Source organism: Acomys minous (assembly GCF_964271855.1).
Source record: "Acomys minous genome assembly, chromosome: 9".
NCBI classification, from domain to species: Eukaryota; Metazoa; Chordata; class Mammalia; order Rodentia; family Muridae; genus Acomys; species Acomys minous.
Window position 1 is genome coordinate 911,150 of NC_140490.1, and position 70,438 is coordinate 981,587.

A 70,438-nucleotide genomic window follows, 5' to 3' on the forward strand; every position below is an offset into this window, starting at 1 on the left:
TGGGTAACTTCAACCCCAGTGCTTGGGAGGAAGAGACAGGCAAGCAGATTTCAGTTCGAGGCAAGCGGATTTCAGTTCGAGGCCAGCCTGGTCTAAAAAGTGAGTTCCAGAACAGCCAGGGCTACACAGAGAAACCCTGTCTTGAGAAACAAAACAAATGAACAAGCAAAGTGCAAAGCTGTCGTTGAATTCTTTCCTTGAAACTGTTCACCTCTGGCAAGGTGGCTTGTGCCTCAACTTCAGCACTTGGGAAAGCAGGGACCAGGAGGGCTGCGGGGAGCTCAGCACCAGCGCTGACGACGCAGTGAGTCTGAGGACAGCTTAGGCTGCAGACTAAAACCTTCTTTCAAAGAACTAATCAAAACGAGTTAAGAAGTGTTCATCTACGTCCTCGCTGGTCCCATTGCTCTGCTCGCCAGATAGACCCTTCGCCCTGGAAGTCCAAGCCGACCCAAGAATCCCATCCCCCCCCCCCCCCGCGCCCGCCCCCCCCCCCCCCGCGCCTTTCACACGAGCACAACGGCTCTTGTCCACTTCCAAATCAACAGAGAGATACTATAGCCTACACATGCTCTCCTCCCCTGGAAGTGAAACAAGTTCTAACAGTGCCGTGTAATCGCACATCGCGGGCCTCGCTGAGGAGGGTCCGATGGACAGGCCCTTTCGTCCTCTATTAGCAACATTAATCAGGAGGCGGCAGGTGGACAGCTTTCTCCTGGGAACCTTTGATGTGAAATAAGTCTGTCTCACAAAAATCCTTGTAGATCCCAGTGTGACTTTTAAGGACAACTGTTACCATTTGTTCCGTCTTTTGTTATTTCCTGTCTCACTTCACCTTGAAGAGGAAAGGAAAATACTTATGCCTTTGGTGTATATGAGGAAGGTTTGGGGTAGACAAATGATCCCTAAAACCTCACGCGCATCAGCTGCAGCAGGGTGGCTTCCTCCAGGCAGCAGCTCTCAACCTGGGGGTCACAACACCTTTGGGGTTCCACCAACCCTGTCACAGGGGTCACTAAGACCATTGGGAAACGCAGGTCTTTACATTATGATTCATAGCAGTAGCAAGCTTACAGTTATGCAGCGGCAACAAATATAATTTCTGGTTGGGGGAGGTCACAACATGAGGAGCCATACGAAAGGCGTGCGGTAGGAGGCAGCTTGAGAACCACTGCCGGGTGGAGAAGCGCGAAGAAATCAGAGAGGTTTACAGGAAGTGTCTATTGAACGTGTGACACTCCACTCTTGAAAAAGAAAAAAAGGGGCCTGGAGAGATGGCTCAGCAATTAAGAGCACATGGTGGCTCACAGCCGTCTATACTGGGATCTGATGCCCTCTTCTGGCCTGCAGGGTGACCTGCAGACAGAGCACTTAACATATGTAAAGTAAATGAATACACCTTTTAAAGCATGAAAAGGAAAATGGCTGGATTTGAGAGATGGTTCAGAGTTAAAGATGCTTGCCACCAAGCCTGACAGTTGGCCTAGACTTGATCTCCAGGAGACACATGATGAGAGGAGGGAGCCAACTCCTCAAACGTTGTCTCCTGGCCTCTATACATGTGCTGTAACACACACACACACACACACACACACACACACACATACTTTAAAACATGCAAACTACTGTGGCTAGAATGGGGATGTGTTCCCTGTAGGCTCTTATGTCTGAACATGTGAACCCATCTGGTGCCTATTTTTTAATCTAACCATCTTTCCAGTCTTATATAAATATTCTTAAATTAAAAAAAATCATTTATCATGGTTTTCCATCCCCCAATTCTTCCCTGATCCTTCCTAACCCCCTACCCACCCAATTCTAAGCTCCATTTCTCTTTCTCGTCCAAAAACAAAAACAAAAAATGAAAGCAAAAAATAAAAATATCCCTCCATAGCTGGGAGTGGTGGCGCACGCCTTTAATCCCAGCACTTGGGAGGCAGAGGCAGGCGGATCACTGTGAGTTCGAGGCCAGCCTGGTCTACAAAGTGAGTCCAGGACAGCCAAGGCTACACAGAGAAACCCTGTCTCCAAAAACCAAAACAAAACAAAATTATGAGCCAAAATAAACCCTTCCTTCCTTAAGGTACTTCTGACGTGAATTTGTCAGTAATGAGAACGGTAATGAACGCGTACACGTCTCCGGAAAATTCAAAGGTGCACGTTTGTACGTTAGATGCATGTGTTTTATATGCAAGTCAGAGCCTGGAATGGGCAGAGCTGATGGTCCCTAGTGCAGGGAGCTGAAGTGTAGGAGTGAGAAGTCCTCCCAAACTCAGATTGCACCAGTGTAGACACAATGCACAGGTGGCGGAATTGCACTTGCTCTGACAGAGAGGCGCACATCCACTGGCTCAGCTTAACAGCAGAAACCAGCGGACAGTTTCAAGGCTGTCATGAGGCTCCTCGGTGTGACGAGGGTGCCTTCTCTGACTGCCCACTTCATGCTTTGCACGTATCAGTGCTGCGTCCTGGTAGAGTGTACTTACTGGTCCACCCTTGCTATCTGAACGTGATGACCCCTTACCAAGCTTTACCATTTTCCACAGCAGGATCAACGGGAAAGAAAATGCTTACTTTTTACAGAAGTATCTCGGCTTGTCACTTCCCACTGCATTATGTGATCATCCCTGAATCATTATCTTGGCAATAAACCCGGGACCAATTCTAGGCAAAACAAATAGCAAACAAGGAGTTTAAGATTGTTTTCCAAAAGAAGGGATACTGGGCAGCAAAGAGCAGATAGCTACTGTAGCTAATTAATGCTTTACCAAGGATGTCAATCTAATCTGTATCTGTATCTGTATCACCAGTATTGTAACTTACAGTCTGTAAGATCCTTGAGAGGAGCCTGTATCTGTGTCCTTAATGTTACCCTATCTTTTGAGACTTCCTTGGTTTCTGACACATGGCAAGCCATCAGAAAGATAAAAGCTCTAGACGCAACAAAGTAGTGTGCCTTGCAACCTCATTGCTGAGCATTGGCTCCAAATCAGAAAAAAACAAACAACAACAACAACAACAAAAACCCAACCCATTGAGTCTCAATAAACATAACCAGGGCTATCTTGTATAATATATTCATCAAAACCTAAGAGAGCCTGATGCACTAGGAGAGAGCTGATTTTTTAGGAAAAACTGATGGCTCTTTGAAACAGTTGCTGGAGTTGCTTTCGGCTGACAGGAAGTATTTGACACAGCTTGTAAATTCACATTACAACAATGGCTGAACAGAGTTTGCATTTACACTGTTGTCCAGAAGGAGCTTAGGATCAGACTAATTTATATTATTTTATTTTTTCTTCCTCTTGAGGCTTGTGTGGTCATCACTCTGCCTCTTCTTGTATAACGTGTGTAGTGTAGATTTCCAGATGTCTTAGTTAGGGTTTTACTGCTGTGAAGAGACGCTATGACCATGGTAACTCTCATAAAGGAAACATTTAATATGGGGCTGTCTTACAGTTTCAGAGGTTTAGTTTATTATCACCCCAGTGGGAAAGATGGCAGCATGCAGGCAGACATGGTGCTGGAGAAAGAGCCAAGTGTTCTACATCTGAATCCACAGGGAGCAGAAATGAACCTAGATTTGCCAGATTTAGACTACAATAAAAGATATCAAAATTTATCAGAAGTAGCAAGGTGTGGTGGCACACGCCTTTAATCCCAGCACTCGGGAGGCAGAGGCAGGCTGATCTCTGTGAGTTCAAGGCCAGCCTGGTTTACAAACGGAATCCAGGACAGCCAAGGCTGCACAGAGAAACTATGTCTTAGAAACCAATAAATAAATATTAAATAAGACACATAATAATACATAACAAAACATGCAGGTAGATAAACCATGACCATTATGATGACAGGTAGGAATGCTGTATAAACGGAGGCTAAGAGGCCGTATCTGCATGCATTATTAAGATCTATAAACTTTACAAACACATACCAGGTGAAAAGTCACAAAGAGCATTTATATGTAAACTTTTACATAAAGTTCAAAAATATCCAAAATAAAATATATTTAGGGATGTCCAATGTTTAAAAAAAAAGCCAGAGAATTCTGGGTGTGGTGGCACACACTTTTAATTCCAGCGCTTGGGAGGCAGAGGCAGGTAGATCTCTGTGAGTTTGAGGCCAGCCTGGTCTACATAAGTGAGTCCAGGATAGCCAGGGCTACACAGAGAAACCCTGTCTCAAACACCCCCCAAAAATCCAGAGACCAGTTACCATTGTTCTGCAAAATCAGGGTAGTGGGAAGAAGGAGAGATGTGTTGGTCTGAAGAAAATTGGCCCCCAGAGGGCCGGAGGGGATGGCACTATTAGGAGCCGTGGCCCTGTTGGGAGAAGTGTCACAGACGAGGTCACAGATGCTCAAGTCAGGCCCAGTGTCTCGCTCTCTTCCTGCTGTCTGCAGATCTCTCAGCCCCATGTCTGCCTGCATGCTGCCACACAATGCCCCCAGGATGACAACGGACTAAACCTCTGAACTTTAAGGCAGCCCCAGCTAAATGGTTTCCACTACAGAGTTGCTGTGGCCACGGCGTCTCTTCACAGCAACAGAAACCCTAACGAGACAAGGACAGTGGAAACAGAGGGCTCTAAGGTCTAATAGCGTCCCACATAGCGCTTAGCCTGAGTGGTAGTCACACAGGGCCTTATTATATAACTACTAAGAATTACTCCTAAAGCAAAGAGGATCAAAAACAAATAATCCAGTAATTAGGTATTTATTCTTCAATAAACCCAGGGTTTCATCCACTAACAAACTAAAAATAGTAGTAAGCACCTGGAATTATCTGTGGGTTGGCCAAATTTTAACAAATATAAATACAGAATTCTTTATCTCTTTTTCCCCCCCCAAGACAGGGGTTCTCTGTGTAGCCTTGACGGCCTTGGACTCTCTGTAGATCAGGCTGGCCTCAGACTCACAGAGATCCACCTGCCTTTGCCTCCCAAGTGCTGGGATTAAAGGTGAGTACCTTGGGCTAGAGAGATGGCTCAGAGGTTAAGAGCACTGCCTGCTCTTCCAAAGGTCCTGAGTTCAATTCCCAGCAACCACAGGGTGCCTCACAACCATCTATAATGAGATCTGGTGCCCTCTTCTGGCCTACTGGCTCACATGCAGACAGAATACTGAATAAATGAATAAATAAATAAATCTTTTTTTTTTTAATGTGAGTGCCACTGCGCCTGGCAAATACAGAATCTTTATAAACAGGAATGTTATGGGAATATGTTTTTGTGTTCATGCCAGGTGCGGGTTATGGAGCTGCTTTAGACTTTCCACAGCAGCTGACTATGGTTTGCCTCATGCTCTAACAGGGGCGTGATTTTGCCAGCTGCAGATAGTTTTTGTGAGTGTGTGATGTTTGGAATTCTGAGGACTTTTCAGAGGATATATAAATGCAAGAGCCCCACGATCAGAGGCCGTCACTGTTCCTGGTTGCTGGCTGCAGATACCCTGACAAAGAAGACCAAACTCACTCCAAGGAACTCACTGCCCTAACCATAAAGAAGTAGTCTAAGGGTAGCCACACTGCCTTCCCCTCTACCCTTCTGTGTCTCCCACCTAGTGTTGGGGTGTGGGGGAGGGGTGGTGGAAAGGATGAAGGCAGAGTAGGATGGTAGAAAAAGGGAACCCATAAAGTATCCAAAAGTCAGGCTACACAGAATTCTAGAAAATTAAAACACAGGATGTCCAGCTAAATGTGAACTTGACATAAATGGCAAGTAACTTTGTTGTGGTTTGTTCTGCAGGGCTGGGTGTCCGACCCAAGGTAGACTAGGACGCTGCTTCTGAGCTACACCCAGTCTTTGGCAATAATTCATGTATCTCCTTTAATTGATAGCTGGTGCTGTGCAACATCTGCGACGCACTTAAAACTTAAGATAATAAAGACAAGTACATATCTGGGAGTTGCGTAAGATGAAGCGCCAGCGGTTTCACCTGGTGTGGCAGCTCGACCGGGAACGGCCCCGTAGACCGTGTTTGGACGCAGGTGATGATGAAAGCAGATGAACCGATCTACTAAGAAAACAAGAGTCACCTTCCAAAACCAGAATTTAAATCAGGCTGTGGTAACTCGCATCTAAAATCCTAGCATTTGAAAGGCCGAGTCAGGGGGATTGCTGTAAGTTGGAGACCAATCTGGGCTACCTAGCGAGTTTGAGGTCAGCCTACACTACAAGGTGAAAGACCGTCTCCAAAACAAAACAAAACAAAACAGAAAGCAAGCATCTAGGACAGCCAAGGCTACGCAGAGAAACCCTGTCTCTAAAACACAAACAACCACCACAACAAAGGAGAGCTCACAATGAAGCTGTGACATCTGTGTGCCAAATGACACAGGGCCAGCACTCGTAAAGCAAAGCTTGCAGGAGATACGGAAGAGAGGCAGCGGCTTCAGCTCAACTCTTTTCACCTGGGCTAGTGCAAATGGACGAAAAATGGGGGACACCGGAGAACAACACGCTCCTATAGCTTCAAAGGCCCAGGAAAGTGGTTTTTAACTCTGCATTATTATTATTATTATTATTATTAATTAAGCACGAGGCCAAAATAAAATAATTTGGGAAGTAAAAAAGCAGGTTTAACATTCACTCCTGGCATGGAGGAATCACATGAGGAAGTTGGTTCAACAAAGCAGGGTCTAAGCTACCAGGCCACACAATAATAATGACAGTTGAGTCGGACTAGAAACAGTAAGAAATGAAATGGCAAACTCTTAGAATTTTTTTCTCTCTAAATTAGGTCAAATCATACTATTTGACTTAGGGAGGATTATAGTTTTAACAAGTTCCGGGGGCTGGAGAGATGGCTCAGTGGTTAAGAGCGCCGCCTGCTCTTCCAAAGGTCTTGAGTTCAATTCCCAGCAACCACATGGTGGCTCATAACCATCTGTAATGTGATATGGCGCCCTCTTCTGGCTTGCAGGAGTACATGGAAGCAGAGCACTGTGTACATAATAATAAATAAATAAATCTTAAAAAAAAAACAAGTTACAATACTGTATGTACATCCTAGTGCTTATGTTTGTTTAGGCTTTTAAAAGGTACATGTGTATGAGCGTTTGCTGGCATGTATGTATGTGCACACTAACCACTTGCATGTATGTCTGTGCACACTGTCTGGACCGGCGTTATGGGTGGTTGTGAGCTATCATGCGAGTGCTGAGAACTGAGCATGAGGCCTCTGCAAGAGCAACAAGTGCCATTAATTATTGAGCCATCTCTCCAGCCCCTGGTTTCATTACACACACACACACACACACACACACACACACACGTATATATGTGTGTATATATATATGTATGTATGTGTATATATACATATATATACAACCTTAGCATAATTCACATTGCCAACAGAGGGATAATATTTATTGTGTTAGTGTTGGAGGGAGGGGTCACTGAGGACAGGACCCAGGTCCTTGTATGTGCTTGGCAAACACTTGTCCTCTCAGCCACCAGATAGTATTTATTTATTTTTAGAATCTATATGTATATGTTTTGGCCACACACATACATGTGTGTATGTGTATATGCATACATATATACATATATGTAAATACACACACACACATACGTACATATATGTACCACATGTGTGCCTGGAGTGCACAGAGATTAGAAGAGAGTGTTGGGTCCCCTGGAACTGGAGCCACAGATAGCTGTAAGCCACCATGAGGATGCTGGAATTGAACCCGGGTTCTCACCAAAAGTCGCAAGTGCTCCAACCTACTAACCATCTCTCCAGCCTCCCCACCCTCAGTTTAATGTTGAATCAAAGAATATCTAAAGCACAGAAGATTTAATAAGGAATGGTGCATATGCATAATAAACCTTGACAATTTAAGAATTATGTGGTTGTTAGGCAGTGGTGGTGGCGCACGCCTTTAATCCCAGCACTTGGGAGGCAGAGGCAAGTGGATCTCCGTGAGTTCAAGGCCAGCCTGCTCTACAAAGCGAGTCCAGGACAGCTAGGGCAACACAGAGAAACCCTGTCTCGAAAAACAAAACAAACAAAGAAACAAATGTGGCAGGGTAAAAATCTCAGTAAATTCAAGTGTGAGAAATACCACTTTTTAAAATATATATATTTTTGTTTGTTTGTTTGTTTGTTTGTTTTCCGAGACAGGGTTTCTCTGTGTAGCCTTGGCTGTCCTGGACTCACTTTGTAGACCAGGCTGGCCTTGAACTCACAGCGATCCTCCTGCCTCTGCCTCCCGAGTGCTGGGATTAAAGAAAGGCATGTGCCACCATGCCCGGCTCCACTTTTTCCTCTATACTTGTACTTAAAAGCCTGCTTCTGAGGCCAGTGAGGTGGCCACACTTGTCATTTAACATGATGACATGTTGGAAGGAGAAAACCTACTCAGACCTGCACACACACAAGCTATGGCACACACAACAGACATACATCCACACACCAAAATAATAAACATAATAAAAAATTTAACAAAGACTTCTTTTGGGATAATCTCTTTTTCGTTTCCTCTCCTTCGAGTACTGCTAAATAAGGAGCGACTGGCAGATGTTCTGAGATTTCCTCCACCTCTCAGGGTCTGGTCAAGACACACGGCTGCCAAAGCATCGGAGAGTAGGGAGAGCCTGCCTCTGGGGCCCAGCTTACGTCAGAAGTCTGAGCAGGGGTCCAATCTTCCCTACGTATTTGCTGCCTCTAGCTCTTCTGAGGCTGCCCCATGCCTCAGCCAGCCAACCCCGAGCAGGGTCTCAGAACACACAGCCTTGCCACTGCCCGACTCTCTACTCTGCAGAGAGACCTCTGACAGCCTCCTGCCTTGGTGTTTCCATGGGGCTACCATGCAAACAGTGGGTGTGCAGTAAACAACAATTTACCTGCTAATCATACTTTCGTCCCGGTATCAACCCTCCCTGAGGTGAGAGAACATGCAGCTTGTTATTTTCCCGAATGGAAGAATGGTAAAGGGAAATACAAGCATTAGAAGCATGAACTACTACTGTAAAATATTATTCAGACACATGGTGACGGAACTGTAACAGCTAATCCTCACTGTCAACCTGACTGCATTAAGACAGGCCTGGGCGGCTTACCCCGGGACTCAACAGGCCGAGGAAGGAGGATTGCCAAAGAATTCAGAGCCAGCTTGGGCTACACGGTGAGTTCTAGATCAGCCTGGGCTAAAGGGTTAAAGAGGAGTGAGACTCCATATGAAAAAATAAAGAAAATGAAAAAGAAAAGAAAAGAAGGAAAGGAGGAAGCAAGGGAAAGAAAGAAAGAAGAAATAATTCCCAGAGTCGGCAAGATGGCTCTGTGGGTAAAGACACCTGCTACCAAGCCTGCCAACATGAGTTCACTCCTCAGAACCTCCATGAAGGAAGGTGAGAACCAACTCCTAGAGGTTGTTCCCTGGCCTTCTTACGTAGGCAGCAGCACACCTATGCACATACACACTCATGAGTATAAATATATAAATACCATTGTCGGGGCCTGGAGAGATGGCTCAGTGGTTAAGAGCTGCTCTTCCCGAGGTCCTGAGTTCAACTCCCAGCAACCACATGGTAGCTCACAACCATCTATAATGTGATCTGATGCATACTGTATACATGATAAATAAATCTTTAATAAATAAATACCATTGTTAATTAATTAATTAACTAACATCCCAACCACAGCTTCCCCTCCCTCCTCTCCTCCAAGTCCCTCCCTCTCACCTCCCTCCCTTTCTCCAGCATCTTCTATTGACGCTGGACTGGACGAAGCAGCCCAGTTAGGGGAAGGGATCCAAAGGCAGGCAACAGAGTCAGAGCCAGCCCCTGCTCCAGTCGTTAGGGGACCCACATGATCACCAAGCTGCACATCGGCTACATATGTGCAGGGGGCCTAGGTCTGTGCTGTGCACACTCTTTGGTTGGTGGTTCGGTCTCTGTGAGCCCTATGGGCCCAGGTTAGTTGACTCTGTAGGTTTTCTTGTGGTGTCCTTGATCTCTGGCTCCTTCAGTCCTTTCTCCCCCTCTTCCACAAGACTCCCTGTTGTGGAAGTTTGGGGTTATATGTAAACATGTTCTTGTTTTAATCCCAGGCGTGGGATATGGGGGCTGCTCCAGTTTGTCCACTGCTGATAGTTGCCAACTATACCAGTCCTGGGCATATACCCACAAGATGCCCCACTGTACCACAAAGGCACTTGCTCAACTATGTTCACAGCAGCTTTATTCATAATAGCCAGAGAGACATTCAGCCCCATGGACTGAACAGGGACTAGAGTCTTGGGCCTGGCACTTGTAGACAGCCGTTGTTGGACAAGCTGGAACACAGCCTGCAAGCCATTGGGATAAATCCCCTTTACAAGCTCATTCTGGGGGCTGGAGAAACGGCTCATAGGTTAAGAACACTGACCGCTCTTCCAAAGGTCCTGAGTTCAATTCCCAGCAACCACATGGTGGCTCACAACCATTTATAACATGATCTGATGCCCTCTTCTGGCATGCAGGTTAACATGAAGACAGAGCATTGTATACAAAATAATAAATAAATCTTTAAAAAAAAAAGTTCATTCTGGAAGTTCTGTTCCTCTAGAGAACCCTAAGACACTATCTAATATGAAATAGCAGTAATAACAACACAGAGGAGGTAAGCTCTAGTGCACACCTAACACCCCTAGCACTCAAAACACATAGGCAGGAGGCTCATGAACTCCGGGGTAGCTTGGGCTATGTAGTGAAACTCTGCTCCAAAAAGAAAGGAAGAAACAAAGAAACAAAGAAACAAATGAATAAACAAAGGGATAGGTATGTCATAATAAAATCTTAAGCATTTATAGAGGAAAAATCTATTGATTCTATGTAAATCTGATAAAACTTGAAGAGCAGAAATATATTAAACTAAAACATATAAAACCATCATTTATAGAAATGAATTACAGATTGGAAGAAAGAGAAAGCTAAGCAAAGCAGGGAGATTTAAATTTTCCATATTAGGCTTATTTCATTCTAATTTTTATATTATATGAATTATAACACTTTTACTCACAAAATTAGATTAATTAAAAATAAACAAGGCTATTTTAAACACAGAGACTCATTAATATTTATAAGATATAATTAATGAAAAACTCATTAAAAAATGCCCATGGTCACTAGGTTTTCACTTTTTAAATTCATTTCTAAATCTCTTCCTGTATCATAAACAACTTCTAAAAATATTCAAGAAAAACTCCTGGGGCCAATGAGATGGCTCAGTGGTTAGAGGCACTTTATGCCAATCCTGGGAGGCTGAGTTCAGTCCTTGGAAACCACATGCTGAAAGAGAACTGATTCCTGTGAGCTGTCCTTTGCCCTCCGCATGTCACCATGTCCTTTGCCCTCCGCATGTCACCATGGCATGTTTGTAGTCAAACACACAAAGAATAAGAAAAGTACAAAACAAGCACACAGAAAATACAGAACAAGCAAAGAATTTTTTTAAAAATCCTTGCCTTAAAAAAAAAATTCTTGCCTTTCTACAAATGAATAATTTCCTCCAGAAGAAAAGCTACAACTATAAATTGCTTATAACATAACAAAAATTAACAAAATTAACAAAACAGCATTAGTGAGCACGTAATCTTTTGGAAAAAGAATTTAGTCAACAAGCATTCATGTTATTTGATCCAGAAGAACTATTTTTATTACATTTGTAACAGACCCCCAGACTTTGTAGCCCCCCAGACCTTAGCACAACTGACTGCACGATGCCAATGCAATTCAGGCCATAAAACTCAGCACGTAGACAGCACCATCTGCCAAAACTAAAACAAAGGCCTGATCCATCAAAGTCTATGGTTCTGGGAAAGTCCCTAATGTACTGACCTTGCTTTTTGGCATCTGTGGTTCTGCTTCTGGCTAACTGTTCTTGTTAACTGAAGTCTGTCAACCCAGGACATGGTTTTGTACTTAAAAACTCACCCTGAGAAAGGCTCGGGGCTATACCAGGGCCCCAAAATCCAGCGTGATCACCAGCAGGCTAATAAAGACTTTGTATTGGCTTAAACCCATGTCCCACTGGTCTTCTCTGGTGGACACCCTACAACACATTTTTATTAATTTCCTGTGTGTGTGTGTGTATTCTATGGTATAGAAGTGTGTTTGTGTGTGCATGTGTGTTCTATGGTGTAGAAGTGTGTTTGTGTGTGCGTGTGTGTTCTATGGTGTAGAAGTGTGTGTGTGTGTGTGTATGTGTGTTTGTGTGTGTATGTGTTCTGTGGTGTAGAAGTGTGTGCATATGTGGAAGTCAGAGGACTATAAGAGGCATGGAGGTCTTTGTGCTCACAGGCACGCACCAGGGGAACCTGGAATGTTAAGCACACATGGTTCTTCCTGCAAGAGAAGGAATGCAAAACCTGTGTTTTGCCCAGAAGGCTAGAGTGGATATGTTTTCTAGCCTGGGGACTGTTGTGCAATATTTGTGGTTGAAAACTTTTGATACCCAGTCCGATAAACTTGCTTTCCTCAGTCAGTCTATCTTTATGTCTATCTTTCTTTTAGGTGTTACATATACTTTCCAAAGCATTTTGATGTAGTCACATCTGATCCATATTCAGCTCACTTTTTTCTTAAAGAGACTTGGGTATGCTTTGTTGCGCCCATGGGAGTGAGTTAATCATCACAGAAATAGTTTTCACCAGGGCTCTAGCGCTGGTCGGGATGTTTTCGGCTTCCTGTTGTGCCCTGTGATCTCTTCTTGTCCACATCTCACCATGAGGCCACCTGACACCAGATAGAGCATCAAGGGAGCCTGGCCTGCCTCTGTGCTCTGCTGTTTAGGCTTTCTGTCTTCAGAGCAAGGAGATAAACAAACCTCTTTTCTTTGTAGATTTTTTGGGTTTTGTTTTTTGTTTGTTTTTCAAGACAGGTTTTCTCTGTGTAGCCTAGGCTGTCCTGGACTCGCTTTGTAGACCAGACTGGCCTTGAACTCACAGCGATCTGCCTGCCTCTCCGCCTCCCGAGTGCTGGGATTAAAGTCGTGTGCCACCATGCCCAGCCTCTTTACAGATTTCTTACCCAGCCTTGGAGAGTGCGTTATAGTATTAGAAACTGAACAATATAATCTTCCACAATAATAGTAGGGATTTCTCATTTTTTTTTCTATATAATTCTAACATTTTTGTTTCATTTATTGTCAGATTGTTTAGTATATGTGTATGTATATTTGTATTCATGCCTGTGTGTTGAGGGATGGTCTGGTGTATTTTGATGCTAATTATAGCTTGCTGTCTGACCCACCTTTTGCTTAATAAAAAGCCTTCCCACCTGGGCAGGGCAGAGGAGATAGGTGGGGCTAGGAGAGAGGAATTCTGGGAAGAAGAAAGACTGCCAAGAGGAGGAGAGAGACCTGAAGTGAAGAGAGGAAGGCCGCCATGGGTTAGATGGGAGAGAAGCATATGGCTGTCGATGCCGCCCCCGACCAGCAGAAAAGACACCAACACCGGGAACTCTTCTTGCAGCAGTTTATTCAGGAACCTTGACTACCGGAGTGACCTCGGGAAAAAGCTCCCACAGAACCTTTATAGTATGCCTGGTCCTATCAGAGACTGCCACGTTGTCGCTCTTGGTTGGTGCGTTCGGATCACGCCACCTCACGCTATGCCTTGTTCAGATCACGCCACCTCATGCTATGCCTTCAGGCATGCGCATAAGGGGCTCGCTCAAAGGCGCATTGCGCAGGCGCATAAGGGGCGCAGTGTGCTGGGGAAGTAGCAGGGGGCGCTGCTATCTGTGGCTCTCTACACATGGCCCGCGGCGTGGATGGAGAATCCGGCCCAGATGAAGAACATGAGCAAGTATTTGGGATTGTGGATGGGATGTAGTTTAGAGGATTGATATCTGCCCCGCCCCAGGTTAACCAAGGCTATTTTAAAATACAACAAGTGTCTGCGTCTTGATTGATCGCTAGCTGGGCCTACAGATAACACTTTTAATTTTAAAAACAATAAGTGGCACCCAGTGTGGGGCAGGAGTCCACGCTCTTAAAAATCATATTGTCATAGGCTGAAAAGGGTAAATGGCTCCCAGAGAGCTTCCATGGGCCAGAGCAAAGATGGCTACATACACATGGCCAGTTGGAGAGGCCGACCTAGGAGACCGGCAGTCTTCTAAACTAGCCCGAGGGATGGAGTTAACTGCCTAAAATAATAATAAAATAAAAACTACTATGGTCCCTCTCCAAGGCGCCATGACAGAAGACTCCTGGATCTTTTCTGGCTTTGTGTTGGTGTTTGTGAATTTGTTTACAATGGGCTCAGTCATAGTCACACCTCTCCTCACCCTCTCTAAAAAAGTTCATGGATAAAGGCAGAGAGTGGAGAAATGTGAAACTAAGTTACTAACAACTAGACAGGCCGAAGGAGCTGAGCTCTTCTCCATAGAGTTGGTAACAGCTAGAATTCTAAGCTCCTTAGCTGCAAGCTGTTTATCAGGGCTTTTTGGAAAAGGCCCACCAACGGGAGATAGCAATAACTAAATTCCAAGGAATGGTGGACAGGGTTTCACTAACTGAAGCCCAAATTGACACAAATGACCCTAGGCTTAGACTTTTCTGGTTTCCTAGTTTGATTTTTTTTTTTTAACTGAGATTTCTAAAAAATTTTGACTAAGTTGAGATGAAATAGTTAAAGAGGGCGGTGGTAGCACCAGCCCTTAATCCCAACACAATAGAGGCAAAAGCCAGGAGGAGTTCCAACCTGGCCTCCACCTGCTTGACCCCCTGCTGATAAGTTACTTACAAGAAGAGATGGCTCAAGATTTAAACTGACACATTTTTTGGTATGTTCCTCTTAACAATGGATTGTATATACTTACTGACCTAAAGGATAGATACTCAACAATCTGAGATTTATGTTAAAAAAAAATAAGGTAATAAAAATGCTTTAAGTATGTTTTATTGGTCAAGGTAAAGACATAGGTTGAAAGGGGAGACAGACATGAAGCTACATGGCTCCCTCATAGAGAAGGGATGAGGCAAAACCACCCAAAATAAATGTAAAAAGCCATGTACAAGATACATACGGACTAAAAAATATATTTTGTTGGTCAAGATAAGGACCAAGGTTAAAAAGAGAAACAAACATACAAGCTGCCTACGTAGGTACAAGATACCTACTGTATACATAAACCCTAAGATAAAATGACAATCTATCTGATGTTTATTTAAATCTTAATGCCTTTTTTTCCTGCTCATGGCAGCCGGCTTGTTTCTAAAAGGAGAAGCATTTCATAAACAGGTTGCGGCCTAACTTACACATCAAGCACCACAGAGCCTAAAAAAGGACATTTAAAACTATGCAATCTTATTTTGATTCCAATATGATAATTGCATGTTCATTGTTAATGGTGATGTTATATTTTGTCTTTAAAGGAGGTCAAACTGAAACAGACAGAGATAAAAGAGAGACTGCTAACTTAAAAGTCTGTGTTTATATAAATTCAAACTGCAGAACAATCAGGTAACTTATATTGCTAGTCCCACTACATGGGAACAGCTCTGAGACTGGCTGAGACATGTGCATCCTGCACACCTAATGCATTCATAGTTTTAAGACTGTCAAATGCTTGTGAGAAATTATATGTTTTCAGAATAAAAGAACTGGACACTGACCCTGGATCAGACCTGACAGGATTCATTGCTCCAGCATGCCAAGATGCTGACGTCCTGCATCCTTCATGTTCCAGCCCCAAGGGCTCTGGTTGCTGTTCCTCATCAAAAAAGGACAGATTCAAAAAAAACCTCCTGATCCAAATTGGTCCAGCATTTCAGACTGCCCCACACAGGACTAATATTAAGCCTGGAATTTCTCAACATTTAGAGACTGGACCACCAATACTGTTCCTAGGTTGTTTAACCTTTTTTTTTTTTTTTAAATTTGGGCCCCCTACAGCTATTCTCTGCTCCAAATCAGCTTAAAGACACGTTAAGAGAAAGATGCCCCATTTCCCTTAAGGGGGGGTTGGGTAGGTTTTTGGTTGCTTTCTTGGACTATAGATGTATATTGTCATTAACAGGTATAGAGATAGGGGCTGTAAAGCAAGAAAGGGGAGTGTAGAGATACGTAGGGATGGTAAGACAAAAAGTAGATTACTGCACATCTGTGTCAGATCTCCTAGAACTGGGATTACAGACAGTCGTGAGCTGCCATGCAGGTGCTGGGAACTGAAGCTGGGTGTCCTGGAGGAGCAGCCAGCGCTCCTTGTTGCTGAGCCATCTCTCCAGTGCCAAGGACACAGCTTGTAAACAGCAAACATCTGTCATCAAAGTGTGAGTTTACCAGCATTTATACACTTACCATATTTATCTATTTGAAATGTTTTCTGTCACCTTGATTTCTAATTTCAGGGGCTGGAGAGATGACCGCAGTTGAGACCACTCACTGATTTTGCAGAAAAGCCTGGGTTCAGTTCCCAAGATGTACGTGGTGGCTCATCCACTTCTAACTCCAGTTCGCCAGGATCTGGGACCTTCTTCTCGAGGGCACTTAGCATGTACTGGTGCACAGACACACATGCAGGCAAATCAGCCATACACGTAAAATAAAAAAAAAATATTTAATTTGTAGTTTTACTTTGCCCAACTTTTCTATGGTGTTTTTGTTTTGTTTTGTTTTGTTTTGGGGGGGAGCTGGAGGGGTACTAAGAACTAAATCCAGGGTCTTGTACACACCAGGAAAAAGCTACACCAAACGAGCTGTGTCTCCAGCTATAGTTGTGATTTATATATATATATATATATATATATATATATATATATATATATATATATATATATGGTATCTGTCTTGGTTGTGTTGTTGTTGTTTCTTTTTGTCACCTTGACAGAAGTTAGAATTATCTGGGAAGCAAAACCTCAGTTGAAAAAAAAAATCCTCTACCAGACCGCCTGGAGGCAAGTGTGTAGGCCATTTCCTTACTGTGGGAGTGTCCAGCACTCGTGGCCTCCCCAGTGCTGGGCAGGCAGTCCTGGGACGTATAAGAAAGCGAACTAAGGGAGGCAGGAGAAGCAAGCCAGCAGGCAGAGTTCCTTCCCGGCTTTGCTTCAGTTCCTCCCTCTAGGCTCCTGGCCAGACTTCCTCCTCGGTGGGCGATGACCAGGAAGATGCACGCCAAATGAAAATGAACCATCTCCGTCCTACGTTGCTTTTGCCCAGTGTTTTATCACAGCAATAGAAACTTAACTAAGACAGTTTTTCAATTAATATTTTTTTCCTTTTTCCTTTTTTTTTTTTAAAGAGACAGTACTTCATTTATGTGGCTCAGGCCGGTCTTGAACTGGTGGTTCTCCTGCCCCTGCCTCCTGAGTGCTGGGATGACAAGCATCAGTGCCAGCCCAGCTACAGAGAGTTGGATGAGCATGGGCTCCACACGCGTAGTTACCCAGGGCTGGAACTGTCTGAGAGGATTAGGAGGTCTAGGAAGTGTGTAGAAGACAGGTGTCACTGCAGGTGGTGGGCTTTGAGGTTGCAAAGGTCAGGCCAAGTTCAGGCTCTCTCTGCCTGCCCATCAGGAGACCAGGGTGTAAAGTTTTCAGCTTTACAACCGTGCTTCCTGCCATGATGATAAAAAAAAGAAGGGGGCAGCTGGAGAGATGGCTCAGAGGTTAAGAGCACTGACTGCTCTTCCAAAGGTCCTGAGTTCAATTCCCAGCAGCCACATGGTGGCTCATGACCATCTATAGCCCTCTTGTGACATGCAAGTGAAACACTGTATACATAACAATAAATTTTTTTTAAAAGTTGCCTTGGTCATGGTGTCTCTTCATAGCAATTGAACAGTAACTAAGACACCTGTATTTCACTATCAAGAGCTATTGGAAGGTTTTTTGGTTTTTCAAGACAGGGTTTCTCTGTGTAGCCTTGGCTGTCCTGAACTCACTTTGTAGACCATTCTGGCCTCAAACTGCCAGTGATCCGCCTGCTTCTGCCTCCCGAGTGCTGGGATTAAAGGCGTGCACCACCATGCCAGGCAAAAGGTTTTAATAAAAGCATGTTCTTCCTTGATCTGTTCCCTACAAATCTCTTTCATATGTTTGTGTCCTTCGATCGAGTATAACCAGGGTCATCCTCGGTGCACGCAATCAGCCGGTACCACAGAAGACAATGACTCTGCCTCCTCCACACTCATCAGTAGCAAACAGCTACCTTAATGGGGGTGGGGAGGTAAGGCCACTGCTATTCATTTTGAAGTTTAAAAATATTAAAATCATGTGCCACCATAGCCAGTCATTATTTTACCTTAAAAAAAAACCTTACTTCTTACAATTGTAAGGTTCTCTGCATATGAGCGTTTTGTCTGAGTATGTACGAGCACCATGTTATGTGCCCACAGAGGTCAGAGAAGGCAACGGATCCTCTGAAACTGGAGCTGCAGATGGTTGTGAGCCATCATGTGGGCGCTGGGAGCTGAACCCAGGTCCTCTGCGAGAGCAAGAAAAGTGCTCTCAACTGCCAAGGCAGCTCTCCAGCCCTTAGTCTCAGCATTCTTAAACAACTGTGAAACCAAAACAGGAGCCACATTTGTTGTTAAGGAGCCACGTTGCCATACGTTTTAAGTCTCCATACCTTACAGGAATACTAACGTAGCCTGCAAAGCGTGTTTTCCAGCCTGTGCTGAGCTTGTGACCCTGATGCACACCAGTGATGCACACCCGTGATGCACACCCACCCCACCGCCTTGCTAAGCTCCTGGACACCTGTGATGACTCCTCTTCCGTATTATGGATTCTTATCTTCCCCTGGGCCCCAACCCCCCACTCTTCAGCTGTTTTCTATCAACCCTAACCCTTCCCATAAGAGGGACCCTGAAAGCCAGTGAGGGGTTATCCTCTGAAATCCAGACTTTGGGAGAGGAGTCGTGAAATTGTCCTCTCCGCCAGGTCTAATGCAACCACAAATATTATGTCAATTATCTATTTTAATATTATTTTCCTTTCATGTATCCTAGAGGACTCACTGCTGCTATAGAGTCTCAGGCATCCTCTGTACTGTGGGAAGGAGTGTAAGCTTTGTCCCAGGTGAAAGCAGTCTTGGCGGGCTTTGCCCCTTGGAAACACCACGGATAGACTGAATGGAGCCGTCCTGGGTGGATGGGGGTGTTTCTAATCGAACATAGGTGGGGACAGGGATCCTGACCCAGACCGGCCATTGCACGCCTGAGAGAGACGCAGGTGGAGGAGAGAGGAGAAGGCTGCAGTTTTTAGAGCAGGATCGCTCGTGGATTTGGGGAGAGACCAGCTTACAGGCCAGACTATCTCGCAGGCCAGAGACACCTGGGCATCCGTCCTGTGGAACAGATACAGGAAGGTTTACTCTTGTTTCCCTTTAACCCTTTCCCCCTCTTGTATAAGATCAATGGATTTTATAATAAAGTCTAATTGTTGGGCTGGAGAGATGGCTCAGAGGTTAAAAGCACTGACTGTTCTTCCAAATGTCTTGAGTTCAATTCCCAGCAACCACATGGTGACTCAGCAACCATCTACAATGAGATCTGCTGTCTTCTTCTGGTTTGCTGGCTCATAAACAGGCAGAATACTGTATACATAATAACAAATAAATCTTTTAAAAAGTAGTCCAATTGTTAAGAAACAGAGGTTAGCAAGGGTATGCAAACGCCAAAGTCTTACAAATGCTTTCCTGATTTACAGACGCAGTGTCTACAGGATACCCTAAACACAAGGTTAGTACAGCTGCGCTAGCCCAAGAGGTTTTCTTTGTTTTGTTTTGTTTCTTGACACCGCATGGCATGGGCCTGACCTGGCTTGTCTGCGTTGTTTCTCAGTTGACCTCTACGGCAGCGGTTAATTTTACCGTCAGCTGGAAGCAGAAATAAAATAAATTATCTCATTTAACCTTACTAAAACCGTTTTCTTTTCTTTTCTTTTTATTTTTTTTTCTTTTTTATTTTTTTTGAGCGTGGTTGCTCACGCCTTTAATCACAGCCCTAGGAGACAGGCAAGGCAAGAGGACAGGCAAAACGACATAGTGAGACCCTGTAAACAAACAAACAAACATTTTAAAATGAAAGGAGGTGAAAACTGGCTTGGAGTCGGAGCACAGAGAGGATTCCTCCACGCCGCGGGTGGAGACTGCAGCCTCGCCTCCCCCGCCCAGCCGTTTACTGCCCTCCTCCTCCGCCTCCCAACCCTTCGCCCTCCAAACAATTCAAACATCGCACAGAACCAACCTATCATAAGCCTCGCCCGAGGGGAAGGGGCGGGAGCTTCCGGGAGTGTCGGCAAAAGCCCCGCCAATCAGCGGCTGGCGGCGGGAAGTTTCAGTCCGGCGAAGGGTCGGCCCGGCGTACGTGCTGTGCACTTGCGGAGGTTTCTCTGTTTTGCTCGATTTTTGGGGAGTCGGTCCAGAAGCTGCTTCAGGTAAGTGGGATCAAGAAGTCAAGGTGCTCCTTGGCTGCATACCAGATCGAGAATGGCCGAGGCTACATGAGACCCTGTCTCAAAAAAATAAAAATAAAAATGGCCAGAAGAGATGGCTCAGCAGCAGTTGAGCGCTTGCTGGTTTTTTGCAGAGGCCTCAAGTTAGCTTCCCAGAACCCCACATTAGGCAGCTCGCAAACTGGCTCCAGCATCAGGAGGTCCGACACCCTCTTCTGGACACCAGCATGCACGTACCCACACACGGACACACACACGTACACGTAAATAAAAAAAGGTAAAACATTGGCATTAACAAAGTATAAGAGACGAGAATCAAAAGAGCCCAGAAGTGGCAGTGGATTCTGCGTTTCCTGAAGACGCTGTCACTTGTTACCACCTGTACGTATTAAATTGAAGATCTTAAAGAAAAGCTACAGCGTATGGTGTTTTCGAATACTGGGGGGTAAGGTGAGCGGGCTGGCGAGGGAGCTGACGTCAGAGGTGCCTTTCGTCAGCAGAACCCTAGAAGGTAGGTCTGTTACCTTCTGGCACAGATGCGATCAATGAATCAATCTGCTGGTTTAGTCAGTAAGCAGCATTTCTCTGTGGTCTCGTCGGTTCTTACCTCTGGGCTCCTGCCCTTCTTCGCTCATGGTGGACTGTGAGCCACCAAACCTCTTCCTCCCCTACGGAGGCTTTGGGCAGCGTTTAATAATAACAACAACGGAAAAGCAAACTAAGAAATGTTTTGGGGACCATATCACAGGTCTGATTGTCCTCTTATTATCAAAGATCATACTAGGAAAAGGCCAATTGAGAATATGCTTTCTAAGGTGGACAAAAGTAATGAGGCAAGCCGGTGAGGTTAACCGTATTACCAAGTTTTTCTTAAACTCTTTCTCTAGTAGTTAATCTTGTGTTTGGCTTGATTTCCTTTTTTGGGGGGTGGGGGTGGGGAGAGGAGTTCATGTAGCTCCCACCAGCCTCAGTGCCCTTTGCAGCCGGGGCTGGCTGTGAGCTAGCCCTCTGTGGTTTGGTTTTGTGGTTTTGGTCTCGCTGTGTGTGATAGGCTGGCTTTAGCCAGGTGCTACAGTCACAGGAGGGCATACTCATCACAGGAGGATGTGGAGTGAAGGGGTGGCCTTCAAATCCTGTTTCACTCTGGCCCAATCTGGCTTTGAATTCCATTGATCCTTCTGTGTCAGCCTCTGTGTCGCTATTGCTAGGATTGTCTGTGTGTGCATATTAGATGTGTGTTTGTGCATGTGGAGGCCAGGAGTTAATGAGAGGCGTCTTCCTCCATTTCTCCTTTTTTTTTTTTTTTTTTTTTTTTATTCCTTGAGACAGAGTTTCTCATTAAAGCTGGAGTTCAGTGGGGCTTGGCGGCACATGATTCCAATCCCGGCACTCGGGAAGGCCGAGGCAGGCAGGCCAGCCTGGTCTACAAAGCTAGTCTAGGGCAGCCAAGGCTATACAGAGAAACCCTGTCTTTTGTTTTGATTTGGTTTTTCAAGACAGGGTTTTTCTGTATGGCTCTGGCTGTCCTAGAACTCACTCTGTAGTCCAGGCTAGCCTCGAACTCATAGAGATCAGCCTGCCTCTGTCTCCCAAGTGCTGGTACCACCAGGGCCGGTCTGAGAAACCCTGTCTTGGCGCTGGGTGATGGTGGGGGAGTTAGGCTTGCTGGCAGAAGAGCCCCAGGAACTAACTGCCTGTCTGCCCTGGTTAGCGCTGGAGTTAGTGCAGTGCTAACGCCCTCCCTCACATGGGTGTTGGAGAACCTCAGGCCGTCCTGGTGGTGTGGCAGCTACTTATGGACTGAGCCATTTCCCCAGACCAGTTTTGCTTGCTTGCTTGCTTTTCCTCGAGACAGGGTTTCTCTGTGTAACCTTGGCTGTCCTGGACTCGCTTTGTAGAGCAGGCTGGTCTCAAACTCATATCAATCTGCCTGCTTCTGCCTCCGAGTTAAGCTGGGATTAAGAAATGCAGAGGCTCTTTTATTTGTCACCAAGGAAAAATTAAGGAAGTGGTTCTGTAATGTAGCTCTTTGGGTTTTTGTTGTTGTTATTATTGTTTTGGGTTTTTTTGGTTTTGTTTTGTTTTGTTTTTTTCCTGAAACAGGATTTCTCTGTCCTGGAGTCACTTTGTAGACCAGGCTGGCTTTGAACTCACAGAGATTCGCCTGCCTCTGCCTCCTGAGTGCTGGGATTAAAGGCGTAGCCACCACACCCAGCTGTTTAAATGCTTTTACTGTATTCACTTTACATTCTGATCCTATCCCTCTCCCACATCTCCCCCGTCCCACCCTCTGTCTCTCATCCCCCCCCCCCTCCCTCCCCTAGTCCTCAGAAAGGGGGAGCCTCCTCCCCTACCGTCTGACTCCAGCCTGTCAAGTGCCATCAGAGCTGCCTGCATCCTCCTCCTCTGTGGCCTGGCAAGGCAGCCCCACCAGGAGAAGTGATCAAAGAGCAGGCAATGGAGTCCGGGCAGAGACAGCCCTTGCTCCCCTTACTAGGGGTCCCGCATGGAGCCTGAGCTGCCTATCCACTTCATCTGAGCAGGGCTCCTCTCCATGCCCGGTCCTTGGTTCATCAGTCTCCGTCCCCCCGGCGCCCCCCACCCCCAGGCCCTTCTATCCCCCTCTCTTCCATCAGACTCCCTGCGCTCTGCCCAGAGTTCAGCTGCAAGTCTCAGCATCTTCTGCTTGATGTTAATCTGTTGAGCAGCTTCCTACCCAGAACCCCCAACACAGGCCATGGTGTCTTGTCTTTGCTAACTTTTCTACTTTCATATTTATTCCGCTGTGGGTTGTGATATTTTCATTTCAAGGGAGTGCAAAGTTGTATAGGAGATGGACTGAAATCTTAATTGTTTTTATTTATTAATTTGCTTATTTTGGTCTTTGAGAGAGTGACTTACTCTTTAGCCCAGACTATCCTCAAATTAACAAGGATTTGCTTGCTTGAGCCTCCCAAGTGTTGGTATTCTAGAGGTGACTCACCACAGCCTGACCTGAGATTTTGATTTTTTTAAGATAATAAAATGAGAGGGCGGTCGGGCATGGTGGCGCAAGCCTGTAATCCCAGCACTCGGGAGGCAGAGGCAGGTGGATCGCTGTGAGTTCGAGGCCAGCCTGGCCTATAGGTGAGTCCAGGACAGCCAAGGCTACACAGAGAAACCTTGTCTCAAAAAACAAAAACAAAACAAAAAATAAAATAAAATGAGAGGGCAGTGGTGGTGCACACCTGTAATCCCAGCACTGGGAGGCGGAGGCAGGCGGATCTCTGTGAGTTCAAGGTCGGCCTGGTTTGATTTGGTTTGGTTTGGTTTATCGAGACAGGGTTTCTTTGTATAATAGCCCTGACTTTCCTGGACTCGCTTTGTAGATCAGGCTGGCCTTGAACTCACAGCTATCCACTTGCCTCTGCCTCCCGAGTGCTGGGATTAAAGGCAAGACATGCACCACCACGCCCAGCTGAGGCCAGCCTGGTTTACAAAGGGAGTCCAGGACAGCCAAGGCTATACAGAGAAACCCTGTCTCAAAAACAACAACAACAACAATAATAATAATAAAATGAAAATCCACTCAAGTTGTTGTCTGCTTCTCCTTTTTGATAGGATGCCTGGGTCACATTTTGCCAGTCGACTAAGGAAAGATTTGAGCACTGAAATGATTAGAACTACCATTGCTCACAGAAAGTCATTGTCTCAGAAGGAAAACAGACACAAGGTATATGAACGAAACAGATGCCTCGGCTTGAGAGACGTCAACATTCCCCTGGAAGGGAAAGGTCTTGTTAATATACTCGAGACGTCCCAAGACCACGCTCCAGAAAAGGCCAGCACCAAAGCAAGTAAGTAATTGTAATTGTAAATGCTTTTTCTGTGCGGCCCTGCCTGTCCTCTCTAGACCAAGCCGACCTGGAGCTCACAGGGATCCCCCAGTCTTTTGCCTCCTGAGTGCTGGCATTAACGGCGTGCACCACCACCGCCACCACCACGGCTAGGCATGCTTGTAAATATGTTTACGAGTCAGTAAAAGTTGGGCCTGGAGAGACGCTTTAGCAGTTGAGTTTTGAGGACTGCCACAGGCTTCCTTGCACACATGTGGTTCACATCTATATACTCAGGCACACCACGCACACATGCGCATCAGATAAACACTAAAAGAAAAGTGAAAGTTGGTTTAATGCCTAGGAGGGAAATTAAGAAATCCTCCACTAATCAAAGGAAAATCATTCTTTATACCTTGGTGAGAACCTTTGAAATAAAAAATACTTCCACAGAGCTGGACATGGTGGCACACGCCTTTAATCCCAGCACTCAAGAGGCAGAAGCAGGAGGATCTCTGCAAGTTCCAGGACAGACAGAGAAACCCTGTCTCGAGAAACCAAAAAAAAAAAAGGGGGGGGGGGGAGTTGCCAGTCACCCAGAGAAAAGAGATCATTTTTACAATTTGCCACAAATGATTTGAGGCCATGAGGAAAGAAAGACCTAAATAAACAAAAATGAATATTGTCAGAAAAAGATAAAGCGAGTGAAAATAGAGTGTCTTAGGCAAGAGGGTTACAGGCGTGGAGAAAGAGCCTGAGGCATGGCTTACCTCTAGGGAGTCACTGAAGTCCTGTCTTGTTCTGTTTACGTAGCAGGTGTTAGGAACTAAATGGCAGCAGTACAAAGCAAGGCTGGGTGGAGAGTGAGATGCTCGTCTAGAAGGGATTTTGTTTAATTTTTACTCTTGCTGGGGGTGTAGGGCGTAGTGGGAGCCACGTTGTGTGAGGACGTGGAAGGCAGCGGACCACTTTGGAGTTTGCTTCTCCTCCCACCTTTGTTGTTGGCTCCAGAGATCCAACCCACGTCCTTAGGGCTGCTTAGCAAGCATTGTAGTCTGAGCTCCTGACCCCTCAAAATTTTATTTTGGAGTTTTTTAGAATCAGTGTGGCCTGTGCACTTGGTGTATTTGAACCTGGTTTTGTAAAGGGTGGCACTGGTGCTGAAGATTGTGTGTGCACCGTGGAGGCCCACTCTCTTCCAGATTCATTATTCCTGTGATTCTGAAGAACTGAGGGGCAAGAACTGGGCAAAACAGTTACAGGTTTTTGTTTCTTCTGATCTGAAGTGACTGGTGCCTGTTTGAAGAAGAATGGAAATTGGCCTGGTAGTCTGTTTGAAGAGAGAAAATAGCAACTTATCTAAGGAAAGGGAAAGGCCTAGAATCAAAGATTTTTGAAAGACTTTTTTTTTTTGGTCTGAGCACAACTAAAATACACAGTGAATATTTTAGAAGACAGCAGTTGGGTTTTTTGGTTGTTTGGTTGGTTGGTTGGTTGGTTTGGGTTTTTTTGTTTTTGTTTTTTTATTTTGTTTTTCAAGACAGGGTTTCTCTGTGTAGACTTGGCTGCCCTGGACTCGCTTAGTAGACCAGGCCAGCCTTGAGCTCACAGCGATCCTCCTGCCTCTGCCTCCCAAGTGCTGGGATTAAAGATGTGTGCCACCACGCTCAGCTCAGCAGTATATTTATTTATATATATATATATTTTTTTGTTTGTTTGTTTTTGTTTTTGTTTTTTGAGACAGGGTTTCTCTGTGTAGCCTTGGCTGTCCTGGACTCGCTTTGTAGACCAGGCTGGCCTCGAACTCACAGCGATCCACCTGCCTCTGCCTCCCGAGTGCTGGGATTAAAGGCGTGCCCCACCACGCCCGGCCCTCAGCAGTATTTTTAAGGAAGGGTATTTTAAGAATGAAGAGTTCAATTTTGGACTTGTTAAATTTTTATTTTTATTTTTCAAAAATACATTTTAAATTAAAATACAATGAGCTCATTTCCCCGTCCTCTTTCCCTGTTCCAGTTGTCCTCAGGTATCGCCCCTCCGAGCCCTCCCACGCCCCCTCCCACGCCCCGTCCCACGCCCCCTCTCACGTGCCCTCCCACGCCCTGTCCCACGCCCCGTCCCACGCCCCCTCTCACGTGCCCTCCCACGCCCCGTCCCACACTGAGAGTCTCCTTTTCTTTTCTTACTGTTACATACATATGCATGTGTGTACATGTATGGACAAATATATGAATACAGCCTGCTGCTAGACATGTTGAAGTTCTGCCTATTAGGCAGGTAAGGAGCGATGATTTAAGAGTAATTGTGTGGCCTGACGTGGTGGCTCATGCCTTTAATCCCAGGACTCAGGAGGCAGAGGCATGTTTAAAGCCAGCCAGGACTGTCTCGTGAGGTGCTGGCTTCACTCGGGCGTGGGAGGGAGGGATGCCGGGTAGGAATGGGTTCAAAAGAGAATGGAGGAATCATCTAAGACACAGTCTTTCTTCAAAGGCTGAGCTTGAGTCTACAAAGCCCTTAGATGTCATTTCTATCCTGTAGAGAAACATGGAGTAGGAACAAGGGAAACTCTTGAAATAAGCAAGAGCCAGGGGCCAGCTGAGGGGGCCCGGCCAGGGGCCTGACACTCACAGGAAAGCTTGTAAAATGCACGGCGTGGGGTGCTGTCTTCATAGAGAGAGTGAGATCCAAAGGACTGGCCAAGGTGTAATGCTGCTTAGAGCAAAGGTCAGTAAGGGGTGACAGAACAGAAGAGGCAAAGCTAGTGCGAGAGTTGATTTTCTCAGATCCTTGGAGCCCCAGTAAGAAAGGCTTGTGTGTGAGTGACAGCCCTCCCAAAGAATGGTTGTGTTGTTTTGTTTGTAGGTGGTAGGGACTGGACTCAAGACCTCAGTCATGCCAGGCAACTAAGCAAGTGCTTTACCACTGAGCAACACTCCCAGCTCCCAGAAGCGCCTTTGGTTTTGGAGACCAGTCTCAGTAGCCAGCTCTGTCTGGCTGCTGTTTGCTAACGCCAGGCTGGCCAAGAACCCGCATCCCTCTTGCTTCAGCCCCTCAAGTACGATCGGAGCCACGCGTCAAAAGATACCAAAAGAATTTGTTGCATGTAGGAAAAGGCAAACCAGATAACCCTTTCCAGAGGTCTTTGAGTAATTCAGCCTGAAGTAATCAGTATACTAATATTTTTGTAAAAGTTGAGCAAATAGGTCTGGAGAGGTTAAGAGCACAGGGTGCTCTTCCTAAAGTCCCAGCAGCCACATGGTGGCTCATGGCCATCTATAATGTGGCTTGGTGACCTCTTCTGGCCTGTAGGCGTTACATGCAGGCAGAGCACTATATACATAATAAATAAGTAAATCTTTGAAAAAAGAAAAAAAAGTTGAGGAAATGACATCATATACAATGAATATAATTTCAAAATGATTAGAACTCAAAATAATTGTGTTAGAGTGTTGAGGATTACAAGCATTTCTTAGCAGATGAAGTTAGACAAAATGTTCCTTTAAGGGCTGGAGAAATGGCTCAAAGGTTAAGTGTACCGAGGTCCTGAGTTCAGTTCCCAGCAGCCACATGGTGGCTCACAGCCATTTTTAATGCCCTCTTCTGTCCTGCAGGTGTACATGCAGGCAGAGCACTGTATACATCATCATCATCATCATCATCATAATAATAATAATAATAATAATAATAATAATAAATAAGTAAATCTTTTTTAAAAAAACGTTCCTTTAGAAATGTGATGTACTGGGGCTAGAGAGATGGCTCAAAGGTTAAGAATACTGGCTGTTCTTCCAGAAGTCCTGAGTTCAAGTCCCAGCAACCACATGTTGGCTCACAACCATCTATAGAGACCTGGTGCCCTCTTCTGGTGTGCATGCACACATATATGCAGAACACTGTACATAGTAAATAAATAAATCTTTTTAAAAATGTGACATACTATTTTGCCTAAAATGTTTGTTTGTTTGTTTTTTCAAGACAGGGTTTCTCTGTGTAACAGAGCCCTAGTTTACAAACACTCTTTGTAAACCAGGCCAGGCTCGAACTTACAAAGATCCACCTGCCTCTGCCTCCCAAGTGCTGGGATGAAAGGCGTGTGCCACCACCGCCTGGTGTTTTATGGACTGTTTGACCCCTCCTTCCCTTAGAGGCAGTAAAAGTGGTTCTGAGTGACCAACGGAAACTACTCCTCCAAAAGTACAAAGAAGAAAAGCAGCTTCAAAAATTAAAAGAACAGCGAGAGAAAGCTAAACGCGGAGTGTTCAAAGTGGGTCTCTACAGACCTGCCGCACCGGGATTCCTCACCACAGACCAGAGGAGCGTCAGAGCCGAGCCAGAAAAGGTTCCTTTATGATTTTAGCTTGAAATAATTCCTTTAACTCTGGGATTTAAGAAATCGATACTTAACAAAGCAAGTATCTTTATGCCATAAATTATTAAGGATAAAATTTAAATTTGAAACTGAGAATGGAATAAATTTTGCCAGTGTGTTTTGGTTTTGTTTATTTTTTTTAATTGATCTTCTTTTGGCTGTTTAAAGGCTTTTCCATACAGTGGGCGGATTACAAGATCAAAGGCCAGAGTCCATATGGAACAGACTAAGGTATCATTGTGTATAGATAATTGCTATTAAAATAACACGTTGTACCTTTTTCCTCTCAAAGTTTATAATTCCATTTTAAACGTAAGACCAGATATAAACATAATAATTTATCTGAATTGAAGGTATGAAAATTAGTGATGACTGAAAGCAGTTTTTGGCTAGGTGCCAAGGGAGTTTTCACTCATAGTATTCTTTGTATAAATACTTCTTTTGTTTGTTTGTTTGTTTTTTCGAGACAGGGTTTCTCTTTGTAGCCCTGGCTGCCCTGGAACTCACAGAGATCTGGCTGCCTCTGCCTCCTGAGTGCTGGAATTAAAGGCGTGCGCCACCGCGCCCAGCATGTTTTATGTTTTTAGCAGATCGGAGTCACTGCCATGTTCTGTGACTTCCCTGGCCTCTGGGATGCGTACAGAACTAAGTGAAGTTCTGAGGCTTCGAGGATCATAGTGTGGGCCTAGAGAGAAAACTGATATGCATAGTGTGTCGAGTGGGGGATGGCACTGGGGATGGCACTGGGGATGGCACTGGGGATAGGCATCGAGGGACATTTTAATTGGAGCAGTCAAGGAAATCCTACTGAGGTGCTTACCTGTGGGTGTAGTCTTAATGGAAGTAAGTGAACCCTAGGAAAAGACTTTTTCCCTAGAAGAAATATAATATTCAGAGATTTTTGCTGCTGTTTTTACTTGCCAGCAGTGTTTGGAACCACAGAGGCCTGCGGTCTGTGCGTGTTGGGTGTGTTCTCATTTACTGAGCAAATAACTAGACTACGGCCCAAGCCGCTCACTATTCACAGTTCCTCCTGAGCCCAAGGCAGGGGGATAGCTTAAGCACAGGAGTTTGAGGCCAGCCTAGGCAACACAATAAGACCTTATCTCAGGGCAAGAAAGACGTAGTTAATGTTAGTATTTTCAGAATTCTCAAATGAGCATACCAAAAAAAAATTTTTTTTTTAATTTTGTATGTTTTTGTATTTTGAGGCAGGTCTCACTTTGGAGCTCTGACTGGGTTGGAATTCAGAGAAATCTTCCCGCCTCTGTTTCCTGAGTGCTGGGATTAAAGGCTTTGTTTTTGAGACAGGGTCACACATGGCCCCGACTCTTCTGAGACTTTTTATTGGCTGCGGCTGCCCTTGGCCTGCTGACTTTTTTGTAGGTCAGTTTACAGGTTGGAGGTGCGCTCTGATTTATTATGCAGGTGAATAACACAGTTCCTACTGTCTTCACAGGTAGACAGCAAGACTGTTCCTCAGGCAACCCAATCTGGCCATAGACAGCCTCCTGAAAAGAAAATAATGGACAAAGAGAAAAAAGGTAGGAATATTAGCAACGATGGTGCACTTAGTGCTACCACGGAAATAACTTACGCATGACAAAAAGCATCTGATAGATTATTTTTCCCAGCTGTGCAGCCCATGGTGTCCACGTCATGGAAAGTGACTGGATCAGCAGTGACTCAGAAGACAAAGACAATTGCCCGGACAGTCCCATCTACTGTAAGAAAGCCAGTCACAAGAGCTGCCAGTGGTAAGAAGAGATTATTATGTGTGTGCACATACACAGTACCACACGGAAAAGCATCAGGACCCTGACATAGAGGGTGTTAATAACACAAAGAAATGCTGGAAACACCAAAGTATCAAACTGTTTATGGGATCATGGGTGTGTGTGTGTGTGTGTGTGTGTGTGTGTGTGTGTGTGTGTGTGTGTGTGTGTGTAAGCCATAGGTCAACACTGGCTATCTTCCTCAATTACTCTCTAGCTTGCTTTTCGAGGTATAGTCTCTGGACTGGCCGGTCATTAGACCCCAGGCTGCAGCTCTTTGCTTCCCTAGCACTGACTGTCAGTGAGTGCCGTATCGTGCAGCTTTCTACAGGAGCCCTGGGGCCCAGACTTAGCACCTGTGTGTCCAGTAAGCACTCTGCCAACTGAAGGACTGTTCAGACTATTTTTTACTGGTTTCTTTCTTTATTTTCTTTTTCTTTCTTTGCTCCTTTCTTCGAGACTTAGTTCTATTTTATGAATATGGGTTTTCCCTGCCTCAGTATCTGTGTACCCCATGCATGACTGGTGCCCACAGAGGCCAGAAGAGGGCATCTGATCTTCTGGGGCTGGTTGCAACCCTCCACGTGAGTGCTGGGACTCACCCTCTGGAAGAGCAGCCAGTGCTTTTCACCACCGAGCCATCTCGCCTGCCCAGTCTCTGTTTTGAGACAAGGTCTCCACGTAGCTGAGGCTAGCCTGCGCTCTTGATCCTGCTGCCTCAGGCTAGCCTGCGCTCTTGATCCTGCTGCCTTGGGCTTCCCAGGATGTGCTGGGGTTCAGGCCTGGGCATCTGCCTGTCTGCTTTGGTTGGTTTAGTGTTGGCAGTAAGATGTGTTGGCTCTGTTTTCTTTTTTTATAATAAGTATGTGTTTGGCAATCAGAAAAAGAGAAAGGAAACACCTTTATTTTGAAAAGATGATTTATATCTGACAGGATTTTCACTTGTTTTTGTCCCTTTCTAGTGTGACTTATGATCAGGAAAGCTGAAGGCACCTCTGCAGCTTCACCAAGCCGTCCAGTGCTTTATGTTAGAATTAATGCTTTTCTGTGCCTGCGTTAGCTCCCAAATAATGTGATGAAAACCTATTACATTTATTAATTAATAACAAGCTTTACATCACTATAGCTGCCAGATATGGTCTATTCTGACGTGTCTGTACTATCCTGGCTACTTCCAGCCATGAGCCCCATGCTACGTGCCATCTTGTCTTGCCTGCTCCGTCTTTGTCTTCACAGCTTGGCGACCTCCTCCTCCTCCTTCCCTCCCTCCTTCCCTCCCTCCTTTCTGCTCTAATCTGGGAACAGAACCCCCACCTACTGTCCTTTCTGCCCAGTCATAGGCTCTTCAGCATTTTTATTAATTAATCAGATAACTAGGGAGCACTTTTTATACAACATTGAGACAGGAGATTCCTCATTAGCAATGACAGTGACTGACTCTGTTAGTATTTAGCGCACTGCCAGTTCAGCATTAACAATGGAATATGCAGAGACACAGCTTACTACACCGCAAATGAAGGTCAACTCTACAGCTTTGATGTAGCATTGCTTGTCTGTTTTGAAATGGATGTGCTACTTCATTTTCTGTTTTAGAGACTGGATCAGAAAGAAGTGGACCGAGCAGAGGTAGACCCACCAAAAAGGAAGACGCCAAGCCGGGCAAGGTAGAGAGCAGGCTTCTGTTCATTGCTCAATGCTTCGCCATCATGAAGCTGAGGTGACGCGGGCAGACTGCCTCAGAGAGCTAACCTACATGCACGCTGAAGCCGTGCACTCTAAGGAAGCAGCACACGGGGTCTCATGCTGCTGGTTCGGTGTCTTAATCTCACAGTTGTATCTAAAGAAAGTGCAGTCTGACTAGCAGAGGAAGTGGACATCGGTGCTGCCACCTTATTGTCTGTACTTCCAGTTGGCCGCATGACGGGGGCACGCGGTGGAATTTGTTTATTCTTCTATCTCTAGCATAGAATTTCCTATTTAGAGTTGTTAAGAATTCAGTAAGTGAGGGTTTCTGACAGTATTTAGCAATGACATCCTCAAAACATGGGACCTGGGCCTGCAGGACAGCTCAGCAGATGAAGGTGCCAAGCCTGATGACCTCAGCTCAGTCCCCAGAGCCCACGTGGTGGCATGAGACAGCCCACTCCTGCAGGCTGCTCTCTGACCTCCACACATAGAAATTAAAAAAAAAAAAAAAGGAACTATTTTGAGTTCCTAGTTTCTTAGCATACAATGTAACTTTAACCTTTTAAGAAAAAGAAAAAATCACCAAGAAGAGACTTGATACCCTATGAGCATATAAAGGGGGAGGAAATCCCCCTCAGGAACAGTCATAGGGGAGAAGAATAAGGGGAAAGTGGGAGGGAGGGAAGAATGGGAGGATACAAGGGATGGGATAACCATTGAGATGTAACAAGAATAAATTAATTAAAAAAAAAAAAGAAGAAAAAGAAAAAAGAAAACCAAACCAAAAAGCCTCATGGTGAAGAGTAAAAAAGCTGTCAAAGTCAGGCGTGGTGGCGCACGCCTTTAGTCCCAGCACTCGGGAGGCAGAAGAAGGTGGATCACTGTGAATTCGAGGTCAGCCTGGTCTACAAAGTGAGTCCAGGACAGCCAAGGCTACACAGAGAGACCCTGTCTCGAAAAAAAAAAAAAAAAGAAAGCTGTCAAGAGCCTTACTGAATATCAAATATCAAGCTTCCAGGGAAGGAAATGGAGAGGGAATCTTTTTAAGCCACCCAGGCCTTAAGGGAAGAGTTATTAAGATTTATTTTTGGTGGCCCGTGAGGTGGCTAAGTGGGTAAAGGCACTTGCTGTCTAACCTCGTGACCTGAGTTCGATTCCTGGGTCCCACGAGGTGAAGAGAACTGACATCTGGAAGGTGTGTCCCAGTCTGTCCCCATGCCAAGGTTTGCACTCCCCCAAACACACACACAGAAAATAAGTATGTTTAACAATTATTATTCCTCTAAATGCTATTACTAGTTTTGACACATTGGCCTTTGAGGTTTTTTGCTTTGTGTTTTTGGTTTGTTTGTTTGTTTGTTTGTTTTTCAAGACAGGGTTTCTCTGTGTAGCCTTGGCTGTCCTGGACTCCTTTTGTGACCAGGCTGACCTCAAATTCACATACATCTACCTGCCTCTGCCTCCTGAGTTCTGGAAGGTACGCCCAGCCCCTGAGGTTATTTTTTATTCATTTATTTATTTATTTTTAATTATTTCACATGTGTGGGTGTTTTGCTTGCACATATGACTTTGCATCACCTTTGTGATTGATGCCTGAGGAGACCAGAGGAGAAGTCAGGTCCATGGGATGGGAGTTACAGATGACTGTGAGCCTTTGTGTAGGTGTTGTAGGAGTTACAGATGACTGTGAGCCTTTGTGTAGGTGTTGTTGTAGGAGTTAGAGGTGACTGTGAGCCTTTGTGTAGGTGTTGTAGGAGTTACAGATGACTGTGAGCCTTTGTGTAGGTGTTGTTGTAGGTGTTACAGATGACTGTGAGCCTTTGTGTAGGTGTTGTAGGAGTTACAGATGACTGTAAGCCTTTGTGTAGGTGTTGTTGTAGGAGTTACAGGTGACTGAGCCTTTGTGTAGGTGTTGTTGTAGGAGTTACAGATGACTGTCAGCCTTTGTGTAGGTGTTGTAGGAGTTACAGATGACTGTAAGCCTTTGTGTAGGTGTTGTTGTAGGAGTTACAGGTGACTGAGCCTTTGTGTAGGTGGTGTTGTAGGAGTTACAGGTGACTGTGAGCCTTTGTGTAGGTGGTGTTGTAGGAGGTACAGATGACTGTCAGCCTTTGTGTAGGTGTTGTAGGAGTTACAGATGACTGTGAGCCTTTGTGTAGGTGTTGTAGGAGTTACAGATGACTGTGAGCCTTTGTGTAGGTGTTGTTGTAGGAGTTACAGGTGGCTGTGAACCTTTGTGTAGGTGTTGTAGGAGTTACAGATGACTGTGAGCCTTTGTGTAGGTGGTGTTGTAGGAGTTACAGGTGACTGAGCCTTTGTGTAGGTGTTGTTGTAGGAGTTACAGATGACTGTCAGCCTTTGTGTAGGTGTTGTAGGAGTTACAGATGACTGTAAGCCTTTGTGTAGGTGTTGTTGTAGGAGTTACAGGTGACTGAGCCTTTGTGTAGGTGGTGTTGTAGGAGTTACAGGTGACTGTGAGCCTTTGTGTAGGTGGTGTTGTAGGAGGTACAGATGACTGTGAGCCTTTGTGTAGGTGTTGTAGGAGTTATAGATATAGATGACTGTGAGCCTTTGTGTAGGTGTTGTTGTAGGAGTTACAGATGACTGTGAGCCTTTGTGTAGGTGTTGTTGTAGGAGTTACAGATGACTGTGAGCCTTTGTGTAGGTGTTGTTGTAGGAGTTACAGATGACTGTGAGCCTTTGTGTAGGTCTTGTAGGAGTTACAGATGACTGTCAGCCTTTGTGTAGGTGTTGTAGGAGTTATAGATATAGATGACTGTGAGCCTTTGTGTAGGTGGTGTTGTAGGAGGTACAGATGACTGTGAGCCTTTGTGTAGGTGTTGTAGGAGTTATAGATATAGATGACTGTGAGCCTTTGTGTAGGTGTTGGGAATCCCAGGTCCTCTGGAGCCAGGGCTCTTTCCCACAGAGCCACTGTTCTAGCTCCCACATCCAAGCTTATTTTTCACAAAGGGATAAATACTAGGGTTGTCATTCTCAAGGCCTCGCAGTAATCTATGTAAATTTTGTATTTCGTTAGTTGGGTTTGTTTTATTTTAGCTTTAATATATTTCCATTTTAGCTTTAATATATATTTTGTTATAATATCTACAAAGTACAGTTTGCTCTCTTAATAAGGACTGGCTCTGAATTACAGCATTGGCTTAGTATGGCTGACCCTCTGATTTTAAGTATATATATTTTTTAAAAAGATAGAGCTGGAGTTCGAGGCAGTGGTGAGCGGCCTGACAGGAGTGCTGAGAATCAACCTCTAGTTCTCTGAAGACCAGCAAGCACTCTTAGGGTACCAGTCCAGGTCCCAAGCATGCCCTCATACATACGTTCTTAAGGGTGTCCACATTTGTTTCAAATAATGCATGTGGATGTTCCCTTGGTACCTTTCCTGTTGCTGTGATAAAATACTGACCCAAGCAACTTACGTTGGAAAGGGAAATCACAGCTCAAGGATATAGTCACCCTAGCTGTGGAGTCTTGAGGTAGTTGGTCACATGTTGGAAACAGCAGCGAATGCCTCTGTTCAACTCACGTTCTCATGTTATTAAGTTGGCAAAAATGGTGCTGCCCACCACTGTAGGTGTGGCGGAAATTTGAGTCCTGTTGAATTCCAGTCAGCATGAGCCATCACATCATCAGACTTGGGGTTTTGGTAGCTGCTCTTGATATTTGTGTTTCCTTTTTAACGGCTGGATGCATCCTGGAAGAGAAATTCCAACTCTGTTCTGCTTGCTTATGCCTAGGTCATTTCTTCTAAAGTTGAGAGTGAAGAGTCACAGACCAGTGTAGCAAATGAAATGGATCCAGGCGGAGTCTTCCAAGCAGTGGAAAGCTTGCCCAAGACTGCTCCTACAAAAGTGAAAGGACGGAATTCCTTTGCACCTAAGCATTGTGTATTTCAGCCACCATGTGGTCTGCAGACCTACCGAGTGACTCCCATGAGTCCTAGAAGTGCCAACGCTTTCTTGATACCCACTTGTGACTGGAACATTTTAAAACCAGAAGTGTAAGATTTACTTAAGCAGACACAAATACTAATACATGAATAATCTTAATATAATACTTTCCTAAAAGGAATAACAAATGCCTGTCTTATATTTCTGCTTTAAAAAAAATAATTTATTTAATAGGCATTGGTGTGAGGGGGTCAGATCCTTTGGAACTGGAGTTCCAGTTGTGAGCTGTCATGTGGTTGCTGGGAATTGAACTCAATCCTTCTCGAAGAGCAGCTAGTGTTCTTAGCCACTGAGCCATCTCTCCAGCCCCATATTTCCGCTTTTCTTTCTTTCTGCACTATTTAGTTAGTAATGTATACTACCTATGAATCACAGCCAGGCATGGTAGTGCACGCTTTTAATCCCAGCACTCGGAAGGCAGAAGCAGGCAGACGGTTATAAGTTCAAGGCCAGCCTGGTCTACAAAGAAGTTCTGGTCTACAAACAGAAACCCTGTCTCAAAAATCACATCATCCACAGCTGTTGATTTTTAATCTCCCATTATTAGTGTACTATAGATGCTTATTCTCATTTTTGGTTATGTTTGGTTAGGGCATGTAACACCAGGCCTGGGTAGAAATTTAAATACAAGCAACTTGATGTGAGTTACATAATGAGGTCTACTCTCAAAAAGCCGAACATTCCTACTTTATCCTCTTTTTTTAAGCAACACAACTTAAGAACCTTCAGTTCATATATGTGAACTTCATTTTTTCTGACGTGTACTTTTTACTGTTATTTTTAGCACTACAACTCAAGACACAGCAAATGAAATCTCAGTACAGCAAAAGTTGAATAAATCACGATCCGCTTTGGATTCACTAACAGACCGTAATGAAGGTACGGTATTATAATTAAGATGTTGATTCTCTGGCTTCTGATTTTGCAGAACCTTGTGTGTAGTTTGTGTGATTGACGAGGTCTGGATGAAGTGGGAAATGTAGAGAAGGAGCTGGAGACAGGGTTCAGCCACTGAGCACGGAGCCGAAGGCAGCGCTGGCTGGGTCGGGGCAGGAACGGGGAGGCCAGCGCTGGGGGGCGGGGACACTGCAGCTGGGCTTCAGGCCCTGGGAAGAAGAAGCCTTTTCAGAAAGAAAGCGGAGCGTGCTTGAGGAATGCCGTTTGCGGATGTAGGAATTGTTCTTGAGCCATGTGGTTTGGATGTAGGAATTGTGCTTTAATGATCGTTTTCGCTCATGTCATAGAACGTGGCTTACATCATAAAGAAGCTCCCACTTCAGACTCGAATCCCCTCTCAGTGAGGGAAGTCACAGCACCTGGAGGAGGTGACGGTCAGACGGCTCAGCCGCAGCATGACGTGCTGTATTTCAGGTTTGTCTGTTAATTACCGTAAGAATCTGTATTCACATCTACACATTTAGTCCCAAACTAAAGTGTTTAATATTATGCATAAATATTTATTATGATAAATGGGCAAAAACTGGCTTTCGGCATTTTTTACTTGGCAATTTTAACTTTTCCTAGTAGGTGCGACATTAATGTGGTTTCTGTTCAAAGGCAAATCTGCAAGGGAAAAGTGTCCTTCCCCACCCATAGCTGCACCCAGCCATGCAGGCCTTAGTCGGTTTGTTTGAATACTCTGAGAGATAAACAATGAACTTGAGGACAAATACAACTTTTGTCTTTTGAAAATGCCTTGCTTTGTTTTCGTTTAGTGTTAAGTGTTAATGACCTTCTATTCTTGTGTGGGTCATAATACCCAGTTGTCTGGCCCTGGTGTGGTTTGCTTGCTGGGACTCGGTTGGTGAGTGTAACAGGGTGTAGCTGGTTCATCTTGAAGCCAGAGCTGAAGGGAGAAAGCATCTTCCCCAGGACAGGGCTGGGGGTGTCAGTTGGCAGTGTATCTGAGCATACATGAAGTCCTAGGTTTGATCTCAAGACTGGATAAACTGGCCAGGCCCATAATCCCAGCACTCAGGAGGTAGAGCCAGAAACAGAAGCATCAGGAGTTCAAGGTCACCCTTGGCTACATAACACATTCACCCAGCATCCGTCTTTAACTCTTTCCTGGTCAGCACCTACCAACAAGTTTTTTGGTTTTTGGTTTTGGTTTTAAATAACCATGGGCTTCTCTTTGTGCTGCCCATACACTGCTGGGCGTGGGGCCATCTACTGGGCTATGCTTGACCTACCAGGAAGGAACTTGACTGTCCATCCCCTGAAGCTATCAGCTGTCAGTTAGGGGTGGGGACCAGTTCTGTCTTTGGGAATACATAACCAATACTGAGTTCAGACAGCCTTCCCTCCCATATGAAGGCTCTTATGTTCCCAGGTTACTGCTTGTAGCATTTTTTAGAAACTTCTCAACCAACTAGAGGACATCACCTTCCTGTTGTGCTTTGGTTGTTGTTTGGTTGGTTTGTAATATGCGCGAGAGACATGCTTACATGTATGCTAGTGCACTGTGTGTGTGCCTGGTGCCTGCAGAGGCCACAAGAGGATTTTAGATCTCCTAGAAGTGGAGTTACAGATGGCTGTGAGCTGCCCTGTGGGTGCTGAGAATCCTACCTGGACCCTCTGGAAGAGCAGCCATCAACCTTACCGATGAGCCATCTTCTAAGGTTTTAATCGGCTGCTTCTGAGTATTTCATGTTACTAAACCCTTGAATTGTTTCCACAGTGAGGCTTTTCAAATGTAAGGCCTTCTAGAGGTGAGCACTAGTCTCTTGTGCCACTGAGTCTCTGGGGTAACAAGCAGTTTACCCAACTAAGTAAGTCCAGGGCTCAGCTGTGTGCACTTCCTCATGACTTCAGTCATTTGTTTCTGTGTTTGTCCACTGGCTGTAAGCAGTAACCCTTTTCTGTTTCCTTCATTGAGCACTAAACCCAGAGCCTTGCTTATGCTGTGGAGATGCTTTAGTACGAAACTGCATCTCTAGGCCTAGTTTTTCTTTTAAGAAATCAAAACTGGGCCGGGAGTGGTTGTGCACACCTTTAATCCCAGCACTCGGGAGGCAGAGACAGGCAGATCTCTGAGTTCGAGCCAGACTGGTCTACAAAGTGAGTCCAGGACAGCCAAGGCTACACAGAGAAGCCCTGTCTCAAAGCCCCCCGCCCCCCCCCCCAAAAAAAAAAGAAAGAAAGAAAAACTGGGCCTGTGGAGGTGGCTCAGAGGTTAAGAGCAGTTTGTTCTCTCAGAGGTCCTGAGTCCAATTCCCAGAAACTACATGGTGTCTCATAACCATCTGCACTGAGATCTGATGCCCTCTTCTGGCCTGCAGGTATGCATGCAGACATAAAATAATAATAAATAATAATAATAATGATAATAATAATAATAATACAGCATTATAATAATAATGGTGATGATGAAATCAAAACTGAGCCGGGTATGGCGGCTTACACCAATAGTCCTATCACTTGGGAGCCTCTCAGATTCAGGCTTCTTGCCTACGTTACATAGTGAATGAAACTGTCTCAAAAGAAAAAGTTTAAAAACCAACAAACAAAACTGTCGTCTGGGTTTTTTATTAGGGAGTTTGTGGGGTAATCTTCCATTCCCCTCCATACCTTGTTTGTTGTTGTTTTTATTTCCCTTGAGTTTGTGTTGATATTTCTTCAGTTGCTTTATTAAGGTAAGATGTACATCATGCAGATGTTACTTTAAGTGTTCAGCTCACAGGCATTAAATTGACTCGGTGTTGTGTCCATCACCGCCACCCATCTCCATGACTTTCATCTTCCATATTCTCCGTCTCCCAGACAAACCCTGCTTCTCCTAAGAGCCTCTAGCAAACACCATTCTAGTTTCTGTCTCTAGTTGTCTCCTAACTTAGAGCATCACGTAATTGAATAGAATCATACTCTATTTGCTTTTATTTAGTTAATTTCTTTGTGGAAAGATGAGGGATCCAGGGAATCCTAGAACCTCTTGTGTCCTCCGAGGACACTCTCAGCATGCAGGCAAAGCACTCATACACATAACAGTAATTTTGCTTGTCCATATATATGTCATTTACAATTCTGTTGTTTGTTTTGTTTTCATTGTTATTTGTGAAAGTGTCATGCTATATTCTCCTGCCTGGCCCAGAACTCACTACCACAGTCTCTGATGCAGATTGATGCTTCTGTGTCTGGCTCTGGTGTCACCACACCTACCTGTAATGACATTTGGCTCACTTCTGTCTCTTATCAATTAGAGGCTGTGAACATGAGTATGCAATGTGCCCTTGGGACCTTGCTTTCACTTCATTGCTGTACACCTAGATGTGTATTCCTGGGTATCAGAGGTGATGGCTTCTCTGCACTCTGGGATGCCTGTATGCCCACAGGCATAGCGTTAGCATCAGCAACAGCATCATTGCTCACAGTGCAGATTCTGTGCTTCTTGTACATTGTTGAGTGCTGGCAGCATCTCTATCCTATTGTGACAATCAGAAATGTCTCCAGACAGGCTCCGTGGCAAATACCTTGGTCGCAGGATCAAGGACAGCCAGGGCTGGGGGGTGGGCGTGAGGACACGGCTTTAATCCCAGCACCCTAAGGAGGCTGAGGCAGACAGATCTCTCTGAGTTCAAGGCTAGCCAAGTCTACAGAGGGAGTGCTAGCACAGCCAGAGCTACCCGAGAAGCACTGTCTTGAAACAACAACAACAAATCTCAAAAGAAAAAAGTCTCCAGACATCATCACATGCTGTCCTCGAACCAAACTGACTCAGGTAGGAAGCACCATCTAATTGCTAGACTTCGTAAGGCCTTCTGCCCTACTGGGGCCAGTTTGCTGTGTCGTCTTGTTCTCTCTCTTTTTTTTTTTTTTTTTTTTTTTTTGGTTTTTCAAGACAGGGTTTCTCTGCATAGCCTTTGTAGTCCAGGCTGGCCTCAAACTCACAGCAATCCGCCTGCCTCTGCCTCCCGAGTGCTGGGATTAAAAGCGTGCGCCACTGCACCCTGCCACAGGTTTATCTTGAGCATTCTTTTGGTACTCGGCTTTTGATTCTCTGCTTTTGGTACTCTGCTGTCCTTTGTTCCATAAAGAGCATCTGAGTATGTATTATACCATAGCGAATGTTAGGCTCTGATATATGGAGAAACAGCAGGGTTTCTCTGTAGCCCTGGCTGTCTCTGTTCTGGAACTGCTTTGTAGACCAGACTGGCCTCAAACTCAGATATCCACCAGCCTCTGCCTCCCAAGAACTAGGATTAAAGGTGTGCACCACCACCAACTGTCCTTCCTTTGTTTTAAAATGTTCTAGTCTTAAGTATTAGTGTCAAAATGATAAGGCTGAATTAAGGTGGAGAACACTTGAAACACTAAAATGTATGTCCCAATTTTAGACAGATTCTCCGGTCAGAGACTGACACGTTAACCTCGCACTGCCTGGAGTGGGAGAGGAAGCTGGAGCTAGACATTCCTGATGACGGTGAGAAAAGGTTATCGTAGGTTTCTTTGGTTGTTGTTGTTAGAGAGGTTCTCCAGCACAGGCTGGCCTAGAGCTCGCTCTGCACTTGAAGGTAACCTTGAACTCCTGGTCATCCTGTTCCACCTCCCAAGGGCTTGGCTTATGGGCATCTCAGCACACTTCACCATAAAGATGATGGTGTGTGCATAAAGGGTTCTCTGTTTGTCTGTGGCAGCAGTAGGGACTGACCCAGGATCTTGCATGTGCTAAGCAAGTGCTTGAGCACTGAGCTGTATCCACAGCCCTTGTCCCCTCCAACGTTGTAGCATTCATTTCAACATTAAAACTCTAGTGTTGTCCAGCTTTGTAGAATTGTCTAAAACATGTCCCCTAATATTTCTGTGCTAATCCTAGCACTCAGGAGGCAGAGGCAGGTGGATCATGAGTTCGAGGCCAGCCTGGTCTACAGAGAAAGTTCCAGGACAGCCAAGGCTGCACAGAGAAACCCTGTCTCAAAACCAAAAGCAAAGTAACAACAACAACAAAAATTTTTAATAGAAATGTATATATGTATGTGTGTGTTCTGAATAATAATCTTGTACATCAATATGAAAACAATTAGAGAAGCATCTATAAGAAGTCAGCTGTGTGAGGCCCTTGGGTCCTTAATGTATTTTAACTTGTTTGAGGCTGATATCTCATAAAATGCAAGGAGAAAGGGAATGGTGCTCACTGGGAAGCCGTGTGTGATTGAGGATGGACACTGCTAATTGTTACTGGCACTTGAAGCAAGGAACTGGCACTCAGCGTTAGTGCGGAGGTTTTGGGGTGGTGTTTGTTTAGCTGTAAGAATGGGACCCTGTAAGCTCTAGGGTTTTGAGGTTAAGTCTCACTGTCTGGCTTGCTATAAAGGCCCATTTTCTTGACTTCTTTAGCTAAAGATCTTATTCGAACAGCAGTTGGTCAAACAAGACTCCTTATTAAGGAGAGATTCAAACAGTTTGAAGGACTGGTGGATAATTGTGAATACAAACGAGGTGAAAAGGAGACGACCTGCACGGATCTGGATGGATTTTGGGATATGGTTGGTTTTCAGGTATGTGTCGCGTGTTTGTCCGTTTGTTCTACAGCAGTGAGTGGGATGGTAGCTCTGCTCCTTAGGACGTCATGAGGGAGCTCTCAGGCCGAGTGGAAGCTGCGCTGTCCTCCGCCCATGTTGTCAGTCTAGGACAATTGTACATGTGAGGATTGAGCTAGTACAGTTACTGAGTTCCTTCTGGGTGCCAGACATTGTAGTTTGAAATGACCAAAAGCCGAGTAGAACAGGGCATGGTTGCGCACGCCTTTAGTCCCAGGCAGACGCAGGTGGGTCTCTGAGTTCAAGGCAGCCTGGTCTAGAGAGTGAGTTCCAGGACAGTCAGAGCTACACAGAGAAACCCTGTCTCAAAAAACCAAAAACAAACAAACAAAAACAAAACAAGAAAGAAGAAGGGAAGGAAATAAACATATGAGGAGCTGAAGAGGTAGACCAGTAGAACCCTTGCTCCTGCTGGTCCTGCACCCACCAGACAGTGTACAAGTGCCTGTAGCTGTGCTTTCAAAGGATCTGACTCCCACTTATGGCCACCTGTACTCATCTGGGTCACACATAACACTCAGGCACATGCATGTAACATACACACATGAAATAAAATCAATCTTAAAGGAAAACTAAGCAAGTGTGTGTGTGGTGGCATACTCCTAATCCCATCACCCTGGGAATCTAATTCTATAGAATTTGCATTCAGAATTACAAACAGTATATAGAGGGTTTCAACTGTACAGAGGATGTGCATAGATATACACAAATCCCATGACATTTTATGTAAAGGATTTTACCCCTTCTAGTGTGATGCCGAACACCTACATTGGGGTCTTCCCTCTGCCAAGCAAGTGCTTGGTCATTAGTTATACCTTCTTCTCATCTCTGGGTTTAGCATTTGTAGGGTTTCCTCCCCTCCCTTTTCTTCCCCTCTTCCCCCTCTCCCCCCCACCCCCAGAGAGAAAGAAAGGGGAAAGGAGGGCAGGAGGGAGGGAGGAAACATGAAAATGAAGAACCCAATTTAAAGATTTGGAAAAAGAATTGAATGGATGCCTTTGCACAGAGTGCAAACAGATGGTGACTAATGAAATGGTGAGCTTATGAAATGATGCTCAGCATTATGCCATCAGGCAAGTAGCAATTAAAGCAACACAATGACAGATAACCAGATACCCTGTAGTGTGGCAAAAATACAGAACACTGACAGTGAGTGCTGGTGAGAAACGGCAGCTGCGGGGCAGCAGGAGCTCTCATTGCTGGTGACGGTGCCAGTGGCAGATCCAGGTTCTCAGCAAAGCTAAATATATTCTGACTGTGTGGTCCCAAAGTCACCATCCTGAGTGTTACCCATATGATTAATAATAGCTTGTGTTCATATTTGTGTGTAGTTATAAGAACAGCATGATTTGTATTTGCCGACATCTGGACAAAACAAGATGTCTCGAAATTTACAGTGACTTAGGCTGAATAACCCCCGCATTTGGGAGGTGGAGGCAGGAGGATTGGGAGTTCAAGTATGTACTTGATGACGATACAGCAAGTTGTGGGTCATGATGGGTTGACATGAGACACACACACACACACACACACACACACAGAGTCTTTCTCACTACCCCGATACACATACACCTCCCCCACTCAGGATTTTAAGTTTAATAACTCACCATGGTTCTGGATTGCCATTTTCAGTTTATTTAACACAGTCATTTTAGAGTCATAAGGTAGCAGCTTTAACGTAGCATTAATTGGATGAACTTGGGCTTTTATTAACAGGTGGATGATGTAAAACAGAAGTTCAACAACCTGACCAAACTGGAGGAATCTGGATGGAAAGACAGGGATCCAAGCACGACGCTGCCCCGGGTAGGTCTGCACACTTGCCACTCAGAATTCCAACATAGATTCTTCTCTGGGCTTTGTTTTTAAAATATATATTTATGTGGGTGGTTGGGTGGGGCAGTCTGGTTGTGCCACGGAGTACATGTAGGGTTCAGAGGACAACTTGGGGGCATTGGTTCTTTACTTCTACCATGTAAACTTTAAACATTTTAGCTTTGGGTTTTTTGTTTATTTTTAATGTATACAGTGCTCTGCCTGCATGTACACCTGCAGCCCAGAAAAAGGCATCAGATCACATTACAGATGGCTGTGAGCTACCATGTGGTTGCTGGGAATTGAACTCAGGACCTCTGGTAGAATAGTCAGTGCTCTTAACCACTGAACCATCTCTGCAGCCCAGTGTTGGGTTTCTTGTTTCACAAACTAAATTTAATATATTGCTTATCACATTCTGATTGCCTTTGAGGGGGAAGTAAGTACAGCCAACACAGAGGTGACTTTCATGTCCCTAGACAGTGGGTGGATGGGCGTGGCTTAGGAGCATAAACTGTTAAAGAATTACAAGAAGCTTCATCATTTCATCCCAGTGGAATCTCACTACAAGGATCTGAAGCAGTGATTAGACAGGTGAATACTTACCAATCTTCCCTAACAGTAAAGGCTGTTACTTCTAAAGGGAACAGTACAATGATACTTGGTTTTTGGCATGTGTCTCATTAAGTATCCCAGCCTGAATTCAAACAAGGAATCCTCCTGCCTCAGCTTTCAGGATGGTGAGATTACAGGTGAACACTGCTGCTCCTGTCACCAGGGGTGGGGGTGGGGCGCTGAGGAGGGGTGAGGGGATGAAGAAGAGGTGGGGGGATTGAGGAGCAGTGTGCTGCTTATTTGAGTGTTGAGCTGTAGCATATAAGAGCTGTAATTCTGCCTCTGCTCACCAGATGTCTCTCTCCTGCTTTGGTTTAGTCTGAGGTTTCTTGGCTGGGAGAACTTATTCCTGGGCTAATCCCAGGGCAGTGTGTCCCCTAGGCAAGTGCTTTATGTCTGAGCTATACACTTCGCCCTTACAGCTACTGCCAATCAAACAAAACTAACTTGTACCTATACTTTGATAACACGTCCTTTAACTCTTATACACCTCCCTCTCGGTTTGTCATTTACCTTTGTTTCTGTTACTCCCTCTGTAAATGTGTCAGGCTCTAACCTTGATTGTACTGACCCAGCCAGCTTGCCCGCTCACTCCATCTTATTGCACGTCCCGCCCCACTCTCAGCTCTTTCTTCTCAGTCGCAAAGTTTCCTGAAAAGCATGCATATGTGGTCACATATTATTGTGTCAGCATGCTCGGCCTCCAGAGACCTTGTCAAGGGTTTTAACCCACTAGTTGCTGAAGCTATAAGGCACATGATTTATATACTCTAACCTTGTTGTCTGTGACCTCTTTCTTGAAATTCTTAGTTTACTCACCACGGTCCACTCTGCATGTTTGCAGGTTTGTTTTGCATGATTCCTTAAGTATTTAATATGCAGAATTCCCACTTGAACTTTCTTTTCTCCATTCATACATATTCTTCATGTGCTTTGCTTGTTTGGTTTTTATTTTATTTTTTGGTCTTTGCTGTGGGTGTTTATTGAACCTGGGACCTCATGTATACTGGGCAAATGCCCTTCCACTAAACTGCAGCCCAGCCCCTTCCTGTGCAGTCTTTCCCCCTGGAATGTGTTTATGTGTGTGGGTTCTCAGGCCAGAAGAAGGTGTTGGATGCCCTGGAGCTGGAGTTACAGCATTGGTGCTGGGACTCAGTCCTCTGCAAGGGCAGTAAGCTCTCTTGGTGCTGGGACTCAGTCCTCTGGAAGGGCAGTAAGCTCTCTTGCTGCTGCCCCATCTCCCCCGTCCCCCTTCCTATGCATCTTAACCTACTTCTTGGTGTCCCAAATCTATACTACGCCCAGCACTTACTGCTCAAGCCTTTCCGTGGGCTGCTCTCCTGTCTCCACGTGAGGCCGGCCGCACTCTAGTCCACACTAGGTAATCTTCTTCCTTTAGCCTCCTCAGTGCTCAGGGTTGAGATCCCAGCCACCAGCCCTGCGTTTCTGCTCATATTCTCTATCTATCTATCTATCTATCTATCTATCTATCTATCTATCTATCTATTGCTCTGACTGTTTTACCTGCATGTATGTGTGTGCACCACATGCATGCCTGTTGGACGCCCTGGAACTCAGGTTATAGATGGTTTTGAGTCATCTTGGTGCTGGGGATCAAACCCCAGTGCTCTCAACTGCTAAGCCAGTAGATTTTCAAGTCCTCTCAATTTTATTTAAATATTTCCTGTCACTACTCTAGAGGCTGTGGAACCTGGGAGAATGGAGCCAATAAACGAGGCAGATTAAAGGCTCATGCAGTAGCCGTCGTTACTCAAAGCCCCAGACAGTTTATACTCTGAGGGTTAGGGAAGGTCATATGAGTAAAGTTCTCATGAGTTCAAGCTGTATGAAATCATAAAGGTTTTCCATAGAGGCATATAAAGGATAATTTAAACATCTAACTAAATAATAACAGCAAGCAATAAGAGTAACCTGAAAAAATAAGGCACAGTGGCTCGCACCTGCAGGTAGAACTCTGAGTGCCAAGCCAGCCTAGTCTACAAAATGAGTCCAGGACAGCCAAAGCTACACAGAGAAACCCTGTCTCAAAGAAGAAAAAAAGCCAAAAACAAAAAGAAGAGTAATCTGAAGTAGCATGGCCATAACCGCAGCACTCTGAGGCAGAGGCAGGTGGATCGCTGTGAGTTTGAGGCCAGCCTGGTCTACAAAGAGGGTCCAGGACAGTCAGGCTACACAGAGAAACTCTGCTTCAAAAAACAACAACAACAACAAAAAGAGTAATCTATAGCACACTCACTCCTGTCGGCTACACCTGGGAGGAGCACAAGACACATTCCAAAAACAATTCTGTGTTTTGAAGAAACTGAGGTCACAAGAGTGCTTTGCACTGTCCTCATGAGCACTCAGAAGTCTCACTTAACTCCATTCCTGGACCTCATTCCAACAATTTCTTTCTGGTTTTGGTTTTATTTTCAGACAGGGAAGTTAAGTTCTAAGCCATCCTCTATGACATAGTGAGATCCTTACCCACAACAAAAGTGGAAGTGTTTTTGTGGTTTCTTACAAGGTGTCTTAGCTACAGTTTTTTTTTTCCTATAAAGAGACATCATGACCAAGGCAGCTCATATAAAAGAAAAGATTGAATTGAGGGCTTGCCTACACCTTTAGGATTAGCCCATGATCATCGCGGGGGGACGCAGATGGGCGAGGCTCTGGAGCAGTGGCTGAGAGCTTATATCCACAGGCAGCAGGCAGGGGTTCGGGTGTGGTGGGGTGTGGTGGCTGCTGTGGTTTTTGAAACCTCAAAACCTCCCACCCCCAGTGACAGAGCTCCTCCAACAAGGTCACTACTTCAGCAGGGACACATCTAATTCTGCCCAAATGGTTTTACTAACCGAGGACCAACCATCACACAAGGTGATACTCAGTTGGTGGGTGATGCCTGCCTTTAATCTCGGCTGGTCCTGAAGCTGAAGTGGGCCTGCGTTCAAGGCCAGGTGGGACAACTTAGTGAGACCCTGCCTCAAAATAAAATGTTAAAAAGGGCTTGCAACTTATTTCAGCGGTCAAAAGATTGCCTGCTGTGTAAGGCTCTGGCTTCCATCCTCAGTACACAGGACCAGGGGGAGAATGCTAATGACACGCCTTTCATTCCTGCTATTTCTCTTTGCAGAAAAAAGTTGTGCCGGGTAGAACAAGCAAAGCAAAGCAGGATGATGATGGCCGGAAGGCCGCTAGAAACCGTCTCGCTGCCATAAAAAATGCAATGAAAGAGAGGCTGAGGCAGGAAGAGCACGCCCCAGTGGCTACCGTGGAAAAAACGCCAAAGGAAGTTGACAAGATAGTGTTTGATGCTGGGTTTTTCAGAATTGAGAGTCCTGTTAAGTCATTTTCAGGTTTGTGTTTTTGCTGAGGCTTAAGAGAAATATTTGAGCCAAATGCGGGCTTGAGTAAAAGGTGAAAGATAAAAAAGATATAATCTAGAGAGATATTTCAGAAAATAGGAAGATGGGCACTCAGGAGGCAGAGGCAGATGAGTCTCTGTGAGTTGGAGGCCAGCCTGGTCTACAGAGTCCAGGACAGCCAGGGCTACACAGAGAAACCCTGTCTCAAACCCCCTTCCCCGAAAAAAAGAAAGCAGACTCTATGCTGGCAAGCCCACATGCAGATCACATCTTGAGGGTCTGCTCTACTGGTTTGTGCATGATTTATCTTTTAAGATCATGTTTATGTTTTCCAAGTGATGTCATAGCACATGGCGCCATGCAGTTACACCGTCTGTTTGTAGGTTTGTGACAAGGTAGGTTACAATTAAGATGCAGAGCCGGGCGTGGTGGTACACGCCTTTAATCCCAGCACTTGGGAGGCAGAGACATTCAGATACAGCCTGTGTCTCAGCCTTCCCAGGAATGCTCTGCTGCACAAAACAAAGGAACTTGTTATTCAGACTAGGTTTTTGTTTGTTTGACACAGGGTTTCTCTGTATAGCCCTTGCTGTCCTAGAACTTGCTATGGAGACCAGGCTGTCTGAACTCCTACCTCTTCCTCCCAAGTGCTGAGACTAAAGGTGTATACCACCTTGCTGCTGGGTCTTCACCCAAGCAAGCATTTATTGTTCGAGTTAGCTAAAGAGAAGCTCACTTGCTAATTTACATTATACCTTCTAAATTTTCTTACTATAGTCTCTCTTTTTTGTTGTTTTTTTGTTTTTTTGTTTGTTTGTTTTTCGAGACAGGGTTTCTCTGTGCAACAGCCTTGGCTATCATGGACTCTTTCTGTAGACCAGGCTGGCCTCGAACTCACAGCGATCCACCTACCTCTGCCTCCCGAGTGCTGGGATTAAAGGCGTGTGCCACCATGCCTGGCTTACTATTGTCTCTTATTGTCAGAGTTGCACCTCTTTTATGTTACTTCTAAGTTTTAATGTCTTATGTACATGGATGCTTTACCTGCATGTTTGTCTGCACCATGTGTGTGTCTGGTGCCTCTGAGCTCTAGAAGACAGCATCAGATCCCGAGGACCTGGAGTTGCGGCTCTTGTGACACCATGAGGTGCAACCAGAGCTGGGTCATCTGGAAGAGCCACGCATGCTCTTAACTGCTGGGCCGTCTCTCTAGCCCCAAGGTCCTACCTTTTAAGACCAGTTCTATAACATCTTAGGCATGGGATGTCAAAGGGAAGCATAGTCTAATGTGATGATTCTCTTCTTACAGAACGTCCTTGGCACTTGACTTTAACAGATGTTGACAATAGAAGGCTTAATTAGGATTTGGTTTTTTGGTTTTTTTTTTTAGTTTGTTTGTTTGTTTGTTTGTTTGGAGACAGGGTTTCTCTGTGTAATAGCCTTGACTGTCTGGGACTCGATTTGTAGACCAGGCTGGCCTCAAACTCATGGAGATCCGCCTGCCTCTGCCTCCCAAGTGCTGGGATTAAAGACGTGCGCCACCACTGCCTGGGGCCTAATTAGGATTTGCACTGCCTTTCTGAATGAAAAGTCAACATTTGCTATGGAGGTTATTTTTTTCTTTTTCTAGTGCTTTCTTCTGAACGTCGTTCTCAGAGATTTGGAACGCTTGCATCTGCCAGCAGAGATGTGCCTGAGAGCAGGGCTGCAGGGAACCTTCTAAGACAAGTGATGCCACTGCAGAAGCCTGACCCTCAGAGCAGCGAAAGCAACCGGGTTGATGATACGTTGTTGTCAAATATTCTTGAAAGCAGGTATTTCTTTAATGGTATTGATATGGAATAGCATGTCATATAGCTAAGCAGGTGAGACGTGACAGCCATGGTTCTAATTATTTCACATGTGGCCTCGTAACACCCTTTTCTGACTGAGGAAACAGACTTAGTTTTCAGATTGTAGCCACTCATGAAACTGAGGTAGAAAGACGACCTCACAGGGACTCTGGGACCAGCCTTAGCAGCACAGCCTGACTAAAACAAAGCGGGACAACGGAAGCTGGAAGCGGCTGGTTTTGTGCAGTACAAAGGAGAAAAATAGGAGTGTGGTGTCCTCTGGTGCTTAACAGATCTGAGCTTGAAACCAACCACCTGCCTTGCCAGCTGTGAAAAGCTGGGGCAACTTAATTAGCTCAGCTTTGCTTTCCTCAGCTCCAGAACAGGAGTGCTCTGCTGCCTCTGGGTGCTAAAGAGGCACATGTGTCTGTACCAGTCTTTACAGAAAGTGCCCGGTGTGTGCAGACAACCTAGACATCATCTTAGGTTATTACCTAGTGTTATCCCTTACAACAACCATGCCAGGTCCTGGGTGAGAAGCTAAGTGGTGTCTTAATGAAATTCAGCTTGTAATTGCTCAAACTGGATCCGTTCTTTACACACATGCAGCAAAACAGCATAAACTATCCTTACAACCGACTCATAAATAAGTGTGTAGCACATGAGAGGGCGAAGGGACTGAGGTAAGCAGATAACAGTGTGACCTGGTGTCTAGAGGTGTTGCTGGGCTTGTTACCAATCTGAAGTTTGCAAAGTATTGAGCACGCTTCATTGCAGAAAGTGCCACTAAATAAGGCGTGCAGGTGGGTGGGTCAGGCCCCTCGAGTTAAAATACAGAAAGTACATGAAAGTTCTTAACTATCTTGTAATGTCTTTATAAATTTTAAATATATATCAAAGGTATTTTTATCCTTTAGGTCTACAAAAAGCTTTTGGTATCATAAAAAAAATCTGTGCTTTATAAAATACCAATTTATTGTCACACTACTTTGTATAGTTTATAGTTTATTATCCATATTAGGAAGACCAGTAATAGCATTTGAGTTATACTGTAAGTACTTGTCCCCCTAAAATGAGAGTCTGGGGCCAGCAAGATCACTTAGTGGGTAAAGGCACTTGTCTCGCAAGCCTGGCGGCCTGAGCTCAGTCCCTAGAAACAACATCAAAGTGGAGGTGAGAGCTCTGTGTGTGTGTGTGTGTGTGTGTGTGTGTGTGTGTGTGTGTGTGTGTGTGTGTACTGGTATGGGCCAGAGAGGGCTTCAGATTTCCTGGAACCTGAGTTACAAGCAATTGTAAGCTGACCAGCACGGAAACCAAATTCTCATCCTCTGTAAGAACAGCAAACTCCATCTCTCTGGAAGAGAATATTTTTAAAACAAACTTTGAAGAACCTGAAGTTAACACTCAGTTTATTTACTTTGCAAGGGTAGACTTGTGCATGCGTGGGCGCCAGAGGATTTGTGCATGCGTAGCGTGATGTGTGGGCAACAGAGGATTTGTGCATGCGTAGTGTTGCGTGTGTGAGCATCAGAGGACAGCTTCATGTGAGTCGCGGAGGTTGGACTTAGGTTTGCAGGCTTACTGGCAGGCTCCTTTACCTAGGAACCATCTTGTTGGCTCCTGAAGAGATTATGACAGATAAATCTTCTTAATTTGTTTTTTATTAACAACATACCAAGAATGAGTTTTGTTGTGGCATTTTCATGGATTTGGGTTTTGGTGGTCCTGGGATTGAACACAGAGCTTCACGCATGCTAGGCTGGCATACTCTGCCAGCCCTGTACTTGATTGTTCAGTTCCATTTTTATTGATGTATGTTGTCTCTGTGTATATTTGTGGTCACGTACATACCTAGATCTGGTCTCTACTTAAATTTATGATTAAAATATATTGAATTATACTATCAGGTAAATGTGTCCAACTTGCAGGCATGGTGACACGTTTGTAGTCCCAGCACTTGGGAAACTTAGGCAGGAGCATTGAGAAGCCAACCTGGACAGCAAGACTCTGTCACACAAAACAAAACAAATTTGGCCACACAGAGTTGCTTTGCTTCAAAAGTCAGCCACATCTTGACCTTTTCCTAGTTTTGTGGTTGTGGATTTGGCTAAGATTCATGATGCACGTGGAGCCTGAGTCATTAGTGGGAAGGGTCCTGTGAGTGTTCAGGGACAAGTGCACACCATCTGCTTGGCCACCCTGCAGTTACTGCCAGGCTGTGCGGATCAGGCGGGCTCCTGGGCCGGGTTCTATATTTGACCCCATTATGCAAACTAGCGGTCTCCATGAAGGACAGACTCAAAGCACAGGTCAGTGGTGTGATGTGTTTGATTATTGGTGTTTAATGAATGCCACTGCTTGTTTCAGGTGCAGCCGGGTAGAGGGCACTCCACGTTCCAGAGAACACGATTCAAGTGATGTAGACTATGTAAGTCCTACTGCAAGGTAGCCAGCCATGCCATCTGTTTGTGCCACACATTTAATGGAGACACTTCTATCTCTGTTAAAGAAAGAAAAATAACAGAATTTCCATTGGAAATCTAAGTGAGTCACAGTCCTCATTGTCACTTGAATGGCGCTGGCTTGTTTGAAAACATGCTCTCTTGTGTTCTTCACAGCAAGATGAGTGTAGAACTGGTGAACTGGAGCAAGAGTCACATCTTTGGCCCATTTAAAAAATGTTTTTAGAAATATTTTACATATATGAATGGTTTTGGTTCTTGGGGTGGTTGTTGTTGTTTGTTTTTTGTGCTTTTTTTGGTTTTTTGAGACAGGGTTTTTCTATGATATCTTGGCTATCCTGGACTTAGGCTGGCCTCGAACTCGCAGCGATCCACCTGCCTCTGCCTGTGGGAGTCAGGAATGGCTGTCAACTCTCCTGGACCTGGACTTAGAGAAGGCCATGAGCCGCCATGTGGGTCTTGGGAATCAAACCAGATCCTCTGGAAGAGCAGCCAGTGCTGTTCCACTGAGCCGCCTCTGGCTCTGGCCTCTATTTTTTGAACCAAACCTGATGATGACATAGCTATCCTGTGTGCGCATTCTGTCTGCCTGACCACGGAGCCGCTGCTCTTGTGACTGACTTTATCTTTGGTGGCGGGTGCTTGCTGGGAGCTTGTCTCCGTCCTGTGTCCTTTAGGACCTCCTCAGGTGTCCTGGAGCAAGACAGTGGGACTCGGGGTGCTTTGGACTTTTTGTTTTTGAGACAGGGTTTCTCTGTGTAGCCCTGGCTTTTGGATCTATAGACCAGGCTGGCCTGGAGCTCTAGAGATCTGCCTGCCTCTGCCTCTGCCTCTGCCTCCCAAGTGCTGGGACTAAAGGTGTGCACCACCACACCCATCGCTCTTTAGATTTTTTAATATGCCAGCCTTCTGTTTTTTTTAGGTTTAATAGCAGTAAGACTGTTGTTGTTGTTGTTGTTGTTGTTGTTGTTGTTGTTGTTGCTCCTACTTGGGTACCTGGAACATATATTGTCTACTTTTTACCTCCAGGACAGAAGTAAGGTAACTGCGGAGGGGGGTCTGCCTCTTCCTGCTGGTGGACTGGCGGGGGATGTTCACACTGACCAAAAAGAAGCAGTGCCAGGTGTGGAAGGAGTCGGGCTGCACTCTAAAGTCACCTGCCAGGATGTGCTGATGCGTGACCTTGACAAACACAGCCCCTGGCACAGGAACTCCTCAGCAGCAGCTGACGCGCCCCAGTCAGGTACCGTCCTCTCGGGCGGGGAAGCGCTGAGAGAGCCTAACTTCAGCCTGTCGTGGGATCCTGAGAGCCAGCTTCTCCTGGTGACGGTTAAGCTGTTAGACGCTCACTACAAATATCGCACACAAACTGTTTCAGAATGCTTTGTTCTTCAGCCTGGCGTGGTGGGCCATGCTTAGAATTCCAGCAGAACACAAGCAGAGGCAGGAGGATTGCTGCACACGGTGTCCAGGCCTGGGTGAGACTGTCTCAAAACGAAAAACAAAAACAAGAGTGCTCTGCCTCTAAGCCTCAGGCTTGAAAGAGAAGTGCTAGCTGGGCATGGTGGTGGCCGCGGTGGCGGCGGTGGCGCACACCTTTAATCCCAGCACTCGGGAGGCAGAGGCAGGAGGGTCTCTGAGTTCAAGGCCAGCCTGGATTACAGAGAGAGTTCCAGGACAGCCAGGGCTACACAGAGAGACCCTGCCTTGAAAGGGGGAGGGGGGGAGAAGAGAGGAGAGAGAGAGAGAGAAGTGCTGACCATCTGAAGACCAGGAGTATTCTAGAACCTTCACTTTTAGACTCAGAAGTCCTCCCGTTCTCTTCTTCAGCCCATGTCCCAGAATCCACCTTCAAAGCACTCTGGCTTTCCTAAGGCCTATTGCTATTGACTATGTTGTGACTGTTCTATAACCGGAACTCGCCTCATGTTTATTACACTACGCTGATGGCCTGTTTGCCTCTGCTGCTCTGTAGGTCTGTTAGAGCCTGAGGTGACGTAAACGTTACAGCCACACACAGACAAGACATCCAGTGTCTGTCACCTGGACGACTTCTGCGTGATACATGATCTCATTATATAGACCAGGCTGGCCTGGACCTCCCGAGTGCTGGGATTACACGTGTGTGCCACCACCTGGGCCTCTGTCTGTTCTTCATAGCAACTTTGGGATGCCTTTAATGTTACAAGTGTGGTACTTATTGAAGGCCCTTGTGCTTAAAGTAAGAATTTGGGGGGGGGGCAGGGCGATTTCAAGACAGGATTTCTCTGTGTATCCCTGGCTGTCCTGGACTTGCTTTGTAAACCTGGCCTCAAACTCACAACAATCCACCTGCCTCTGCCTCCCGAGTGCTGGCATCAAAGGTGAATGAACACCACCACGCCCGGCTTAAAGTAAGAATTCTAACTAGAAATCTAATTACATTAAAACAATGTGACATAGCCAAGCATAGTTTTGTTTTTGCATTTGATTGAGTGAAGCTTTGTCCATTTGTAACAGCCCTTGACCAAAACAATAATCTTTTTAAATTGTTTTCTCTTGTTTTTCAGTTCTATTCCACAGAAACCTCACTTCTGAATGCCACCCTCTTAATCTAGTAAGTTTTCATCTTAATTTGGCAAGTTGTTATATATTCTAGATTTGCACAAAGTGTGGTCAGATTCATCTTATTTGTGGTTTTTATAAGGGTGTGCACATGTCACGGCACATGGATGGAGGTCAGTTCTCTGCTTCTGTAGGGGTTTCAGGAGCCACCCCCCACAAAATAGGGACCAGGCTGCCGGGTGTGGTGACGCACGCCAGTGATCCCAGCACTTGAGAGGCAGAGGCAGGAGGATCGCTGTGAATTCGAGGCCAGCCTGGTCTACAAAATGAGTCCAGGACAGCAAGGGATACACAGAGAAACACTGTCTCAAAAAAACAAACAACAACAAAAGAAACTGCAATGTAAGAAGAGGCGTTGGCTCCTCCACAAAGCCGGGAGGTGATGGGCAGTGTCTGTCTTCAGCTCAGCCCTCCTTGGTTATTTTCCTCCTAATTTTTTTTAGATTACTGTAGTTGTGCTCTGCTGTTTTTTCTTTTTTGGCAAGGGTAGGAGATTAAGATAGGGTTTCTCTGTGTAGCCCTGGCTGTCCTATAACTCTCTCTGTTGACCAGGCTGGCCTTGAGCTTCCAGAGATCTGCCTACCTCTGTCTCCTGAATGCTGGGACTAAAGGTGTGCACCACCACTACGTGGCTTTTGCTAATTTATTTGTAAACTCCCCAGACTTTCAGTAATCTCTTCCTTTAGTCCAACATCAGTCAGCCCTTCTGATGTCTCCCTGTAAAAATGCTCTTCTCTCCCATATTAATTTAATGTAGACATGGGTATATAGGCCTATCATAAATATATATATATATATATAGTCTCTTACTAAGAGTACATTGTGAATGTATTATATTTTTTAAAAGATTTATTTATTATGTATGCAGTGTTCTAACAGAATGTAAAGACTGCATCCCAGAAGAGGAAAACAGATTCCATTGTAGATGGTTGTGGCTGCTAGGAATTGAACTCATGACCTTTGGAAGAGCAGCCAGTGCTCTTAACTAACCTCTGAACCATCTCTCCAGCCCGAATTTATTATATTTGTAAAATGCACCATCATTTCAGAAATTGTGTTTCCTCCTGGGTGGGTAGTGACAGCCGTAGCCTGTCTAGCCCTTCCCGTTTCAGTGGTAAAAAGTTCACAGGGCTGGCAAGATGGCTTAGTAGGTAAATGCACTTGTACTAAGCCTGACTACCCTATTTCAACCCTCACAACCCACAGGGTGGGAAGAGTGAAGCAGTTCCTGCGAGTTGTTCTGTGGCCTCCTTGCCCTTGTATGTGGCGCCTTGCACGCGCTCACCAAATAAATATAAAAAACAAACAAGAGACCCATTACAGCAAACGGAGAATTAAATAGCAGCAGATACTTGTATTCCATAAGCAACTGATCCTAAGGGATTTGTGTCAGGTCTTGTTATCTTGCAGATCTACTGTCTTTGTGGTCGGGCTCTGGGCTGCCCTGCATGTCAGGAGCAGAAATGGTTCACAAGGAACATTCTTTCTCAACCTTTTACTCATAACCTGAGACTTAGATTAGGGACTTCGGCCCTGTAAGGCGAATTTGCATAACCAGCCAGGCTCATCCGTGAATGATTGGTTCAGAAAAGTAAATCTGAAAATTGCTCTGTTTTTGCACCTGTGCTATGACCAGCAGTACTTTGTAGTAGTTATATGTTATCTCGTTGAATCATAGTACTTCATGCTTTTCTATGATTTTTTTCCATTTCCACAAATATTAAACATTAAATACCCAAGTCCACCTGTCTGTTTAGGCCCAAATTAGTGCTTGCCAAATAGCACCTTTTGAAGCTGAAATAGGGCCTGGTTGGGGAAGTTAAAGAGTGCTTCACTCAGGCGGTGGTGGCACACACTTAACCCCAGCACTCGGGAGGCAGAGGCAGGAGGATCGCTGTGAGTTTGAGGCCAGCCTGGTCTACAGAATGAGTCCAGGACAGCCAAGGCTACACAGAGAGACCCTGTCTTGAAAAGCCAAAAAGAGAAAAAGAAAAAAGCTTTGCATTGGGTCTTATGTTTTCAATAATTTCATTGTTACATAGGGAAATGTACTCATTCTTTGGCACTAAATTACCTAGCAATGTAGAGAATTTACTCAGGGCGACTCTTGCTGGCGATTCAGTGCCGTCTCTGGGTGTCTTCCTCAGCCAGGCCTAAGCTGCACCAGCCCCTGCGAGCAGGAGGAGACCAGGCCGAAAGATCGAGCCAGACTCTTCTCCTTCGGCGGTGACCTCATCGTCTTCTCACCGCTAAGACCCCAACGTAAGGAACACCAGGAGGACTTTTAATTTAAAAGTAATTGCACACATTTTTAAAATACATGTTGTTAATTCCCTGATACACTCTTAAGCTGTTGGAGATTGGAATATATTGTCCCACGCAATGTTTTACTCATAACCTGAACACACAGTGTTCATCAAGACACACTTTAGTGGTGATATTGTTAAAAAACTCCGCAAGTTATTTAAAATGTTAACCATGAAGCGAATATCTGCATCCGCCCTCATTTTATACCTTTGCATTTGAGTTCATTTATCTGTAGACATGAAATAAATAGCTTTGCTTTCCTGCAGTCCTTTAGATAAAATTTTCTGGATCGTGAAGTCCACGTATTACAGTTACTATTCAATCCTTGCTGCCTCTGGTAATTTTCCCTTTTACCAGAGCCAGCTACCATTGCCAGGGTTGGAGGGGGCAGGGTCTGTAAAAGAATGTTGGGATTACACGATGCTGTGAGCTGCCTCCTGCAGCTGCTGCAAAACAAGTCCTCTGGAAGAGTGGTGCGCGCACTTGACAACTGAGTCGCTTAAAGTATCTGAGGAGATAACATGGTCGAACAAAGGGAATTCTGGCATTTTTCCTAATCCGTGAGCGGGTATAGGAAAGATAGAAAGTAACAGCTAGGAAGATGTGGACATAGATACCAAGGCACAGAAAGTCTCGCTGGTAGTGAATACTGGTTTGAAGGCTGGGACCTGGAGCTTTAAAAGAAAACTGAGTTAAAAAATAGTCTACATAGCCAGGCACAGTGATGCATGCCTGTAACCCCAGCACTGGGAAGGTAAAGGCAGGCGAATCTCTGAGTTCGAGGCCAGCCTACACGGCAGAGATTTCAGGATGATGTACATGATTGTCCCATAATCATGCGTGAGAATGACTGTGGTGGTGCTGGTGTGGGCAGCCTGCTCCCTGAGTCTGTGTAGTACAGAGTGATGCTGGGAGGCGGGGTGCAGGCCAGTGCTGGCAAAAGCCTTTTCTGTGCCGGGATTGGTCTGTGTCTAGGATTGTGTAAGTGCACCTTTGGTCTTCTCCTGGAACCACCTAACAGTGCTAAGTAGCATGACTATCCCAGGTGCCAGTAGTGAGTGTCTACTGGGGGAACTGTTTGCACTTCCTTTGTAATATCAGGGTGGCTGGGCTGGAGAGATGGCTCTTCCAAAGGACCCCAGTTCCATTCCCAGCACCCACATGGCGTCTCACAACTCTCTATAACTCCAGTTCCAAGGGATCTGAAAGCCTCATACCAATGCACATAAAATAAAGTTAAATTCTTTTTTCAAAAAATCAGGGCGGTTTATTAATCTTACGTATTTTCCTTTACATTCCTTACACTGCTCCAAATCAAAGGGACAGGCAGCTGGAGCAGGCAGTGGTAGGCCTGACCCGGCCTGGCCTGAGTAGGCAGCTCAACCATCCTCTCTCAAAGGTAAAAAGAGCAAGAGCGATGGCCATAGGGTTTAGTCTTTTCTAAACCTACTTTACTTGAGGTTCTTTGATGCTTATGCCTCCCTTCCAACCTACCTACCCTAGATAGGAGAGAAAAGAGGTTCATGGGAACAGGAGAAGTAGGCCTTTTTGGACTCAGTTCCTGGGAGCAATTCTCCTGGCGTAGTCAGCAGGATTTCAGTTGCTGCTGGAACCTGGAACAGCAGCCGGAGCCTCAAAGTGTTCTCTGGAACGGTTCTCTCTTAGAGTGTCTCAAAGTGGAGAGATGAACAGCCAAACAATATCAAGACCCAAAAAGGGCCTGCCTCCTGTTTGGGGGCAGGGGTGGTGGTGTGTGTGTACACATATCTCCTCTCAGTGTCTGTACTAAGATGTGTTTCAGCTGGCAAAAATCAAACCCCCACACAAGATGGTTCGTCTTCTCGTGGAAAAACATCACCTGTTCCCCATCCCACACTTGTGATCAAAACAAAAACGCATACGTCCCCTAAAGATGGCCCAGAGCGTGAGCTACCCTTGCAGACGTCCTGACTCAGGTACCCAGCATTGCAGCTGTAACTCCAGCTCCAGGAGGCCTGATCTCACACACACACACACACACACACACACAGTTTAAAGGGCTGGGGATGCGTAGCCCAGTGATAGAACACTTGACCTGCCATTCCCAAGGTACTAAGATTTGATACCTAGTATGGAAAAAGATAAGACAGAATCTCTCAGCATGAGAATATTTATTTTACACAGAAGGATCAGGAGGGATAAATGAGAGGCTCTTCCCTCTGAGCACAGAGCCAGTCTCAGGCGCTGCCCCCCCCCTTCTGGATTAGATCATGGTGTGTGTAGCGCTGGTGAGCGAGATGTCACCAGAGATCGCCAGCTGGTTGATTTCTCGGAGGTTTTTCATCCGGTGGTTGTACTGCAGCAGGTGAGCGTCGTTGACTGCGACCTTGAAGTGGCCAGCTTCAACCAGTACTTGGATCTAGAAGCCAAAAATGGAAACGGTCAGGAAAAGCATGCATTAACTAGGGCAGTTTAGGTGTTCTGCCACGTGTGTTTTCCAGGATGTACTGTCTGTGTATAATTGTTTGTCAATTTCAACATAAAGAAGGAAGGAAGAAATAAATGTTGATTTTAAGCCTGAGTTCATAAAGCCCAACACTTTCTTTTATTTGTATAATGATACAGATCCAGAGACAACAACCGAGTAGCAGAAATGAATCTAGATTTGCCAGACTCAGACCACAATAAAAGACATCAAAATTATCAGAAGAAGCCAGGCGTGGTGGCGCGCGCCTGTAATCCCAGCACTTGGGAGGTAGAGGCAGGTGGATTGCTGTAAATTCCAAGGCTAGCTTTGTCTACAAAGTCCAGGACAGCCAGGGCTACACAGAGAAACCCTGTCTCAAAAATCTAGAAACCTCAAAAAACCAAAAGAAAAAGTTATCAGAAGGATGGATAATGGACACAATAAAAGCCTAGTTTGCCTACATAAAAATTTACTTTTAGCCTGGCTGTCGTGGTGCACACTTTTAATCCCAGCACTCGGGAGGCAGAGGCAGACAGATCTCTGAGAGTTCAAGGCCAGCCTGGTCAACACAAAGAAACGCTGATTTTTGTTTTGTTTGCTTAAAAAAAAAAAGTTTAGTTTTAATAGTTCCTAAAAGCTGGGTGTGGTGGCACACGCCTTTAATCCCAGCACTCGGGAGGCAGAGGCATTAAGATCGCTGTGAGTTCGAGGCCAGCCTGGTCTACAAAGTGAATCCAGGACAGTCAAGGCTACACAGAGAAACCCTGTCTTGGGGGGGAAAGTTCAAAAAATAGCAACATAGGAAATAATTCCTTAATGACAAACATTAATTCATAGGACTAGTTAATTTATAGCCAGTTTTCCTCATAATGGACATTTACCCTCAAACCCCCCTGTAAGCGGCAGTGTTGTGACGTCCCCCGTGAAGGGGGTGCACTGGTCGAAGAGTGTGGGTTTGGAGTGGTCCCTGTGGCCATGGTGAGGCTCCCGCTACATTCCCAGCCCGCTACGCCTGCATGCTGGGTTAGGGAGCAAGGTTGGCCAGGGGCCCAGGACAGCCTTCCAAGTGAGCCCCTTCGTGAGGACTTCATGAGTGTACAGTAGCAGCAGCAACTTACTTTGAATGGTTTGCCACTTTCAAACGGGAAGACGGACTGTCTCTCTTCCCTTCCCCAGGTATTGTCCTGCTTGGTGTTGCACACGATGACTCGCTTGTTGTCTTCATTGAAGCGGGGGTTGAAGTGGAAGGCAATGTCATTCCCTCTCACGAAATTTACAACTATCCTGTTTTAAACCAGAAATCAAAGATCTCAAAGAGTGTTTCAGGTCAAGAGCATCTCATTTTCTGAAACGCAAACCCTCTCACAATATATAGGAAGCATTTTTTTTCTGTACAGGAAGCAAATGAGCCGCAGCGTCACTTCCAACTCAGAAGAAGAACCACCCAGTCCTCTCATTACTGAGGTCAACTCGGAAGTGCAGCAGGACAGTATGTGTTGTCTCGCTCGCTGTGTAGCCCAGGCTAGCCTCCCAAGGGCTGGGCCTCCCAAGTGTGTGCCACCAGCTGTGTTTCTCGTTTGTGTTTTTGGATGGGGCTCTGTTAACCTTGGTACCATCCTTCCTGACTGGAGTCTCTTCACAGACATGCTCTCGTGTACTCATGCACATCCTTTAGACCCATCCTAAGAGCAGCTCGTACTTGCTATAAATAATGGTTCTTTCCTGCCCTGATAGGTTACTCTTAATATCTGTCAAAAGTAAGCCTGGTCTACAAAGGGAGTCTAGGACAGCCAAGGCTACACAGAGAAACCCTGTCTCAAAAAACCAAAAAAAAAAAGACTTAGAGACGGACTCACTAACGGTTCCAGGAGCCTTGATGGCACCACTAGCCTATCTCAGGGACGGATGACGTAGACGGCTCGGCACAGTCAGCTTCATATTATATAAGTATGACTAGAGGTGCTTATGGACAGCTATAATGGGATAGCCTAAAGTACATGGTCCGTCTCAGTCAAACCAGTTTCAGTGGCAAAGGTTGATTTGTCTTGATGACGTCTTTAACAGGCATGTGATGGTTTAAATAGGTCTGGCCCCCATAGACGCGTGTGTTTGAATGCTTGGCCCATGGGAGGCCCACACCCACTGTTAGGAGGTGTGGCCTTGTTGGAGGAAGTGTGTCACTGTGGGGGTGAGCTTGGAGGTCTCCTATGCTCAAGCTACACCCAGTGTGGCACCCAGTCTCCTCCTGCGGCCTGCAGATCAAGATGTAGAGCCTGCCCTCCACCGTGATGATAATGGGACAAACCTCTGAACCGTAAGCTCCAACTAAATGCTTTCCTTTCTAAGAGTTGCTGTGGTCATGGTGTCTCTTCACAGCAATAGAAACCCTAACTAAGACACGGTAGTCTTCTCAAACCCTCTAAGTAAACGACATCCACACTGAAGGCTGGGCTTCCCAGCTTAAAGATCAAAGCATATGACTCACACCAAAGCTATAGCATAGAGGATGTTCCCATCCACCCAAACACCCTGACAGAAAGATCACACGGGATCCAGTGCTGATTGTGGGATTGTCCGTGTGATAGCCCGGCCTGGATTCTAACGTGTAGGTTACAAAGTCCTCATTAACATAGTCTTTATTCTAAAACCAGTCAACAGATCTGTTGGGTGTCAGGGTCCCCTCTGTACCTGTTTGCACCGGGCTTCACTGTGCCCGTGACTGTGATCAGCATGCGAGGCGCAAGTCCTCCAGGCAAGGGCAGATTGTAGGGCACTGTCTGGGAACAGCCAAGAATAGGTGTGTCAGTAAAGCACTGCGTCTTCTTGGGGAGAGTAAAATTACATTGCGGACATTGTTACAATGCATGTGACTAACACAGAACTCTCTGTAGACTCTGAGGCCACCTTGTCCAGGGCCTAAAGAGATGAGACATAGTGTCCCCGGCGTGCACAACTATCAACTGAGAAATTGCCAAATAAGGACCATCGCTATAGGGCCGTCTCAACCCATAATCCATCCACACAGAATCCTTTCTGTAACATTTGCCTTGTCACATAACATACAGCACTGTAATTCTGGTCCCTGGGGAAAGGCTTGTGTCACCTGGGGCTTCTGTGCTCACAGGTGTGCTCTGCACACGAGACACTGAGCATTCTATAGCTCATTCCCCAAGTGTGGAGCAAAGTGCTTAAGGGGCAGCGGACACCCCCAGAGCTCGGTTCCTGCCTCTGCTCTCTCCTTTTACCACGTTCCCTCCTAGGTTCAGCTGTCCCCCCCAAACTTGCCTGTCTAGCCCTGATCTGCACCAGCCCTGGGCGTGCTTCCTGGAGTTGCTCGCAGTAGATGAGTGAACTGGAAGGCTCCTGGCGCAGGTGTGTGCTGGGCGCCCCCGCTGCCACTTTCCTGCATCCCCGGGTTTGAGCTAAAGCTTTACAGCCTTGAGAAGCACTGAGTATTTACTGCGGTTGGCGGTACGAGCCGCCCCACTCGGCTGGTATTTATTAATAATACAACCTTGAAAAAAAATAACAATACAACCTTGCCTCAGTGTTAATTTTTTTGAGATAGGATTTCTCTAGTTAGACCAGGTTGGCCTCAAATTCACAGCGATCCACCTGCCTCTGCCTCCCGAGTGCTGGGATTAAAGGCGTGCGCCACCACGCCTGGCTCATTACTACAGTCTTTTTTTTTTTTTTTTTTTTTTTTTTTGGTTTTTTGAGACAGGGTTTCTCTGTGTAGCCTTGACTGTCCTGGACTCACTTTGTAGTCCAGGCTGGCCTCGAACTCACAGCTATCCACCTGCCTCTGCCTCCCAAGTGCTGGGATTAAAGGCGTGCACCACCACGCCTGGCTCATTACTACAGTCTTAACTTGATTTATATTAAAGCACCATTATCAATGCCTTATCATAACAAGTCACAGAATAAACTCAGTATGGACACACTCCCTCTTCCACTTGACCCCCCTGTGGCTAGCCCCTGAGACATGGCTCTCAGCAGCAGGCTTAAAGCGTAATTCCCCTAATGTCCTCTCCTCTTGTGCGTTAAGGCCTTGAAACAAGCCTTCCTCCTTACCAGTGGTCCAGCAGGGGCACCATACGGGCCAGCAGCAGGATAGGCTCCAGGAGCGCTAGGGTAGGCCCCGGGTGCTCCAGGTTGCCCTGGGTAGGCTCCAGGTGCAGAGGGTCCGGGATAAGCTCCAGGGGCAGTTGGGCCAGGGTAGGCGCCAGGGGCAGTTGGGCCAGGGTAGGCTCCAGGGGCAGCTGGGCCAGGGTAGGCACTAGGAGGAGCCTGCCCAGGGTATGCCCCTGGAGGAGCCTGTCCTGGGTAGGCCCCAGGATAGGAAGCCCCTGGGTAGCCCCCTGCCCCAGGCTGGTTCCCCCATGCAGCAGGCCATCCTTGAGGGTTTGGGTTTCCAGAGCCAGCTAAGGCATCGTTAAGCTGTTTAAAAAATAAATAAGTAAATAACAATCAGACGGTGGGGACTCCTCCTCAAAACAGAATTCAGGGCTATAGGCATTTGTGATCTAAGAAGCTGAGAAGTACATAAAGACTCGCACTTTCCCCCTTGCCTATTCCACTCTCTTGCTTTCCGTGGACTCAGACTTTGGAATCGAGCCTCTCCTGGTTATTTTATTTTATTTTATTCTGGTCTGTCACCATTGCAGATCGGGACGGGTTGTTTATAATCACAGGCTTTCTAACCAGCAGCAGCTGCAGGCGCTGGCATGAGCAGACGAGGCCACGCCCTCCGCTTCCAGCAGGGAAGTCACCCGATAACAGGCCCCTAGTGCACACGTGACCTAGTGCACACGTGGGCCGGGCACTTCACGGAAGGAGGACCAATGGGAAAGCGCAGTGGTGGAAACAACTCGTGTTTAGCCCGTGTGAGTGCGTATGAAACACTTACCGAAAAGCTGTCTGCCATTTTCCTAAGAGAGAAAAACCAAAAGGGGGTTATTATCATTTGAGCCTGAAAGACTTTACAAACCTCCACGAGATTCAGCATCCCAAACAGTTGGTGGGCGATTCCAGTCGGTTTACACTCATTTTGCCTGAGTCAATGGTGCAGGGCCTTAAAAGCATCTTGTAGAGGGCGGGGCCATTCGGCCTAAATCCCAACCCTAATCAGGCTGTGAAGTCAGACCTTGGTGCCAGGGGCTTGGGGTCTGAAGGCCTGAGAGTAAAAGACCTTGAGGGGCAAGGTGAGGATTTCCTGCCTCTTCTCTAGCGGACGGACGGGTGGCCGCCTTCTATCCAGGGGTTCTCTATCTACTCTTGGAAGGGTTCGTGGGCACTACAGCCTTCCTCTCTTCCGTCCCCAGCCCCAGCTCTTGTGGGACGCTGCAGGGGAGCTGTGTGTCGGGCTCCTAAGACAGCTGGCATGGCTGCTGCGGGTTATCTGTCCTCCGTTGGCACAGGTTGGTGCCTGCCCTGAGCCACCGCTTTGCGTGCAAGCACAGGGCCCACAGATCAGCCGCAGACATGAGATCCAAGCACACAAGGGTGTGGTCAACGCAGCAAGACTCTGCAGGGACATTCACATCTGAGAGCCTCCTCTCCTTGTGGGTTGGGAAGGGAGACGGTGTTGGACCTTGATGGACAGGTGGCATTTGGGAGTGTTTAGTTGGGGGGGGGGGCGGTTTGCTTTATATTTTAGAAAGGTCTGTGTAGTCCATCCTGACCTTGCACTTATCCACCCGCCTCAGCCTCTCATGTGCGTGCCTGCTGTGATGTGTGAGCCAACTGTGCCTGGCTTTTCTAAAGGTAACTTGTTATTCTGAACAAAGCATTTAGCAGTCATGCAGCTGACAAAGGGAGAGTCAGGCAGCAGTGTGAATAGAGGCATTTGGGGGGGGGGGAGGGCGGCGAAGATATTGCCAAACAGGTTTGTCCTGCACCGAGCTGCCCCCGGGCTGGTTTGCAGGCACACCCTGCTCTGACCCCCGTGCCACTCCTATAGAAGCTCAGGGCCTGGGACCTACCCAGTTTCCACAGCTGCCTCAGAATGCAGCAGAGTGCAGCGTTGGTTTGGAAACTTTTCATTTTGTCCGTGCCCCTCCCCACCACCTTGGGGTGCCGGGGGTTAAATTTCCAGTCTTGGCATATTTGGCAAACCCTCCAGGAGCTTTCGACTCAGGGTGAGTTCTAGCTGAGCTCAGCACCAGTGCAGCCGTTTTTGCTCCCAGGACAAGTAACCTGGCCCTAGAAAGGATCAGAATCTCTTCTGACTTCGTTTGCCCACCCACCTCTCATATTTTACTCAGCTACCCCAAGAAAAGACATTACTAGGTGAGTGTGCTGGCTCATGTGTGGAATCTCAGCATTCTGCAGCGTGTGGCCAGCCTGGTCTCATTCTGGCCTTGGCCGCTGAGGGCAATCGCCCTCCCTCAGCCTCCCAGTGGCTGGACTCAAAGGCATGAGCCACAGTGCCTGGCTTCAGAGTGTTAAGAAAATATGGGCATGGTGGCACACGGCATCAGAAGGCAGGGACAGGCAGATCTCTGAGTCTATGTAGCAAGATCCAGATCAACCAACACTACATAGTAAGACTGTGTGTCCATTTTGGAGATTGTTCAGAAACAGTTTTGAAGCTGAAAGTGGTTTTCCCAGCCCTTCAGCAATCTCTCTAGTCTCAAGCCGCTAGACGCCAGGAGCACACTACCCTGTAACTTGTGACAACACAAAAGGTTTTCAAACATTGCCAAATATCCTCTGGGGCCAAAACCAGATATAGTTGAAAACCACAACATATCCCAGCGCTCCCTTCAGGAGGCAGAGGCAGATGGATCTCTGTGAGTTCGAGGCCAGCCTGGTCTACAAAAGTGCTTCATGATAGTCAGGACTGTTACACAGAGAAACCCTGACTTGAAAAACCTAAATAAATAAATAAATAAATAAAATTAAAAAAAAAGAAAAAAGAAAACCACAATCTAGGCTGTTAATGTTTATCTCTACCTAAATGTACATATATACAGGGCAATAAAAACCAACAAGGAGTTTCAGTGTTTAAAACTACCCAGGTTTACAGGAAGGCCACTGCCTGCACCCTTAGCTCCAGGCAAACTGGAGCAAGAGGAACAGAAGTGTAAAGCCCATCTAAGTGTCATGGGCAGAGCTTGTTTCAAAACCAGGAGCAATCTATTGCTGGCCCTGGTGCTGCACAACTGTAATCCTAGCACTCAAAAGGCTGAGGCAGGAGGATTGAGTTTAAGGTTGACCTAGGCCACATAGCAGGGCTGTCTCAAAAACCAAAACAAACAAACAAAAAGCAAAAATGGAATACTTCCTCCAAAAGGAAATATTTTTTATTTCCCTCATAAGCATGTTGCAGTTTTAAGAGACTTGAAGACTTACGATAAACTCTTAAGTCTGAAGGCAAAAATCTCTGTTAAATAATGTTTCACGTGAAAATTCTGTGTGAGCAGAAGACAACCTGATTGTATTTTCCCCAAAAGGCTGTTAGCAGAACACCAAGCAAATCGTGTTTGAAGAATGCTACAGTTTGAAACTCTAAGGACACTTCTGCATTGACTGTTGTTCTTCTTAGCTGGGCATGGTGGTTGCGCACACCTTTAATCCCAGCGCTCAGGAGGCAGAGGCAGGTGGATCACTGTGAGTTCCAGGCCAGCCTGGTCTACAAAGTGAGTCTAGGACAGCCAAGGCTACACAGAGAAACCCTGTCACACACACACACACACACACACACACACACACACAAAGAAAAAAAAAGAAAAGAAAAGAAAAAAAGAAAGAAAGAAAGAAAAATAAAAAGAGGCTATTGTTCTTTGCAAAGCCTCTGCCTGACCAGGGCTGCCGTGCTCTGATCTGACCAGATGAAATCCTGGAAACAGCGGATTTCACTATGACTCATGTGTGCCTTGGGTTACCGTTTGGACGGCACGGTGACACATCCCACGGGAGGTTGGGGTAATGAAGCCCTCCCTGAACTCGTACGGTGATTTTTCAGTTCCCAAAGAACTTCCAAAGGTCGGTTTTCATTTTGCTAGCAGTCTGCTGAGACTGACTGGAAAGTGAGAACTCAGCTAATTCGGTGGCCCAGCGTCACCTCAGGGAGAGCTTGGGGGCAAGGGCCCAAGTTTCCTGACTCCCAATTCAAGTTTGTCCTATGCTAGCTTAAAACTGTACATTTTTGGTGTTTTAAAATAGAATCTTTTGAAGTTGTTACTTACTCTTTACTGGGAAAGACTGAGCTTTGGCCAGAACACTAACTCCGTGAGTCATTCCACACACACAGGACACTGAGTACAGTCACACTGCTAAGAAAAACCACATTTTAACCAGTAAGTTGTGTTTTATTTGTGTCACCTCTCAACCATAGATCTTTTTTGCGGGGAGGTGGAGGTTGGGTGGGTTTTGAGACAGGGTTTCTCTTGTAGTCCTGGCCTTACTTTGTATACCAGGCTGGTCTGGAACTCACAGAGATCCTCTGCCTCTGCCTCCCAAATACAGATATCTTTTATTTTTAAAAAGCTGGGCCAGGTGTGGTGGCACATGCCTTTAATCCCAGCACTCGGGAGGCAGAGGCAGGCGGATCGATGTGAGTTCGAGTCTCTGTGTGTGTGTGCATATGTCTGTGTATGTGTATGTCTGTGTGTGTCTGTGTGTGTGTGTGTCTCTGTGTGTGTCTGTCTGTATGTGTGTGTGTGTCTGTGTGTGTGTGTGTCTGTGTGTGTGTCTGTGTGTGTCTGTGTGTGTGTCTGTGTCTGTGTGTGTGTCTGTGTGTGTGTGTGTCTGTGTGTGTGTATGTGTGTGTGTCTGTGTGTGTGTGTGTCTGTGTGTGTGTATGTCTGCATGTGTGTGTCTATGTGTCTGTGCGTCTGTGTGTGTGTGTGTCTGTGTGTGTATGTCTGTGTGTGTGTGTATGTGTGTGTGTGTGTGTGTCTGTGTATGTGTGTGTGTGTCTGTGTGTGTGTATGTCTGTATGTGTATATGTGTGTCTGTGTGTGTCTGTGTGTGTGTATGTCTGTGTGTGTGTGTGTATGTCTGTGTGTGTGTGTCTGTGTGTGTATGTGTGTATGTCTGTGTGTGTGTATGTCTGTGTGTGTATGTATGTCTGTGTGTGTGTCTGTGTGTGTGTGTATGTCTGTGTGTGTATGTGTATGTCTGTGTGTGTGTGTGTATGTCTGTGTGTGTATGTGTGTATGTCTGTGTGTGTGTGTGTATGTCTGTGTGTGTGTGTGTGTGTGTGTGTGTGTGTGTGTGTGATGTATGCTTATGCACCTGTCTCTGAGAGTATGAATGCCTGTGTACAGGAAGTCAGAGGTCAATTCCAGAAGTCCAGAAATTACTCTCCACCTTATTTTCCGAGGCCATTTCTACTTGAATCTGAGCTGTACCAACTGACTAGAGTGGCTGGAGTGAGTCCGTAGAACCCACCTGTCTCCACACCCACACCCTGCACTGTGACAGGAGCCTGAGGTCCAGGAACTCACTTTAGAGACCAGGCTGGTCTTGAACCAGCGATCTGCCTGCTTCTGCCTTCTCAGTGCTGGGACTAAAAGCATGTGCCGCCACCACCTGGCTCAGATCTATTTGTTGAAAGGAGTTTTAACATGCTCTTTTCTAGCTATCAAATGTAAAAAATTCTTTCCACCCTACAAATAGCATAAACGTATAAACTCTATTCTATTACGTCTAGAACCAGAAAATTGTGACTAGCCACAGGGGGAAAAAAGAACAATTCATCAAAGATATATAGATATAGATATAGATATATATAGATATATTTTAAGCAGAACATAGGGCTCGGATCTCTGGAAGCAGCAGGCAGAAGCAGCTCAATGTAACTCTGGATGACGTGTTTAAATGTGACAGTGTAACCAGCAGTTTATCAGTAGCATTTCCTGTACTAGGAGTTCCTCGCTGTACCATGCTCTACCAGGCCTGCCTGCCAACCGCCCACTTGTCTGCTTCCCAGGGACTCTTCTGGGAGTTCTGTTATCAAAGAACAAAACTGTAAATTAGCAGCTAAGGATCCTGGGCCCGCCCCATGCTCCTGCCCCCGGAAGACACTGGCCATCTCCTAGAGTTCCATCTCATCCTGGTTCCTCACATCAAGGAAGAGAAAGTTACTTTATGCTTCTTTCTCTCTTTGGACAAGCTGAGTGTCAGTCAAGGAAACCACCTGACCCCCTGTCAGCAGCAAGCTGGACACAGGTCTGTTGCATGCAGACTCTGGCTACTGACAGTGCTAGGCTGATAGGCACCCGGTTCATAAATGAGAGCAGCCTAGGCCACTTGAGCTCACTGCTCACGTTTCTGCCTTAGGTACAGTTAATGAGCCATTCCTTAAACACTTTGAAGCTTACGCCTGAAAGACCCCGTCAAAGGCCTCTCCAGAATATGGAATAAGTACAGATCTGAAACCAAACTCCTCAACACTGCGAATCTTAGGAAGCTAGTCCCCATCAGAGACAAACGTGACTGCCTTA

General features: G+C 45.8%; 2 protein-coding genes and 2 long non-coding RNA genes across 7 annotated transcripts in view; 2 read left to right on the top strand and 2 right to left on the bottom strand.

Moving 5' to 3' along the window:
* The first annotated feature begins 14,716 nt into the window (after positions 1-14,716).
* On the top strand, positions 14,717-16,558 carry LOC311604749. Of its 2 annotated transcripts, XR_014781649.1 has the most exons (3): positions 14,717-15,452; positions 15,583-15,839; positions 16,340-16,558. It is a non-coding gene; the product is annotated as an uncharacterized lncRNA (long non-coding RNA). The 2 variants fall into 2 exon arrangements; XR_014781648.1 differs by having other exon boundaries at positions 14,717-15,839.
* Positions 16,559-20,232: 3,674 nt separating this feature from the next.
* On the top strand, positions 20,233-57,803 carry DLGAP5 (DLG associated protein 5). 3 transcript variants are annotated; one of them, XM_084796617.1, is made up of 19 exons: positions 20,233-20,368; positions 23,987-24,222; positions 28,347-28,540; positions 28,739-28,801; positions 30,030-30,114; positions 30,205-30,327; positions 31,939-32,009; positions 35,790-36,052; positions 36,787-36,881; positions 37,247-37,373; positions 41,336-41,421; positions 42,336-42,496; positions 44,255-44,344; positions 48,102-48,324; positions 49,964-50,147; positions 52,533-52,593; positions 53,657-53,870; positions 55,177-55,223; positions 57,379-57,803. In XM_084796617.1, exons 2-19 carry the CDS (start codon positions 23,988-23,990, stop codon positions 57,517-57,519), a joined length of 2,463 nt encoding a protein of 820 aa, XP_084652743.1. In that variant the 5' UTR covers positions 20,233-20,368; position 23,987; the 3' UTR covers positions 57,520-57,803. The 3 variants fall into 3 exon arrangements, with proteins under 3 accessions (XP_084652743.1, XP_084652744.1, XP_084652745.1); XM_084796618.1 differs by lacking the exon at positions 28,739-28,801; XM_084796619.1 differs by lacking the exons at positions 55,177-55,223; positions 57,379-57,803 and adding an exon at positions 54,006-54,061.
* LOC311605799 lies at positions 34,099-34,989 on the bottom strand. Its single transcript, XR_014782091.1, has 2 exons — positions 34,264-34,989; positions 34,099-34,180 (listed from the first exon to the last, which is right to left on the bottom strand). It is a non-coding gene; the product is annotated as an uncharacterized lncRNA (long non-coding RNA).
* A 1,868-nt stretch (positions 57,804-59,671) lies between the features above and the next one.
* The window catches only part of LGALS3 (galectin 3), a 12,683-nt gene continuing 1,916 nt past the window's right edge, over positions 59,672-70,438 (bottom strand). Inside the window, exons 2-6 of the mRNA XM_084796634.1 lie at positions 64,894-64,915; positions 64,059-64,424; positions 62,673-62,761; positions 61,103-61,268; positions 59,672-59,936 (exon numbers count right to left, since the gene is read on the bottom strand). Of these exons, the coding sequence (XP_084652760.1) occupies positions 59,781-59,936; positions 61,103-61,268; positions 62,673-62,761; positions 64,059-64,424; positions 64,894-64,911 (795 nt within the window). The 5' untranslated portion in view covers positions 64,912-64,915 and the 3' untranslated portion in view covers positions 59,672-59,780. The remainder of the gene's footprint in view (positions 59,937-61,102; positions 61,269-62,672; positions 62,762-64,058; positions 64,425-64,893; positions 64,916-70,438) is intronic.

Bases quoted from the DNA above. Each gene is read 5' to 3' on its own strand.
- DLGAP5 (XM_084796617.1), top strand. From the start codon at position 23,988: ATGCCTGGGTCACATTTTGCCAGTCGACTAAGGAAAGATTTGAGCACT. The intron at 30,115-30,204 runs GTAGGAATATTA...TATTTTTCCCAG, and splicing joins AATGGACAAAGAGAAAAAAG to CTGTGCAGCCCATGGTGTCC. The intron at 48,325-49,963 runs GTTTGTGTTTTT...TTCTTTTTCTAG, and splicing joins TCCTGTTAAGTCATTTTCAG to TGCTTTCTTCTGAACGTCGT.